This window comes from Abrus precatorius, unplaced genomic scaffold, assembly GCF_003935025.1.
Source record: "Abrus precatorius isolate BTA unplaced genomic scaffold, Abrus_2018 Scaffold8, whole genome shotgun sequence".
NCBI classification, from domain to species: domain Eukaryota; kingdom Viridiplantae; phylum Streptophyta; class Magnoliopsida; order Fabales; family Fabaceae; genus Abrus; species Abrus precatorius.
In genome coordinates, this window is record NW_020874428.1 from 2036233 (window position 1) to 2107154 (window position 70922).

At 31.2% G+C, this 70922-nt stretch overlaps 8 protein-coding genes across 14 annotated transcripts in view; 2 read left to right on the forward strand and 6 right to left on the reverse strand.

Moving 5' to 3' along the window:
• Positions 1-3332: 3332 nt before the first annotated feature.
• LOC113848102 (ABC transporter G family member 39-like) lies at positions 3333-11969 on the reverse strand. 4 transcript variants are annotated; one of them, XM_027477487.1, is made up of 24 exons: positions 11520-11969; positions 11220-11340; positions 11044-11132; positions 10840-10924; positions 10540-10699; positions 10368-10444; positions 10199-10252; positions 10018-10108; positions 9615-9916; positions 9242-9523; positions 8533-8849; positions 8058-8218; positions 7869-7972; positions 7609-7765; positions 7410-7514; positions 7184-7329; positions 6487-6819; positions 5955-6245; positions 5784-5867; positions 5561-5694; positions 5003-5230; positions 4721-4892; positions 4167-4421; positions 3333-3688 (listed from the first exon to the last, which is right to left on the reverse strand). In XM_027477487.1, exons 1-24 carry the CDS (start codon positions 11837-11839, stop codon positions 3431-3433), a joined length of 4326 nt encoding a protein of 1441 aa, XP_027333288.1. In that variant the 5' UTR covers positions 11840-11969; the 3' UTR covers positions 3333-3430. The 4 variants fall into 4 exon arrangements, with proteins under 4 accessions (XP_027333288.1, XP_027333290.1, XP_027333291.1 ...); XM_027477489.1 differs by having other exon boundaries at positions 11267-11340; positions 11520-11659; XM_027477488.1 differs by lacking the exon at positions 3333-3688 and having other exon boundaries at positions 4240-4421; positions 4617-4892.
• A 12532-nt stretch (positions 11970-24501) lies between these two features.
• LOC113847963 (protein ECERIFERUM 26) lies at positions 24502-26111 on the reverse strand. The gene is made up of 2 exons (XM_027477298.1): positions 25692-26111; positions 24502-25416 (listed from the first exon to the last, which is right to left on the reverse strand). Exons 1-2 carry the CDS (start codon positions 26109-26111, stop codon positions 24502-24504), a joined length of 1335 nt encoding a protein of 444 aa, XP_027333099.1.
• Positions 26112-27962: 1851 nt separating this feature from the next.
• LOC113848211 (50S ribosomal protein L33-like) lies at positions 27963-29403 on the reverse strand. Its single transcript, XM_027477622.1, has 2 exons — positions 29322-29403; positions 27963-28306 (listed from the first exon to the last, which is right to left on the reverse strand). The coding sequence occupies exon 2, from the start codon at positions 28294-28296 to the stop codon at positions 28123-28125; it is 174 nt and encodes a 57-aa protein (XP_027333423.1). The 5' UTR covers positions 28297-28306; positions 29322-29403; the 3' UTR covers positions 27963-28122.
• A 5389-nt stretch (positions 29404-34792) lies between these two features.
• Positions 34793-38740, forward strand: LOC113847367 (V-type proton ATPase subunit c''2). Of its 2 annotated transcripts, none has more exons than XM_027476429.1 (4): positions 34793-35084; positions 35168-35245; positions 38013-38212; positions 38257-38723. In XM_027476429.1, exons 1-4 carry the CDS (start codon positions 34960-34962, stop codon positions 38445-38447), a joined length of 594 nt encoding a protein of 197 aa, XP_027332230.1. In that variant the 5' UTR covers positions 34793-34959; the 3' UTR covers positions 38448-38723. The 2 variants fall into 2 exon arrangements, with proteins under 2 accessions (XP_027332230.1, XP_027332231.1); XM_027476430.1 differs by having other exon boundaries at positions 34796-35084; positions 38013-38183; positions 38279-38740.
• Positions 38741-40648: 1908 nt separating this feature from the next.
• On the reverse strand, positions 40649-43794 carry LOC113847329 (6-hydroxynicotinate 3-monooxygenase-like). The gene is made up of 4 exons (XM_027476352.1): positions 42695-43794; positions 41887-42191; positions 41588-41798; positions 40649-41318 (listed from the first exon to the last, which is right to left on the reverse strand). The coding sequence occupies exons 1-4, from the start codon at positions 42941-42943 to the stop codon at positions 40782-40784; spliced, it is 1302 nt and encodes a 433-aa protein (XP_027332153.1). The 5' UTR covers positions 42944-43794; the 3' UTR covers positions 40649-40781.
• A 2935-nt stretch (positions 43795-46729) lies between these two features.
• LOC113847330 (6-hydroxynicotinate 3-monooxygenase-like) lies at positions 46730-49632 on the reverse strand. Its single transcript, XM_027476353.1, has 4 exons — positions 49384-49632; positions 48013-48317; positions 47503-47713; positions 46730-47248 (listed from the first exon to the last, which is right to left on the reverse strand). The coding sequence occupies exons 1-4, from the start codon at positions 49630-49632 to the stop codon at positions 46730-46732; spliced, it is 1284 nt and encodes a 427-aa protein (XP_027332154.1).
• Positions 49633-51687: 2055 nt separating this feature from the next.
• LOC113847640 (50S ribosomal protein L24) lies at positions 51688-57755 on the reverse strand. Of its 2 annotated transcripts, XM_027476867.1 has the most exons (7): positions 57688-57755; positions 56951-57046; positions 56746-56841; positions 56435-56538; positions 56205-56341; positions 55049-55140; positions 52913-53176 (listed from the first exon to the last, which is right to left on the reverse strand). In XM_027476867.1, exons 2-6 carry the CDS (start codon positions 57008-57010, stop codon positions 55058-55060), a joined length of 480 nt encoding a protein of 159 aa, XP_027332668.1. In that variant the 5' UTR covers positions 57011-57046; positions 57688-57755; the 3' UTR covers positions 52913-53176; positions 55049-55057. The 2 variants fall into 2 exon arrangements, with proteins under 2 accessions (XP_027332669.1, XP_027332668.1); XM_027476868.1 differs by having other exon boundaries at positions 51688-55140; positions 56951-57029; positions 57688-57734.
• An 11939-nt stretch (positions 57756-69694) lies between these two features.
• LOC113845943 (carbon catabolite repressor protein 4 homolog 6-like) overlaps positions 69695-70922 on the forward strand; it is an 8409-nt gene continuing 7181 nt past the window's right edge. The window contains exons 1-3 of one of the 2 annotated variants that reach the window (XM_027473680.1): positions 69695-69871; positions 69971-70328; positions 70912-70922. The exon at positions 70912-70922 is cut by the window's right edge and continues 156 nt beyond it. In XM_027473680.1, coding sequence (XP_027329481.1) covers positions 69779-69871; positions 69971-70328; positions 70912-70922 — 462 coding nt within the window. In that variant the 5' untranslated portion in view covers positions 69695-69778. The remainder of the gene's footprint in view (positions 69872-69970; positions 70329-70911) is intronic. The other variant, XM_027473681.1, reaches the window with a different exon arrangement.

The window sequence follows — 70922 nt, forward strand, 5'->3', positions numbered from 1 at the left end:
CTATCAGTACTGAAAGTATCTGTGTTTGGCAAGAAGCCATCACGTGAAGTGTTGGGAGATTTCCATGCCCTATGAGTGCATGTAAGGATATCTCTAGTATCGCATTGAGCTTGGTTTCTGTGTACAAGGGTATCCCTCCTCATTTGCTATTTGATTGCCCGCCTCAGGTCCAATGTTTAGACAGCATTGTGCCTTACATCTATGGCCATAGTATAAGCTTCATTACAATAGTAACATAGGCCTTTCTCTCTTCGAGTGCGCATTTCTGTTTAGGGGATTGTGTTACGGAGGCTTAGGAGAATGTGTGTTGTGTGGTTGTCACTCTTTGAAAAGTTTGTAATGGTTGGGTTTGTGGCACTGTTGGTGAAGTCTGGGTTGGGAATAGCGAGGTGGACCAAGAAGATTGTCAGTGAGTAGTTGTAGGTACACTTTTTGTGGCCTCAGTGGTGTGGATAGAGTGGGTTTGGTTGTGTTTCTGCTCATGGAGTTTGGCAAGATTCAAAGTTTGAAAGTAGGATGCGGGTTGAGCTATTAATAATTTGAATTTCAAATGTTCATGTAGACCAGCTATGAAGAAACTAGTGAGCCAAGATTCTGATAAGCCTGTTACCTTGAGAAAAATGGATTCAAAAGCTGCTTGGTAGGCACACACTGTTGTCGTCTGACACACCTCCTTCAGAGCTACACGATGATCTTCGTATAAACTCGTGCCAAAACGCAGCTTAACCGCTGTCAAGAATGCTTCTCATGTGCTAAGAAGATTATTTTGAGCCATCCATTTGTACCAAGTATATGCTGCTCTGCTCATGGCTATGGAAGCCAGTTTTACTCTGTGAGAAACTGGTGTATGTACATGAAAAGAGCTCTTGGACTTTGAAAATCTAGTCATCTGCATCACTGCCATCGAACTGTGGAATTTCTAACCTTCCAGTTAGAATTGGCGATTGTAGTGATTGTGGTGGTGTCATTTCCTCATTCTCATTGTGACTGTTTTTTATGCACTGGTTGAGCAATGCATGAATCTGCTGAAGAGACTCATCAATCTACAAGAATCATCGTTCATGAGTCGTTGTTAGCGATTCAAGTTTGGTATCCATAAGACGAACTTGCTCCTTTAAGCGTGCATAACGTGTACCTTTCGCCATAGTAAATGCAAGTGAGAGGAAGGCAATGAAAGCACCAATTGATATATGTTGAAAGGAAAGATGGAGGACTCTCACTCCAAAGAAGACAATTGTATTATTTTCTGAATCAAAAAATGCCCAATACACTGTCAACGATCCTTCTTTTATACAAAATCATGCAAAGCTCCCTACATTTCTCGCTTATTAGATTCAACTAACTAACTAACTGTTTGTTCTAACATTCTAACTGATTCTGATCATCTGCATGTGAGCTTATACTAGTTGGTTTCCGACGTCGTTAGTTGTATAATATGTTCACTGTATATAATAAGTAGTAATAATAATAATATACAATATCATATACATAATATTAAGTTTTAGTAATTTAAATGAAAAATTATTTACAAAAAATTTAATACATGAAAACTTTAATCCGAAGGAGTTGATTGTATAGAGAAATATAAAGTCTCGCAGACAAATCGTAAATTGTTTATAGATGACTTTTCCTCAGTTTTTAAAAAGAAAAATAAAAAACTATTTGTGTTTATATTTAATAAAATTGTCCCTAATAAAAAATTATTTTAGTCTATATTAAAAAATTGTCTATGTTTGCTTCGAGCCACCTAACTATTGGCCCTCAACAATAATATATTGAATCAGTTTCAAAATTCATCAATTTAATCATTAAAATTATAAAATATTTTAATTTTATATTTTAAAATTTCATTTAATTTACATTTTTAAAATTTAATATCTAAATTAGAAAATAAAATAAATATCATTCCATAATTTTAAAATAAAATATTTTTACAAATTTAAAAACTAAATCATTAATTATTTTAAAACCAACAATGGCTTATATTTTATTACATTAAAATATGAAATGTATATTATGTCACTTGATAATCTTTAAACTATTATATTTTGAATTAAAATATGTCTTTAAAAAATTTTAATAAGAATTTGAATAAAGCAATTATTACCTAGCTCTAAATTTTAAATTTTAATTTCTAAAATTAACTCCTATCAATCACTTTAGTTTTTATTGAAAGACGTTAAAATTAAATAATAAAATAATAATTTAATCCTCATTAAATGCCACGCATAAATTTAATATAAAAATAAAATCATGTTGTTTTAGTGTATTCTAATTCACAATTCATGCATGTTGCTGTGAACCTGAAATTTTAATTACTCTGTAACATTACTTGAAAGGATTTTTATGTAATTAATTTGTTTAAATAATCGTATATTCTTTAATTACAAATATTCTGATGATTCTCACCTCTTCTTTTTTTTTTATTTTGGTATTGTTATTATATTTATATTAATTATTTAGACAGAGATGGCAGACTTGGGTGAAAGTTATACTAGAGGAAGGGGTATGGACCTTACTGTACTAAAGCTACTTAATTTGCCTTCTAAACTCTATTTTATGCTGAATTATTATTATTTTTACTTGCTTTTTCTCTTCTTTTTTTTAGTTTTTTTTTATACTATCACATCGCCTTTTCTTTTTTTTTTATCTTCTTTCTCTTTTCTTTTCATTTTATTTTCTTTCTTTCTCCCATCCTCTCATTTTACACTTAAAAGGTGGGTGTCAACAAATAATTTTCCTGTTATGCTGCTCATGAACAAGTAATGACCTAACCACCAAATTGGGCTATGTAATTATGACATTTTTATAAACCACATACACCCAACATCCAATTACAAAGGATTTAGTTTTTAGTTAAGGAAAAAATTATAGTTATTCGTTTTTTAAAGAGGAAAAATATCAAATATGACGAATGATATGATAAATATATATATATATATATATATATAATAAAATTATAATAACTCTCAATTACATGGCATTTTTCAGCACAAACAAATGAAATTCTAACAGAAAATAACGGATTATATTCCATCCGCTTTTGTATTGCTACTCTCACTTATTTCCTCATGGGAGGAAGAAATTATTGCTTTGATTTCACGGAAAGGATAACCTAAGATTTAGTGTATGTGTGACTTTAGCTTACTTTAAAGAAATAATTGCTTATTTTTATTCATATTTTTCAGAAAACTTGTATAAAAAATAAGCAAATATTTCTTCGAGTTTAAGCTTTTCTAAACATGCACTTAGATCTGTGTATATATAATGTCAGAATGTTAACAAAAGAATTGCTAACTTCAGTTCAGCCTTCGCCTGGAACGTGCGTTTCCATGTAAATTGATTGGAGTGAGAATTGAGAGCATAGGCACAATGCTTCATATAGATGTATAAAAACTGTAGGGTCTAGAGAAGAAGCATAGCAATGATTTCACCGTTTTTGGAAGTTGAACGCTTTGATTCCAAAGGCAAAGATGAGTGCAAACAACACTGAGAAACCGGCCACCACAATTGCAACCACTCCAAGAAAGTCATGTTCAAACCCAAAGTAACTCCTCACAAATTCTTCAACCTTTTGACCATTCTCTAGTGTGTCTCTGTTGTCACCATATTGAGAAGCCACTAATCCATTCAAGGTCCATGCAACAGGACAAATCCAGTAGTACCACTTCCACCATATGGGTATTCTCTGTAATTGTTTTATTTTTTAAGTTAGATCATGTCATGCACACTACAAAATAATATGTAACATACAAAGGAAATGGAAAAATGTTATAGTAAGTTTTCATAAAAACTTATAGCATACTATCAATGCATTAAATTACATTAAATTTTATAATTTTATAATCTGCAATGTTGTACATGATAGAAAAATCACTCTTTTATTATTATATTCTTTGTCTAACAAAAATTAAATTATCACACTAGCAACAACTTGACGTGTTATACCAAGTGAATAATATATTGATAATATAATATATTAATTTGCTATATCAATGAAAGTGTATGTTAATGTGCATCATGCTAATGGTGTAGACTCAATTTTTATATTACCAGTTTAATTTCCATTAAATGATATATCAGCAGCAGCTAGCTCAAACTCTTAAAGGTTAGTACATAAATCTTTTTATGTAGCACAAAAAGATGCCAGCAAGGTTGTAACTCACAGATATGGGAATGATGAAGCCCGAGAAAAGGCTCCATATTGCATAGAATGCACTGGACAATATGCTAGCAACTTGTGGGTTGGGAGTGATGGCCATTGTCATCATACCATAGAAGGTGTAGTACAAGAAAGTGAAGTACATGAAGAAAAGATACCACAAGAACTTTGATGTGGTCCAATCGAATCCCATCATGGCATATACTATAAGCCCATACATCAGGGTCTGAACCAAGATGTGGGGAAGTTCAATAATAGCCTGCAAATATAATACAGTTGTTACTTGTTAGAGTTCAACTTTTGCATCTCATAACATTTTTTCCTTTGGACTGTGATTGGTAGAACAAAAATGTGTCATATCATGTTCTTTTTAAAGGGTTGCATGCATTGAAGTTATCAAGATCCTACGTTAACTACAAATATGACTAAAGTAGAAGACTAAGACAATCCTCACCTAGATTGTAGGAAAAACAAACCTTGTCCCATGGATTTTCCCAAGTTAGCTTTTGCGTTTGAGTTAGGTTTAAGCTCAAAATATAAGTGAAGTGAGTATTTTACCTGTGCAAGAGCATATGGCAAAGCTGAATACATTCCAGCAGCTCTCTCTCTATAGAAGACTGTTCTCTCCACTGCTATTACAGGCTGCACTGAGGCACCATTTTGGACTCCAATGAAGGTAACTGCAGCATACATTGAACCCATAGCATTGAAAAGATCTTGCTCTTTTCTCCTGTGATTTTCATTTATTTAAATGTATTAGCCTATTATGCGGTAAGGTTTGTTTTGAATTCCATTTTCACATCACTATTTATTTTATGCAATGTATTTTGTTTCACGTACCTTTTCAAGCCAATGTCCCAAAATATGATCCCAAATAATAAAGCTATTAGTGTTGTAAATAGGAGTCTAACTGCAGTATATGACGTATTCCGCCAGTATGATAAATGTTGTTTCCATAGACAAGCTTTACATTGTGTCACCAAAGTCTGTGAATACTGACTATCAAAGTGTAGATCCTTTGAACCTTGGGGAGGTATACTAAGTTCTTGGATCAATTGTTTGTTTCTCCTAAACAATTGGAAGTATCAGCAACTTATTGATAAGTTGATAATTTCACTTTATCACCATGTAGTTTCATGCTTTTTCAATTTAACCCTTGTACTTTTTTTCTGTCAATAAATTCTCCTATGGAGGATAAAGTGAATTAAAAAAGATGTATAGGGTGGTTTGGGAGTAAATTGAGAAAGCATGAAACTTAAGGGGGGTAAAGTGTAATTTACCCTTGATTTTATTTTAAACATCAAATGAAAAATTGAAAAGAAATAAAATAACTTCTCATTACTAATATTTGTGATTATGTTATCAAACAAAATATAAGGTTTAAGATAGGATACTAACCGGTGTAGTTCTGAGTTTTTGTACACATTAGTGAAATTGACCTTAAGACATGCTTCTGTTCCTGCTGATGTAACTTCCAACATCCAGGTTGCAGGATTGTAACCATCTCTAATCTTAGGAATTCCTTCGATAGCCTATAGTAACAATGAACTATAATGAATCTCCTAAAGCTACAGCATCAGTTTATGATACATGCTCAATCTCATATACAGTAGAGATTCACCTCAAAGTACTGAATCAGATGAAAACAGTGGCGGCCTAATGGACCAGCATATATTTGCTCCCCTCCCAATTTCAGAAGTAAAAGCTGAAAAGATTGAGATTGCTGCAATTAACTCTTTGAAATGCAGTGTTACACAAAAGGCCAAAACAAAATTTCCCCCTAAGTTCTTACCTCATCAAAGGCATCAAATATATCAATACTTGGCTGGTGGATGGTGCAAACAACGGTACGTCCTGTGTCCACAGTGTTCCTCACAGTCCTCATTACAATTGCAGCTGCTCTAGCATCAAGGCCAGAGGTTGGCTCATCCATGAATATTATTGATGGGTTGGCTACAAGTTCAACTGCAATTGTAAGCCTCTTGCGCTGCTCTGTTGAAAGTCCTGTCTCTCCTGGCAATCCAACAAGTGCTTCTCTTAATGAGTTAAGCTCTACAAGCTCCATAACTTCCTCAATGAACATCTGCATCTCATAAAATTGAGTTCAAGTTAATAAGCTGTTATGTCCACACCAAAGGTTAGAAGGAATATCAATTATTTGTTCTGCACTTGGAGCAATCTTGTAAGGGAATACTACAGATATGACTAAATAAAGATTATATAGGTTGAAACAATCCTTACCTTATGAGCTACCTTTTGGGGTTCAGTTACGCATAAGCTCAAATTTAAGACATGCTTATAATTCAGAAAGGAGAAAATTGTACCTTTCTTGTTGCCTTATCAACTTCACGGGGCAACCGAAGCCATGCTGAATATAGCAAAGATTCATAAACTGTGACATTGGGTGAGTGTATATCAAATTGTTCACAGTATCCTGAGATGCGAGCAAATGTTTCTTGCTTCTTTGGGTACCCAGATATTGTGATGCTTCCCTCTATATATCCACCAGTTTTCCTTCCAGCTAATACATCCATTAGAGTAGTCTTGCCAGCACCACTTACACCCATCAGAGCTGTTAATACTCCAGGCCTAAAGACACCACTAACACCCTTCAAGAGTTCTAGACGATCCTCAGAAACTCCTTGTTTTTTCATTTCCTAAAATCAAGATAATAGTCAGAATGTGGAGGAATTCTAATATATTTTTCCCTTGTGGAAGCAGGATATTGAAGACAGATGAGAATGATTTTTGGATACATAAAAATCATAAATAGTGTTGAAATACCCTGTTTCCGTAGTTACATAAAGAGAGTGATTAAAAATACCAGGTGCAATGCTGATTATTTAGAAAGAAGAAGGCTAGCAACACACTCTCTAACAAAACTAAAAAAATTGTCATGTCCATTTCATGAAAAAGAGAGAGAGAGAGAGAGGAATTAAAGAAAATACTCTATATATTTTAAATAGCCAACACCGTACCAATAGAAAGATTATATCTTTAAAAAGGAAGTATGTAAGGTACCTGTGGCATGTCTACAGAATATCTGATCTCATCAAAAGTGAGGGACAGCGGTTGAAAAGGAAGAACCATACCCCTCTTTCCACATCTGTTAGCTTTATCATCACTAACTCTGGGTGATATGCTTGCTTCTTCCACCATCTTTGTTTCTGTCTCGTCATCATAGTCATACTGTTATGGCTTGAATACTAAAGCTACGGAAAGTATGTTATGGCTCTCACGGACTCACCAGAAGAGTTCTTTAGATTTTGTAATTGAATGAACGCTTCAGCTGTTGAAGCATTTCTCTCAAGCAATTTCTCTTGGGATAGCCCTGCTTGATCCTTTCTGAATGCTGCAGAATCAACATATCCAATGATCAGAAATTAAGTCAGAAAAGAGGTCCAAACAAAGTTTGCAACTTAGACAAAAATGAAGATGGTACATACGACTGAGATATTGCAAAGCCATGGTGAACAGAGAATTGAGTAGAAAAACATAACCAATCAATGCTCCTACTCCAATCCAATACCAATAAGCTTCAGGAAAAAATCCACGAGTTTTAAGTATTAGAACTCCCAGTGTTTCATTGGAATTAGGAGTAACCTGCAGCAATCAGATCAATAAATCATTTCATAAAACATATCATGTCAAAACTCATTATTTCTCTTAGTAGAGTTTATTCAGCATTTGAAACAAAGGAGGATACCTTTGTCCAACTATGTCCAAGAAACTCATTCACAGCAATAGCATTCTGTCCATACATAAGTGGTGAGGACCAGTAACCCCACAGAAACCATTTGTGCACATCCTCTGGCCCAAAAGAACAGACATGTTAAAAAAAATATAGGTTCATTACATCAACAAACTTTGAAGTTATATGAACATTTTTTTTTACCTCTTGAAATCACAAATCCTCCCAAGGCCAAAACTACTAGTAATGCAAATCCTCCAACTGTGTTTGCAACTATAACATCCCTTCCCAATGCTGCCATCAACCGAAATAGTGAAGATGCCATTTGGTTAATGCACAGTATTATCAAATACTGTTTTAAAAGCCTGCCAATAAAGCTTCTCATTAGATGCCAAAATGAGTAACTAGTAGCTTAAGACACTGTTTGGATAAACTTTGCAGAAGTACTTGTAAAAGAAGAAAATAAAGAGATAAAACCCTTCTCATTAATTAAATTCAACTTATGCATCTTATGTTTTAGAGAAGTTAATTGAAAAAAAAAAAAGTAGAAGTTTAAGTTATAAGAAGAATTTTGTGTTTTATCTTCTTATTTTACTTCTCTTATAAATAGTAAATATTTTTGCATAAGCTTATCCAAACTGGATCTTGATCATGGTATGTGATGTTTGTGGCTTCTTGCCTTACAAAACTTGGATCAAAGCCAACGGCATAGTAAGTGATGCCTTCCCAAATAGCAACTTCTATTAGGGTTATTGGTATTTTGAGAATCCACGGTGGAAGAGAATAAGCCCATGCAGGATAGAAAAGAAGGTCCCTTTGCTTGTAGAAGATAGGAAGTTTCATGATGGCCATATTTAGCTCTGATATTCCATTAAACATTGCCACAGTGACTGCGAAGAAAAGAGCCCCCATGTAAGTTCCTCCATCCTCCACGGTATCCCGATGCATCTTAGCTCGTAGAAATAATGTTGTTGTCATGATAGCTAAATAGATGAGCTGAAAAGGATGAACAAGACATGCATAAGAACTCACAAAAGAAGAAAATGATAATTGGTGCGTTTCGATACATAGCTTGTTTAAGTGCTTATTCAAAAAATTCTTTTAAAATAATAACTTGTCATAAATTTAACAATAAAATTTATTGGAATAAGTTGATAACAGCTTATTTTGATAAGCTAAACCAAGAAACTTGTCAAAATAAGCAGAAAACAACTTATGAAAGTCATAAGTTTTTTTTTTTTTTTCGTAAACTGTATATAAGCTCTTCTAAGCAGGCCCAATTATTACTCCACTTAGCATTTTGATGCATTCATAACAAATTTTTTGTCCAAGGAATCTAGTTTCAAATAAGATAATATCACTAACAAAAGTGCTTGAATGTTTCTCACTTGGGTGACTTTGAATACGTAGACAAATGAATTTCGCTTCATAAGTAAAAATTCTCTGCTAGAACAAGCCCTCAGCAGCTCCATCCTATCAACACCATACTTCTTAGTGGTCAAGGCATTTGGATGGCATTTAGACTTATCAAAAGGATTGACTAGCTCGTCTCCAAGTTTTTGACCAATGTGAAATAACTGGAATGCTTCTGCAAAATCCTTGACAGTGACAAAGCTGTAAGGTTCATCCTTACGTGCCCAATATTGCCATTGATCTTTTCTTGATGTCACCTATTGCACATCATGACAACAAAATTTACTCTATACCAAAAAAAGAAACAGAAAAGTTTTGAAAGCAAGAATAAGTGAATCACAATCATACTTCTTGTAAGAAGTCAGCGACTCCTTTTCTCTCAGGACACCTGAAACCCATTGATTCAAAGAACTCAAGTACATTTTCTCTTGGTCCTTGGTACACAATTTGTCCATCTGTCAGAAGTATTATATCATCAAATAGTTGATAAGTTTCTGGTGCTGGCTGTAGCAGAGACACAAGTGCAGTTCCATTCAGAATATGAATGGATTGCCGGATTGAGTTGATTATCTGAAAAGTTGTGGAACTGTCCAAACCAGTTGATATCTCATCCATGAAGAGCACTTTTATAGGTCCAACCAGCATCTCCCCTTCATTATTTTGCAGAAACTTTTATCAATCAAACTCTTTATAAGTTCCAAATTCTGGTCTAAGTTATTTTGTCATGCTGTTCTTGATGAACAGAAACTACCTGTTGTGACTCTCTTTTTCTGCCCTCCTGAGATACCTCTTATCATTCCATCTCCAACCATAATGTCAGCACAGACTTCAAGTCCCAAAATCTGAAACATTTTAGAATGGAAAACATAAAATATCCTATATTCTTTTGCAAGAAATTTATATTCCCTTATTTGATGAATCTGGACTTCTACCTTAAGAATATAGTCAGTGACCACACTTGTTTGTTGTCCTTCTAGTGCTGCTGCCTGCACAGTTTTCGATGAATCACATGTACATAAACAATGCAGCTTTCTCAGAATTTTCTGTGTTCAGCAATTCAAACAAAAATAGAGACTTCTTTTATCAACCTTTTTTTCTCACCTTCATATAGGCATCAATATCAGGATCTGGTATAATCTTTGCTTGCTTCTCTCTTCTTAGTAGTTCAGTCAACATCTCTATAAGCAGTGAAATTCAAAAGATTAAGAGAACTTAAGAAGGATGAAATTTAGCCAAAGGGTATTCTTTCAATACTCAAAATGGAGCAACCAACCATAATTCTGTCCAACCCCTTGACATCTTGCTGAGAAAGCTAGTGTTTCTCTCACAGTCATTTCTCCAATGTGGTTATCATGTTGACTTACATATGCGGATGTCCTTTGTGGCACAAACTCTTCAAGCCCATGCCCATTGTATGTTACTCTCCCAGAATGCTAAGGATTCATCACCAATGAAATTAGTTATTATAATTAAGAATAAAATCAGCGGCATAATATTCATATCTGGTCAACCCCCCCCCCCCCCCCCCCAAAATTTTCCATTTGATAATGATACCGAATTTTGGTTTCCTTACTTTCAAATCTTTACCAAGTTTTCCAGCCAATGCCAACAACAAAGTGGTCTTTCCAGAGCCTGGGGGCCCCAAAAGCAATGTCATTCTGCAAAAAGTCTATCATCAGAACAAGAAAAGATCAAACTGGAAGGCGAACAATGTTAGTTTTTAGTAAAATCTAAAAAAAATACAATATGAAAAATAAACAAAATGTCTTGAATTCACCTTCTAGGCCTTATGATTCCACTAATATTCTGAAGAATATTTAAAGTTTTCTTTGGACTTGGAATTATGTGCAGATAATTCAAGAACCCCTTGGCAAAAGAAAGAGATCATTTTACAGACAGTTGAAGATAGAGACCAATAACACAATGGAAACAGCATGTGCCATATTGAATTACCTCTATTACATTAACATAGAAGTTTAGTAATGAAGGCAACGCTCTACCTCCAACATAAACTTGTGCTTCCACATTTATATGCTCAAATCGAACTTCAATGGTTGGAATATCAAGCCCAACTCTGCAAATTCAGTTCAACAGAACAATTATAATTACAAGTATCTCAAATCTCAACCACCATAACAGTTTCAAATTATCATTTTTCTATGTCATAAATCACAAGATAAAGCAATTCAGCCATAAAAAAGTGGTCCTTTTAATTCATGAACTTCTTTCTCTATGACAAATAATTACTCTTACCTGTCCATTCTTTCCCTGAGTTTCAACAAGAACTTTTCATTATCTTCTTCTGCTATTTTCACAAGTCTCTCTAGAAGAATCTTTTTCTCTGTTAAGCCCAGTTGCTTGATATCAACCTCTCTTCCTTTCCCATCTTCACTGCGGAGTATGCTTCTTCTAATGCGTAGATATGTTGGGAGCCTCTCTATTGCTGCCCATTTGAGATTTTCTTCATCATCTTCACGTTCAGATGTTGAGAAAACATCCATGCTATGGTTCCTCCATATGCTAGAACTACTAGCTCTTAGACTTTCAACTCTTGATATGTCACTACCCTCCATTGATCTCTTACAAACTAGAACTGAGCTACTAGTGAAACCATACTTTGATCATGTTCTTGCTTTTTGTTGTTCTCATCTGACAAGTGATTATTGTTCTCTCTTTTTAAGAGCAAAAAATCCTGTTGGTATTTTATTATGAAAAATGTTAACTTTTATCTTTAGAATTGAGTGTAACTACTTAAAAATAATATAATTTTATTCAAAAATATGCATTTATTACATTTTTATAATTTTAATATAAGTAAATATGCTTTTTTTAAATAATATATTGCTATTTTTTGTATTTAAACTCAATCCCAAAGTTAACGAAATTCTTTTATTAATTGTAAAGGAAGAATTAGCATGCATTTAAATGAGTTTGCGAAAAATTACGAAATTGAAATAATTTATAATTTTTATAAGTTTTTTATAATTTATCTCAATATTTTTTTGTGTGATCATTAAAATAAATTAATTTTAAATTTTTTTAATAAATTTTATAATCAAATTTATATCATAAATTTCAAGTGACAAGAGTTTAAGAAGGAATAAGTGTCACTTAAACTGCTTAATTTTTACAATATTGCTAACTTTACCAAGAATTCGCAACAGTAAATTAGTAATCTAGCTAACCTGAATTTCATAAGGCTCTCAGTTTTTTACTAAATAAACGTGTTTATTCTGAGGAGCATCGAACTTATATCATAATGACAATTGCTTAGTTTACATATGACAAAAAAAAAAAGATATAGAAAAATAATAAAAAAGTATAGAGAGTAAAAACAAACTAGTTATAATAAATAATAATAATTAGAAAGCTCAAAAACTATAAAGAAACCACAAATTAAATGCTATAGAAGTTGATAATGTGATCAAAGAAATTAAGAAGTCAAGAAACAAAAAAAACATTTTATAATAGTGAAAATGATTACTGTGACATAAAAGTTTAACGCAACAACTTCACAACTCACACTTCAATTGAATGTAATATTTAAAAAAAAAAAAATTGAATATTAGTGTTAGAAATGGTTACAAAATGATGAGGAGAGGAAAGACAGATAGAACAGGCATGTCAAAGGTTGAAGAAAGAAGCACGAGGTGCAAAAAAACAATAGTTGTTAGGTGGTGAACCAATACAAAATACAAAGGAGAGAGAACCCTAAATCATTACGGACCAGAAAATTGTTTCATGGAGGTTGGTATACCTGAAAAAGAAACTAAACAAAAATGAGGGTTTTACCAATATTCAAAAATTAAAAATTGTTAATCGTATAAGAAAAGTTGAAAAAAGCATGCAGAAAATGACCAAGCACATAAAATGTGCGTGGTTGTGGATTCCCATTGGATATTAGATGATGAAAGTGAAAGAAGGTACGATAAAAAGTGTATCTCATCCTTTGATGCCAAAACCATTGCTCTCATATGAAAAAGGCATTTATTCAACCACAAGAGTGACACCTCAACAGACTGCAAAAGCTAACAAAAAGGAAAAGCTTCTAACAGAAACCCATAATTCACGATCTTATGCAAGCAATGCGTAATGCGTGTGTCTGCTTACTTCTCACACGTGTGCTTCACACAGTGCCACATTTTCCATCAGGATAATCTTATTCATTCATGCATCTTACTATTCATTTTTTTAATAGAAAAAAGAAAATCAATATAGTCAACTATATAAGAAGACTTTTTTTTCTAAATACATGTTTTGTTTATAGAATATTTATTGATTCTAATAAAATATAACTTAATAAATATTATTGTTAAATAAAAATAACCATTATATACAAATTAAATTAAAACCCTTCATAAGAATAAAATACATGAAGCTACTTTTACATACCAATTAAAATCCTAATACACAGACAAAAAAAATCACAATACCGATACTATTATTTTGTGTATCTTTGTTTTTTCGATCTCGATCGCAAATGGACAAAAATGGATAAATATAATATATATAATAAAATATAAGTGGTTAAAATTACGTAGTCTCGAATTGCTCAATTATTTTTTTTATTTTTTTTATTTTTTTCTTAGGGAAGATGGGTAAGGTTATCTTAGTCATGTATAACAATATTTTATGTTCATAAAAAATAAAAATAAAAAAACACACATGGAGTCATTTCCAAAGAAGAAAAAAAAGCATCACAATAATGTGATACAATTATTTTGTGTTTGCATATTTATTTATTCGATACAAAGATTTTAGATGATTTGACCAACTCCTACGAATATGTGTGTTGAGGGGATCCACGATTTTGGCAGTTAATTTTATATGCAGCGATTATAAAATATTTATAATATTTTATAGTTATATCTAACATAGATTATCATAGATTATTTTTTTAGGGAGGGAATCCAATTCCTAAGTTGACTTATTTTTTAATATTTTAATTTCAAAATATGTTTATTATTTAAATTTATATAATTTAATTTAAATTAAATTAAGATATGAAAGCCAGTTTTAAATTGATCAAAAAAGTAGTCTAATTAAAAAATACATTACTTTTGTTTAATTAAAAAAACCCTTTACATGTTATTCGATAAAAGTACAAAATCATTTCAACAAATATTAACTTTATAAATGTTCAAAAATTATAACAAGAATATCATCTTGCATTTAAAAAATTATTTAATTTCTGAAAAGTTAATTCAATAACAAAAAAGAACAACATAACTTATATCTATTAAAAAAAATAAGAGAATAACAGCTATTTAAAAAATTGATAGTAAAACTCCTCTAACATTACAAGCATAAAAAAAATATTTGTTTAATCAATGTGAACACTCTTTAACTATTGTATAATTTTATATCAAAAAAAATTTTGCTCAATTAACAAAAACATCCCTTAACAAGAGAATAAGAATAACAACAATATCAACTAAAAAAATTTATAATTATGAATAAGAGTGCAATAAAGACGTGTATTATTAAAAATAATTATAAATAAATAAAATACTTATTTATTATATTAGATAGTGTATTTATAGTAAATATGTATAAGAAATTTTAAATATTACCTTATTATAATAAATAAAGTTATTTACTATGTATCAAATATACATGAATTTTATTTCATATATTTTAATCTCTTTTTCTTTCGACATGGTGTTTAAAACCTAATAAAAAATAATCTTACTTTGTATTTTATTTAATTGACCTGCTACTCACTAGTTTTTTTAATTTCTAAACTATGCTTTCTACTTCTCAGTTTAGGGTGTTTGCACTATTTGACATTATTCTTGTGCGTTTTGCATTTTTATTTTATTTTTTGTTTTCCATAGTATTTTTCAAGTCATCAAAGGTTAAATCTACTAATTTATGTGACTGTTCCACTTTCTACATAGTTGTTGGATGCTAAGAATTATAGCTCTTAAGTTTCTAACATTCGTCTTTAGCTTGTAATACAAGATTATGAAGAATATTTTGCTAAAATGACGAGATATATCAAAGACTAATTGCTAAATTTTGTGGGAAAAATCTAGTCTTATTGAATACCAAAGGTAGAAATATATACATGCTTTAGTTACCTATCAAAAAGAGAAACAAATCTGCTGCAATCTCGTAACAAAGGCAGCAATTATCTAAAGATAGAAACTACTCATATACATGTATTTGACAGCAACAAATTACTACAAAAAGAATCAATTGGAATATTTCTAACAAAAACAAAGCCTTGATATGTTCGTGATCGATCCACTTGGATTTGTGTTAAGAATAGGGTGAATTCGCTCATTACCTTCCCCCTTCCCCCCCCCCAAGTTGGAGCGTGCAAATTATGAATGTCCAACTTGGCTAGTAAAGAACTGAACTGTGTAGAGCCAAGGGTTTTAGTAAATATATCTATCAAATGAGTATGTGTGGGAACATAGGAAGGAAGGATGAGATTTTGAGTAATGGAATTGCAAACGAAGTGACAGTCAACCTCAATGTATTTAGTCCGTTCATGGAAGACAGGATTCTTGGCAATGTGTAATGCAGACTGGCTATCACAGGAGAGACACGTGGGTTGTGTATGAGAGATGCCAAGATTGAAAGGAGTTCCTTCAACCATTTGAGCTCACAAGTAGTATTAGCCATAGAGCGATACTCTGCCTCGGCAGAGGATCTAGACACTGTATGTTGCTTCTTTGTTTTCCAAGATACTGGGATTTGCCAAGAAGAATGAACCATCCTGTAATAGATCTTCGAGTAAAAGGAAAACTTACCCAATCAGAGTCACACCAACCATGAAGAGTAAGGTCACTGTCCCTGCCTAAGAGAATGTCTTGGCAGGGCTGCCCCTTGAGATAGCGAACAAAACACAATGCGGTTGTCCAATGTTCTTCGCGTGGCTGCTGCATAAATTGGGACAAGAAATGAACATTGTAAGAGAGTTCGGGGCGAGTAAAGCACAAGTAAATGAGGCGCTCAACAAGGCGCCGATATCGACCAGGATCAGAGAGCAGAGGTCCTTCTGCTAGAGCTAACTTATGATTTTCTTCTAAGGGAGTAGAGGATGGTCGCAATCCAAGCAACTCGGTCTCCATAATGATATTCAAAGCATATTTGTGTTGACTGAGGAAGAGTCCCGCAGGGGATCAAGCAACCTCCACCCCTAAAAAATACTTGAGTTTTCCCAAATTTTTCATGTGAAAACAGGCATGGAGATAGTCCTTGAACTTGCTAGTAGCAACGGAGTCATTACCAGCATTGATGAGGTCATCCACATATACAAGGATTACAAGCTGAACATGGTGTTGACGAAGAATGAACAAAGAATGATCTGAGGAGGATTGTTGAAACCCGTATCAGAGGAAAGCAACAGAGAGTTTGGCAAACTAGCAACATAGAGCCTGACGTAATCCGTAGAGAGACTTGCGGAGCTTACATACCATGTCGTGATTTTGCACAAGAAATCCCGATGGCAATTTCATATAGACTTCCTCTGCAAGGTCACCATGCAAAAATGTATTGTGAACATCCATTTAGTGAAGTTCCCAATCCTTAGCAGCAGCCACAGTTAGAATAGTGTGAACAGTGACTATTTTGGCTATTGGTGCGAACATCTTGTTGAAGTCCATCCCTTCGACTTGATGATTTCCCAAAACAACCAACCGAGCCTTGAAGCACTCAATGCTCCCATCAGAGTGATATTTGATCTGATAAACCCACTTGCACCCAAGAGCTTTCTTCCCAAGGGGCAATGTGGTTATATCCCAAGTGCCATTGTTTTGGAGTGCTTCGATCTCATCGATCATGGCTGCTCGCCAGCAAGCATCTCGAACAGCCGTAGTGAAGCGCACAGCTTCTTGTTCCTTCCCTAGTGCTGCAAGAAATGATCGATCTTTGACAAAAAATTTGTCATATGACACATAGTTATTGAGGATATAAGGGTTACCTGAGTGATGTGATGAAGCAGGGGAGTGATGCGATGGGCTCTTTGTTTGAGTGACATTGGTAACATACTCACGAAGACGCACAGAGGGTTGTTTGATTCGATGTCCTCTGTCAAGCGGAGCAGTAGATTGGGTGGAGGAAGATGTATCGTCGTCAGAAATTAGAGGCGAGCTGCGGTCTTCATCACATTTGGGAGAAGAATTTTTCCAATCTTCATTGTTAGTGGACATTACGATCTCAACCACCGCTTGATCATCGTAGGCCATGGAGAGGCTCCTTCTTGTGCCCAAAGCAGAGTCGTCATATGCGTTGGGCCCTGGTGCAATGTTATTGTTGGCCCCAGGTGCAAGATCGTCACAGGTATTGGAGAGGAACACCTTGGTTTGGATCAGGAGGTGTATTGGAATTGAACAGCGAGACAAAAAGGAATTCATTCTCTACAAATTTGACATCACGAGAGACAAAGAAAATATTTTTTCCAAGTCATATAATTTCCATCCCTTTTTCTCAAACAGATACCCAACAAATACATATTTATGACTCCTACTATCAAATTTGTCTCCCCTGGTGAGTTGATTATGTGCATAGAACAGGAAGCCAAATACTCTTAGTTTGTCATAATCAGGCAGTTTTCCATGCACCATTTCATATGAGGTTTTCCCTTGAAGGACAGACGATGGTGCCAGGTTGATTAAATATCTGGCAGTCAGGATGCATTCCCCCCAAAAACGAATAGGCAATCCTTCTTGAAATCGCAGTGCTCTAGCTACGTTAAGAATGTGCCTGTGTTTTCTTTCAATCCTTCCATTCTGTTACGGTGTCCCTGTGCATGATGTTTGGTGAACTATTTCGTGTTGCAGGAAGTACTGGGTTAAGCACATGAATTTTGTTCCATTATCACTTCGCACCCTTTTGATACGTTTGTTGTACTGTCCTGAGCGAAAAAATTAGTAATGACTTTAGAGACTTTTTTCTTTTCACACAACAAGTATATCCACACAGATAGAGAATAATCATTCACTATTGTTAGAAAATATGAGGCTCCACAAGATAAGGGAGTTTTATAAGGTCCTCATAAATCACAATGTATTAGATCAAAAATTGATGTGGCATGATAATTGCTTAAAGGAAAACTTTCTCTCGTCTGTTTTGACCTTTCACAAACTTCACAAATCTTGTGTATGCTTTCAAGTTTACACTCACTACTTATATTAGGCAACATTTGAACCACTTTATAGGAGGGGTGTCTCATTCACTTGTGTCAAAGATCAACTTGATTCTCCACACTAATCTGACATGCTGCTATTTTACTGATCTCATGAAATAAACAAAGCCTATCTTTTCGCTCACCCGCTCTAATCAGCATCATCGAAGTGAGGTCCTGCATTACACAAAATTTATTAGTGAACAACACCAAGCAATTTACATCATCAGTTAATTGTGATACTAAGATTAAATTGCATCTCAATTTTGGCACATATAACACATTCTTCAATTGGAGCCCCCCTTAAGAGTCACAGTTCATTCTTTATCTGCAAGAACTTCTTCCCCATTTGGTAACCTAACTACACAAGCAGCCACATTGCGTTGTTCCCTTAAATTTCTTAAGCTCCCTGTCATATGGTTAGAAGCTCCACTATCAATAATCCACAAAACACAACCTCTCTTACCAGACATTTTTTCTGCTCCATTTTCTTTGTTAGTATTAAGCATCTCAAGCAATGTTTGCCATTGCTCATTACTTAGCCCAGTCACCACGCCACGAAGTTCTCCTCCTTGCACATTGCATGTTTCAGTTGCGACATGTGCAACATTTGCTCAGACAGTTCCATTTTTACCACGTCTCCCTTGTTTCTACGCATTTCAGTTGCTAGTCCCTTCATTTCCTGGGCGATCAACCCACCACTCGGGTATCCAACTAGCTGAAAGCATCCCTTGACATCATGACCTGTTTTGCCACAATGCGAGCACAAGAGGGGCCTTGTTTCAATTTGCCCTTTGTTCCTATTTGTCATTTGCACTAAAAGTCTCATTAGGGTTCCTCTTTCTTCTTTCGTTCTGGTGATCATCTTCATTCTTTCTTCTTGCACCAAGGTTGCATATACTCTATTGAGGGAAGGCAGCGGGATTGGATCGCACTGTCCCATAACCCATATCATCTAGTCCCATAAGAAATTGATGAACTCTTTCTTCTTCCCTTCTCTTTTCTAGATGTGATCCAATGCCGCACTTGCATCCTCCACATATTTACTTTGGAATTTGTTCATAATTTGCCAATTCACCCCATAGAGTTTTCAATTTTTCATAGTATGCAACCATGGTTGTTCCTTGCTGCTTGCATTCTGCCAATTCAGCCTTGAGCTGCTGAATTCGCAGTCCATTCACCATAGAAAAATGCTCCTTAATGTCTTCCCAAAGGTCCTTCGCATTTTTGACATATGTTATGGTGGAGCGCAGGCTTGGCTCAATGATGTTCAATATCCAGGACACAAGCATGGATTGAACCATCCACCAATCCTCCACCTCTGCTGCATCTTCATCTGCCTGCTTGTGGGTTCCATTAAGAAATTCCCACTTTCGTCAAGCACGTAGCGAGACCTTCACAGCTCGTGCCCATTTGTCATAGTTCTCACCACGCAATTGCACTTGTGTGATTACATTTCTAGAATTATCACTTGCACTCAACTCATAGGGTGATGGACCTTTCTTGCTACCATCCCCTTGATTTTTTGCAGTCTCCTCTGTTTGGGGTATCTCACCAGCGCTTGCCATTGAACAGCAGAGATTTGTCTATACGCGATGTCTATCAGAGCCTGGATAGCTCTAATACCATGCTAAACTTTGTGGGCAAAAATATGATCTTATTGAATACCAAAGGTAGAAATATATACATGTTTTGGTTACCTATCAAAAAGAGAAACAAATCTGCTGCAATCTCGTAACAAAGGCAATAGTTATCTAAAGATAGAAACTACTCATATATATATATATATATATATATATATATATATATATATATATATATATATGTTTGACAACAACAAATTACTACAAAAAGAATCAATTAGAATATTTCCAAAAATAGAGCCTTGATATGTTGATGATCGATCCACTTGGATTTGTGTCAAGAATAGGGTGGATTCGCTCCTTACCAATCATCTCAAATAGAAAAAAGTAGATGCTTAACTGTGTTGCATCAATAAATTCACATTGTATTCATTGTTGTGTTCCACTTTTCATGCTTATGAGACTTATGAAGGTGTTTGGACACAAGCGAAAACCCTATGCAACAATACTACTCATCGTCTAGATTGAGAAAAATCGATCATTCACAACCACTGATGAAGGATTCCTCGAAAAGTTAAGGATTAATAATCCTTTTGAAAACTCAAAATCGAAAGGATTTATGACCTCTTGATTATTATTAGGCTTATTGCATTGATGACTCTATGGCTAATTACTTAAGTAAATTTTTTTATCTCCTTTGTGACTTTAATAAGTTACTTCCTCTAGCTTCTACACCAACTTTAAAGCTTGAGGCCTAGCAATTCTCTATGATTCTTGCTCTATATGATTTGCTTATTGAGTATTCTCACATTCATGATCATATTTTGGGCTCCACTATAATTCTTTTATGGATAGTATTTGGTTCACTCTTTTTTGTGTTCCATCCAAAACACTTCTTAAGACTTTACACCTTATATCTATATCAACTTGTTTGTTTGATCTTGTAAGGGGGTGGTTTTCCTAGTTTCGTAAATATAAAAAACTTCGTCCAAAATGTGATTATTGTCACAAGCTTGGTCACACCATTGATAAATGTTCTTGTATTGCGTATGTTGGTTAACATATTTTACTAGTTTCTTCTAATGCTACTTGTCCACACCTTCATAGGCACTATCTTCTAACTTTAATGATTTTCTAATGAGATATCAAAAATGTTAAGTTTTAGATTCCTTTGTTTCTAGTGTATACAATGGTAATTCTTTTGCTGACATCTTTCATTCCTCTTCAATTAGTCCTTGGGAACTTGATTTGGGGGCCATTGATTATATAATTGGTAAGCAATCTCTTTCTTTACCTTTTTTCCTTTTGTATATTTACTTTCTATCATCGTGATTAATATTTCTCAAATCCAATTTAAAGACATTAGTACTATTCATCCTTCTTCTTTCTTTCTTGTTGACAATGTCTTTTGTATTTTTCGATCTTCTTTTAATTTGCTTTCTATAAATTGTCTCACTTGATCTCTTGATTTCACTTATTACTTTTACTAAAGATTTTATTTTTTGCAAGATTAAAGCTGAGGATGATGATTAGAAATAAATGTGAGTCTTATGATCTTTGCCAACTATGTAGATCATCTCATGTTATTTGGGTGGACTCCCCTCTCTTAATCCATGCTCAATTAGAATAAGTCTATCAAAAATTTTGTCATTATCTTATGAGTTGTGTCAATTAGATAAATATGTATATAATTCAAGTCATACTAATAATAGAGTTTATTCTCTATTTTTATAAATAAGAATAAAAATAAATTAAATTTTTATAGATAAATAAACTTATATTTGTTTAATAATTTTTTTAAAATACAAAATGTATAAACTTATTTTAACTCATAAAAAATTATTTTATCTTCTTATTATTTTTTCCTACAAATACTTTTGCAAAAATTAATATAAACTCGATCTAATTTTAAAATTTTTTTAAGTTAAGATGTATTTTGAATCTTAAAATTTATAACAAAAGAATTATGAAACCATGTTTTATAAGTTTCCTTCACTTGAAATTTTATTTTTTTAAAAGTTGTTAATTTCAATTTTATTTAATCTAACTTATTTTAAAAAAAAAACAAGAAAAATTAAAAATAAGTTACGTGAAACACTGGCCACCATTTCTTGCACATCATTTTCAGCTCACGCGCGGTTGTGTCGTTTGTGTTCTCATAAATAAAATAAACTTAAGGGCCCATTTTCTAACTTTAACGGGGAACAAAATAAACTAACACAAAGGACATTTCACAGAGCAGAAGCATTTAGAAAGGGGTTTTTGACAGCTCTTATCGAGAACAGAGGACAGAATGAGATTTTGAGGTACCATATGAGGATTTTCTTTGAAGCACTTGTGAGGCTCAGAAATTATCAAAAATCGAATATATCTCTTACTTGTTTACAAAAAGTAGTTAATTAATTTGATTCCTTTTCATTGTATTCCTTTTAAATTTGATGGATACCGTGAATGCTTTTTTCTTATGTCATGAATGTTTATTTTAGTTTGTGATTTAATTTTCGTATTTCATTCTCAATTCCATAAATATGGGGAGTCTTAATTGGATTTTTTAATTCTTGTCTTTTATATAATTTAATAACTTTTTTTGTTCTACTTATTATCGATGCCTTGATTGATTTTGGAATGACCAATTAAAGCAAAAGATCATTAACATTCCCACTGATTGTTAATAGCTTGTACATCTCATATTTTTTAAAAAGTATAAATTAATTTTAATTTATGAAAATAATTTCATTTATTTATTTTCATTATTTTTTTCTTACATAGGAAAATTATTTCATTAAAAAATAATTTTAATGACATAACACATGATTATGAACACATACATAACAGTTTGGTTTTATTTTAATTTAATATTCTCCATTGATAATTACATGATGAAGAATAACTATTCTCATTTCTAAGATTCCTACCTAACGTGTCCTTTGTCTTTCACAGGTATTTATGAGATAGATAGAAAAGTGACAAGTTGTGTCGATTAAAAAACACACATCCCAATCGTTTGTAAGTGTTCATAGTCAACAACTTAAACTTCGACATAAATGGATGGTCAATTTTGAAAATATGTGTAATAATATAAACAATTTATTAACTATATGTTTAAGAGTATACAATAAAATTATGTAATGGCACGTGTTTTTAAAAATTATTAACATAAAATTATGATACTCAACTTGCATTAAAAATACCATATAAATATAATAAATTACAAAGTAGTGCCAATGCATCTAGATGACAATGGCTAAATAGTAATCAGTAGAAGTGTGTACGAATTAAATTTTTAAAAAATTAATTTAGATTTATTTAAAATATAATTATATAAATTGAATTTTTAACTAATCTATTTTAATTTTTTAAAATTAATTTAAATTTATTTTTAAAATTTAAATTTGATTTAAAATTGATTTTAAATTTGATAAAAATATACATAAATATTTTTTTATTATCAAATTATTATATTAAATTTTCTTATTTTTATATTATATTAAACTAATAAATATTTACATATATTCTACTTTTTATCATCTATTCATCACATAAATTAATTATACACATTGAATTTTAAACTATTTTATTTTATTTTTAATCAATTTAAAAGTAATTTTAAATTTTAAATTTAGTTTAAAATCAATTTTAAATTTAAATTTTGTTAAGATTAGTTTTAAATTTAATTTTAAATTTAATGTTTAAGCTAAAATTAGTTTTTAATATATTTGTGAATTTAATTTTTAAGATAAAATTAATCTATTTTACGTACCGTTATATTAAATTAGTACATTTAAGAAGATTTTAGTAATATTTATTAATTATATTATATTTTATAGAATTTTATAAAATATTTATTATCATTTTTAATTTATTTTTAATAAATAGAGTTATGATAAAAGTTTAAATTAAAATTTTTAAAAATAAAAATTAATAATACAAATAATAATAAAATTATTATGTTATAATATTTTAAAAATTAAAAATTAAAAATAAATATAATTAGTAGAAATTAATTTAAAAATATTTATTATATTTTAACATCTTTAATATAATAATCATATTTTTAAAATATTATTTTAAATATTTAATTTTAATTATAAGAATTAAAATTAATAAAAAAACTAATCATCAAAATAAAATTTTGTGAATTAATATAGCATGAAAATTTAACAAGTAAAAACATTATACAGTATCTTTATACATATAAATTTAAATAAATAAAAAAGAATTTAATTTTAAAAAGTAAATTTACAACATTAAATTATACAAATACAATCAATCAAAAAATTAATTTAACATCAATCTAAAATTTTTAAATCAGTTTAATATTAATTATAGATTATACTTATAAAACTGAAATTTTTTGCGTAACACTAATCACGGAGGCTATGTATCAATAATTAGAGACTAGTGGACAACAATGTTCAGTCATTAAAACTTATATCGATGGTGACAGCAATATTATTTTAAACAAACCTAGTTCAGTAGATGCAAGCTATTACATATAATTAAGCACAAATAATATTCATTGACATTTCATCAAGATAATGGGAGAGAATTGTGAAATAAGATAATCTTCACAAAGCTTAATCGCTTCCTCCTCCTTAAGTGTCACCATAGCAACCCTGCTTAAGGGACCCTCCCCTTTTGGAGAAGAGAGAATCAAAACCTGTCCTTGTCCCAAAACTGGTTCTATGTAATAAGAAACATGAATGGGTTTCAACCTATCTTGAAATACAGCTAAATAAGGGTCCACATTCTCTAAGTTAACACATACCAGATCATGACCGTTTATCATTGTAGGTGAATTTATGTCATTATTTTCTAACCACTCAATTAGATCCATAATCCCCTCAGAGTCCATTTTAGCCACTACATCTTTTATGGTCCTAACAGCTTGTGGGAAATGGTTATATTCTAAATTCCCTTCTGAATGCACCTTATTATAGACCATGCAATTCCCAAAGAATCCATTATCTAAGCCCAAAACTTTCCTTACATCCAAACATATGGACATGTCAAGAAGACCATTTCTCAATCCCTTGACTTTGCTCAAAGAGACCCAAAACAACCCTGCTAAAGCCTCGAAGGGTGTTATTGGGCCTGATGTACAATTGGGTTGGGCCATGGACATGCAAGCCTGAACCATGTGGTCTGAGAAACTCAGGGAAATTGTAGTGTACTTTGCTTCCTTTGCACAAATGGGTTTCTCAATTAAGGATTTATAGTAATGTATTAACTCCATATGGGGGTAGTGATTGGGCTTTATGTTTCCTAGTCTTCTAGGAGGTAAAGGGATGAATAGTGGAGGAGTATTCATTTTGTTGCCAAATGAAATGTCAGCCCAGGCCTTCATGAATGTGGTTGCACAAGTGGAATCTGCCAAGAGATGAACGCAGCTTAGGCCAATTGCTAATCCTCCTTCTTCAAATTCAGTTAGCTGAAATTAAGACCAAAGTTCAAATGATCCACATTTTAAAACATAAAAAATGAATTTAGCTATTCCATATATTATTAGAAACTCTTGGATCATTTAACCAGTTTTTACCATATCCAAATCATTTAGTTTTTCCAAGAACTTATTGAAATGCAAGAGTGTCATTAATATGAATTTTTACCATAATTAATTTAAAAGCTAAATTAACAAACACTTTCTAATTGATTAATAATATATTAAAATAAAAGTTTTTGTTTTCAGTAGTATAAAATTCTAACCTGGACATAAAAAGTAGACCAATAATAAGGTTTGTGAAACATGGTCTCCCAATACACAAGCTGAAGTTCCTTTTCCCTATCAACACATCTAAGCCACCCCTCAACACTCCCTTTGGCTTTTGCCTCCACCATTCTGACCCCAGCATCATTGCATTTGATCTTCCATTGCCCTTTCTCATCCCTTATCAACCGTCCACTCACTTTGGGAAAATGGGTAAGCATCTCTGACAAAGTCTCTCTCAACTTCTTGGTCACTTCTCCAAGTCTTACTTCTCCTGAAGTTTGGTAATAGTAAACCATCCTAATGTGGTTATTCTCCATGTAACGATCCAAAACTGATAAGGGGAAGTACTTTCCTGGTTCTACTGGCTTCGTGCTCACCACAGTTCTTTTGCAAATGAAACTTACTTCGTTTTCCATTTTAAATATATGGAATATATAACACAGAGTACCTAGCTCTTCTTTTAGTAGTACTAGCTAGAGTAAGGAACTGGTTATGAATCTTTGATAATGATGTTATAAATGATATATGTTTAGTTTTAGGCACGTATTGCCGCAGCATTATGTTAGTGAGAAATGAAATTAGAAGGCGCAGATAAAGGGAAACAAAGTTTTCATGTTTACCCGAAAAACAATTAACCCGCCTAGACATGAGGCAATGGTATGTTCATGATTCGTGAATGTTGGCTTACTTTGGGATTATCGTATGTGTGTGCAATTTGGAATATCGTGCATGCAAGACTTTCAGAAAATATCGCTTACAAAACACTTAGATAAAGGCTAGTTTTATTTATTTATTTATTTTTGTTATTCATATTGTTTCCTTGACATTTTTTGTGACAAAAATATACTTGAGACGATCGGTGACATTGTATTATCTTTTTAAGACTTTTTTTTGGTAAGTTTGGTTATATCCTTCGTATTTTTAATGTTATTATCAGTTAAATTATTACAATATAGAAAATCTATTATATGGTTATGTTATAACTTAAGTTTTAGAACAAATTCTTTCACTCCAACATTCTCTCTATGTAGCTGTCCATATTATACAATATTAAACATTCATGCAAGGTTAAGAGTGAAGGTGGTATCCTGTCCACTGATTCAGAGTAAACTTTCGATTTTCTATAATACATATTTTCTAACAGTTACTTTTTCTTTAATTAATAATTTTTTTATTTTTCATTTTTTAAAAATAAATTAAGAAAATAATCATACATGCAAGATGTCTTTCTTTAAAGGAATATTAGATGAGTACTGAAAATGATCCCTTAATTTATATACCAGGAACCCAATTTATACGTCATGGGCTCAAATTTCTAGGTCAGACATCATAAGTAAGCCCACTCATCAATAACCATAAGCCCAATAATTATGGTTACTGTTCACAAAATTATCTGAGCTTTAGAAAATTTCTGACCAAAAAAAAAAAAACCTGAGCTTTTGAAAATAATTTGTGATCCATAAAAACGGTGAGAAAATTATACCTGATATTGTGTTATTAGTAACTTAGCATATATATTAAGAACATCTTTGTATATATACATTAAAAACATGATTTTTTTCCCCAATATTATACAATTAACGGTTTATTTAAGAGCTGATATCATCGGGACAAATGTAAAAAAGGATAGTTAATGCAGTAATTATAATGCTCCAACAGAAAAAAGAAATAAAAGCTTTAAAAAAATGTGATCGACAGGTACTAGAGTTTGTTTTCAGAGAAAATGGGAGAAGGTGATATACAGAGAGAGATAATTCTAAGAGGGGAAACGATGGATGAGAGAAACAGAGAGGAGTAATGTCAAAAATCTGTTCTTGTTATTCATCCAAACACCTATGTAGACAGGTTATGGTATACATAGAAGTTGTTAGCACCAGTTAGAGATGAAAAATAAATTATGCATTTAGAAACGCAACTTAATTAACAACTTATTTAATAAATTCTTTTTACATGAGGGAATCCTATAAATTTGACAACAAAACTTCTTACAGTAAGTTGACAAGAGCTTATCCTAATAAGATACTAAGATGCTTGTTGAAAGAAGCTCAAAAGATTCTATCAAGCCTATAAGTTTTTTCATACGATCTTTCAAACGTTTCCAATGTCTCTAACTACTTAGCTGACTAACTGCCAAACTTCTCATACTCTTATTTAGTGTACTGGTGGATGGTTAAATTGCTTTCAGGCATAGCATTCATTGTTGAGGTGATGTTATTTATAATATAGATATATTAATTTTCTGAAATACTATTTTTGAAGATAAAGGAAAATAATTAATCAAGCAATTGCATAAAATTCACAGCAGAAACAAATACAAACCTGAATAGAAAAGAACATAGGCTGAGAAAGCAAATGTGATAATAGTTTCAAAAAGAAGCACAAGATTGGTCCAATTACAATGGAAAGAAGCCATGAAAATGAACCATATCACTTCATTTTAGCCTCTGTAAACAGAACATGGCGATTAACTCTAGGATCATATTTTCGAAACTCAAGCTTCTCTGTAAACTGCCTTGGTTTCCTCTTAACATAGAAGAATCCAGTCCCAGCAGCAGACACTAGTTTGACAAACATCTGAGCCTTTTTCTTCTTGTCACCCATTCTTTACTCTAGCAAAAGGTAAATGAATTACTAGTAAAAAAATACAAACCCAGTAAGGGTGCATTTGGAAATACAGCTAAGTTAAGCACTTTCAATAAGTTTTTTTACACGAGTGCTTATCCTATAAATTTTACCATAGAACTTCTTGGAATAAGCTGAAAAGAGCTTATTCTGATAATCTATATTGAAATAAGCTGAAAAATACTTATGGGAACTATAAGATATTTTCATAAACTCTCAATAAGCTCTTCTCAATGCCTCCTAAATTGTTCAACACTTAACATAATCAAATGTAGTTCTTTTTTTGTTCAAATGGAAACTAGACATACTACACTAGAAATCCAGTTCAGAGAACAGGGTTGCATCAGCTAACAGTGTCTTTAAATAGGTAGAGTAACACATTTAGTTATTAGTTGCATGGAAATAAGAATGCAAAACATAACACTATTTTTAATTTCCAAATATTTGACAATTTCCACATTTCTTAACATAGTAGTACAACTAAACAGATTGAGATAATCAGGCATAAATTTCAATTTGAATTTCATGAGTCCATTAAAAACAATTAATCCAAATAATTGTATTAAACAAGAAAAGTGCAATAATAAAACGCAGAAAAGAATGCATTTTACTTAGAGTCATATATATCATAATAAATCCAATAGCAAATTACCAAGACCAAAGTGCATAAAGCTCTATAGTTTCTCTAAATATACATCCACAGAAAAGAAGGGAAAAAAGGATCCATTTTTATAAACAAATTAATGAACTCCAAAAGTTTTGCACAAATAGTAATTAAAATAAAAATTCCTTTACTTCTGCTGAACAAAACAAATGTTACAGAATCGAATACTACACTGTTAAATCAGGGAAAGGTTTACAGAACAAGAGTGAACAACAAAATGGGGAAAAAATAGAATTTGAGTCAATGATTAAAAGTGAAAAGCTGAAAATGGTTTGTTCTCTATGTTTGTTCCAATAGGGAAAAGGCGAGGTTGTGGAGAGAGAAGCGTACCTTCGATGCTGCAGAGAACAAACCAAATTAGGGTTTCGACTTTCTAAAGAATGGGGTTGAAGCTTTGATGCTTTCAGGCTGTGGGGGTCACATATGAATTTTTTTAATTACAAAAACATGAATGTAAATAGGAATGACAAAAAAAAAAAAGAAATTCATTAACAATTAAATTAATTATGTTAAAAATTATTCAAATTTCTTCCCATTATAAGTGATTAATTTTTAACTTATTTAATTAAGATAGTATTTAGAAAACATTATTTCATATTATATAAAAATTGCTAAAAACATTATTCGATCTTATTTTGCATTTGTTAAAAATATATAGCTTATAATTTTTAATTACTTTTTTATAAAATAAATAAAATTTTAGTGTTTACAATTAAAAATTATTAACTTATTTTTAGTTATTTTATTTTTATTCTTACTAATTATTTATTATGTATATTTTGTACATTTTCTATAATCTCATTATGGAAAAAAAAAATATACAATTTAAGTAAATACATTATTATAAAAATGCTTCTCACTTATGACAAAATATCACAAGTTTATTGTGCTTTAAAGATATTAAATTTATTTTTATTTAATATTTTCTTATAAAATATGAGTTATCTTAATAATTACTTTTAGGATATTAGTTAAAATAATAATAAATAGATTATTATTATTATTATTAAAAAATAAGATTAAAAATATATTAAAAGTTACACGATAGTATATTATATTATTTTTTAACTAATACCTTAAATACATACTAACATTTGTCATAAAAAAAATAATGATAAATGATAACATTGTAGGAGAATAAAAAATATTACTCTTACTTAGAAAGTAAGTATTTTTATACTTTTTTTTTTATAGGTAAAACATATATTATTAAAGAGTTTAAAGGAAATTCAAAACTCATATATACAAAGAAACAACATAATACTTATTCAAAAAAATAAAAAGCAAAAATATATTTATATAAAGTTAAAACAGATGCAATTTCGTGAGTTCAAATATCAATCAACTAACAAAATATTTTCTCCTTTACTAATAAGTGATAGTCATTTTCAAGACCTCATAATAATAGAGTCTAGGACTTCCCTTTCATCTAAAACACCATTGAAAAATACAATTCTATTTTTATGTAACTACAAAGACTACTTAACCAAACAATTAATAAATATATCTATTCTTTTTTACTACAATCAACATCAATCCAAGAAAGCAAGTGAGTCGATAAATCTAAAGGCAAAATCAATGATAATCTAAGCCAACACGCAGTAAAGTACCAGATTTGAGATGAAACTGAACATGTTAAAAACAAATGAGTTGAAAGTTTCTCCAAATCATGACAGAAACAACAAGTTATATCATCAAATTGAACACCATGAACAATCAGCAAACCTTTACAAGGAAAGTGCATTCAACAACAATTGTCAAATAAATACCAGACACTTAAAAAGCACATTCCTTCTTCATAACCTTTGCACGGCATCCGCCGTACATTAATCTACAATATTAGGACCACTAAAAAGTTCAAATAGTCATGAATACGCAGATTGCACTGAATAACAACCTAAAAAATTTGTCCTCCATACTCATTTACCTTCTTGTAGTACCTTAATAGAAACACCATCCACAATCTCCAACAAAATATTAAAGCTTGAGATCTCATGTTGAAAGAGTCTTCTTCGCTAACTAATATCCCAAACTCACCTAGTGTCATCATGAAAATCATTCTCCAATACACACGATTCAACATTCCTCGCCACTGCAAATAATCACAGAAATATCTCACACAATTGCACCTCGCCTACCCACTTATCTCTCCAAAAAAGAGTGTGCAAACCTGCACCCACACTCCTATCCAACATCTTATTCAGTCATGAATTCCCTTGATGAATAACCTCCAACAAATCACGCCACCATAAAGAACACCTGTTGTGGACTGATGGATACTAAATAGAAGAAGCTAATCTGCAATACTTAGCTTCCAACACTCGCACTCACAAAGAACTAGAACAATTAACACATCACCACAATCATTTACCAAGAAGCACTCAGTTAAACTATTGCACATTCCTAATGCCCAAGTCACTATTCTTCTACGGTCTACAAATCGTTTCTCATTTCACCCAGAGGGTTTTAGATTCATCCTTAATACTCTTCCATAAAAAATTTCTGTTGAATAGTGACAATCCTTTTTATCATTGACTTTAGCACCTTAAAAAAAAAGATAACAAGTGCAATGACATAGAATTAAGAACTACATTAATCAAAAGTCACTCTGCCTCCAATAGATAAATACCTATGCTTCCATGACACCAACCTCTTTTTAAGAGTCTCTAACATATCCTTTCATGCACTAGGCTTCCTCGGGTTAACAACTAACTGTAACCTAAGACACTTTAATAGGAAACTACCAATCTTACAATGTAGGAACTTTGCAGCCAAGTTTTCAAAGTCATTGCCAGTGTTAATCCCCAATACACAACTTTTATGAAAGTTAATTTTCATACTTGACATTAACTCAAAGCTATGCAATACTGCTTTGAAGGTTCACAAGTTCTGAACCGAAGTCTTTCCCATAATCAGTGTGTTATCCACAAATTGCAGCAAAGAAATATCCGATCCCTCTACCCCAATCTTCACACCAGAAAATAACCCACAAACCGCTGCCTTCTGCATAAGAACTCCTAACCCTTCCGCTACCACAAGAAAAAGAAAAGGGGCAAGAGGATCTCTCTGTTTTAGGCCATGCTCAATATGAACCTCTAATGTAGGATAACTATTAATCAAAGCTGATAGGCTACCCCCACACACAAAAGCTTCCATCCAATTAACCCATTTTTCTGAAAATCCAAAGCTATGTAACATAAACAAAAGATATCCCCACTCCACCGAATCATAAGTCTTCTCATAATCAAGCTTTAACACAAAACACTTCTTTTATGCCTTCGCACATAATCACATGTCTCATTAGCCACAAGCACACTATCTAACATGATTCTTATCGAGATAAAGGCTGATTGTTGTTCTGAAATTATTGAATCCAAAACTCCTTTCAACCTATTTGCCAAAAGTTTAGAAATAATCTTATAAAGGCAACCTAGTAATAAGATAGGCCAAAAATCAGATATCTGTTATAGATAAGACATTTTTGACACAAGTGCTACAAAGTAAAATAACAAAGACCTAGGTAATTTCCCATTTCTAAAAAATTCAGTAAACATACCCATCACTTCTTCCTTGATCACTCCTTAAAATTTCTTAATGAACACAAAATTAAAAACATCAGGCCCTAGACTTTTATCCCCTCACACTCCAAAATCCTCCTCCTCACTTCCTCCTCTAAAAAAGCATGAGCAAGACAGAAATTCTCGATAACTCATTAACATCAATAATAGGTCGAAGCCAACCTCTACTACTAAAATGATCTTCAAAATAAGACACCACAACTACTTTAATCTCATCAATCTCTTCAACACATCTCTCCCTAATTTGAAGCGCATTTATATTATTTCATCGCCTCTTCCCGTTAACACACAAATGGAAGAACTTTGTATTTAAATCACCCTCCTTCGCCCATCTCACACGAGCTTTTTGGGCTATGAGACTCTCCCTATTTTCTCTAGTCTTCAAAATATCACCCACCAATATTTGTTGACGCTCTTTCTCTACATTGGAAAGTTCTATCACAGAATTTTTATCATCAATCAAGCTTAATTCAGTTATCAAATCAGAAATCACCTTATCAATATTTTCAAACACCTCAATATTCTATTTTTCAATACAATCTTAACATTCCTCAACCTCTAGCTAGTTCTCTGGGCAATCCATGGAAGCGTAATATCTCTTTTCCATGCTTCTTTCACCACCTTTACAACTCCCTTATGAGTCAATCAATAATTGTTAAATCAAAATAACTTCAAACTCCATTTAATCACTTTGTGCTTTAGAATAATGAGATAATGATCAGACACATCTTTGCTCAAAACCTAAATAAAATCATCTCCCTAATAATCAAGCCAGGAACCAGAAACAAAGACTCTATTTAGCCTACTCATCATAGAAGCATCCCCTTTATCCATGTAAATTTCTTACCCACAAGTTCCATTTCCTGAATGAAAGAATTGAAACCATCCATTTCAGAAATACCATAATCTGTCTGACAATCCTTCCTCTTTTTCACCTGTCTCACAACATTAAAGTCATCCAATATACACCACATAAATTTCTTTCAATATAATAAACACTGTTTCATCAAATTATTTTCATTTTTAACTATTTTTTTTAAAATCATAATCATTTATCCAAAAATAAATAAATATAATACAAACACACTTTTAGAGTGTGATTACTTTAAAAAAATATATAATTATTATTTTAAAAAAGGAATGAAATATCTTAAACCAAGCACGAAAATAAGGACATGTAAAAATGGCATGGAACCGTGAGTTGAGGGCTGACCTTAGGGTTGGAATTCACTTATTTTAATATATTAAATTTTATAAATTTAATTATTAAATCAAAATTTCACATGAAATAAATATTTTTTCAATTATATATAATTTAAAATTATTTAATATTTTTGTCGAATAAATTTATTTTAATAATGTTTTATAAATTTAAATAAATATCTACATTAAAACTATACATTTATGAGTATTTAATTTATCTAAAATTCAATATGTATAAATATTAAAAAAATGTTACATAATTTAATAGTTAAGTTGATAAAATTTAGTGTCTAAAAAACTGTTAGATATAATAAATATTTAAAACTTAGTTTTTTATAAAATTATCATATTAGTTGTCTTTTATTTTGTAAAGATAGTATTAAATTAAATAAAAATTAATATTCTTATTTAATGAAAAAGAATATTAAAGGGTTGTTCGAGAATCAAAATTTTAGAAGTGAGGAGAAAATAAAATTTATATTTTAAATAAATATATTTAAAATAAAATATATAAATTGATTATTTATTCATAATAAATATTTTAATTTAAAATTAAAAAATATGTTCTTTTCTCTTCTTTTAAAAAAATTCTTCCAAATATATTTTTAATATTTTATTTTAAATTAAAATAATTATGTATTAATTATGATGAAAAATATATTAAGTTTATGTTAATACATATATTTATAATTTTTATTTTTTTAAAAATATTAATTTTAAATATGTTTATTTAAAATATAAATTTTCTCCTCTTTTTTTAAAAAATAAAAAATCCTCTCCAAACAACCTAAGAAAATATTAAGCTGGACACTTCAATTATTTAACTTCCAAAATCATTTAATGGAAAAACAGACTTAGCATATTCATTTTATTTTATTTTTTTGTCAATAACTTAGCAATATATTTTTACTCCCCAAAAAACGACAAACAGATTTCTTTCGCTCACCTTGGCAAAATTCGTTTAATGTTAATTGGGCCTCTATGGGCCTTTGGCGTGACTACACTAAACGACCCGCCGTTTTAATCGCATGATTTGTTCCCTTCCCCAAGAGGTGAGTGAGAGCCTCGTTCATGTTTTTCTGATTCAATATTTGGATAGCAGTTAAACGGCACGACGTTCCGTTCTCTCTCTCAGTACAGAAGAACCCTGAGATCCGATCCCAATCATTCATTTCGTTCACAACACGAAGACAAACAATGGCTTCAACGACGATGGCGCATTCAAGTTCTTGGGGTAGGGCACTCGTCGCGATCTCTCCTTACACCTTCTCCGCCATCGGAATCGCCATCTCAATCGGCGTCTCCGTACTCGGCGCTGCCTGGTATGCATTCCGTTTCCGTTTACCGTCTTACATTTCCATTTTCGTTATTCTCATGCTCCAATTCGCTTCGGTGACGCGTGTAGGGGAATTTACATCACCGGTAGTAGCTTGATCGGTGCTGCAATCAAGGCACCTCGAATCACTTCTAAAAATCTTATTAGGTAAAATTGCTATTACGCTTTTCCTCGCTTTATGTTGGATTTTTCGGTTTAAATTTAGCTGTAGATATTTATTTTTGGTGTTTCTCAGTGTTTTCGTAAAAAATAAAATATTTTAGTGTTCTTTGTGATAGTTGATGAAGTTGCTGAGAAGTTTAACGATGGTGAAAGTATCTTGTCTATGTTGATTTAACGTTGTTTTTGTTAGTTCTTTGTTAGATGTATTCGGATTTAGATAGGAAAGAACTTGTGTTGCATAGTTTTGCTTTGGTTGAGGATTGGAATTTGGAGATGAATAATTAGGATCACAGATTTTTTTTTGAGATTGCAATTGCGTTATGATGGTTCACATATTTCAGCTTATCCTCGGTGTTGTGTTCTTTTAATTCTTCTGATGGGTTGTGTTACTGTTTTCTTTTCGGCTGAAAGGAAATGGGAAAGGTTATGATAAGATCTTTAATGTTGAGTAATCAATCTAAAAATGCCTTTGTCCACGACTTACTTTGTTGTTGGCTTAGTGTTCACTTTTGTGGTTTTTTTATTTATTAATATAAAAAATATGATACCTGTGGAAGTGATTTTATTATGTATTGGGCATTAGTTTATTGCTAATGATCAATGATGATATCTTTTTTCTCCTGTCGATAATAAATGATCATATCGTCTGATGAATATAGTTGTCAACTTTTAAGCATGAAGTCTGCTGGTTTATTGATATGTGTGTACTGTGCAATATCTGAAAAAAGAAATAGAAAGAAAAAGGGAAGAAGGTAGAAAGTTTCTTTCACCTAGTTTCCTCATCCATTTGAAACCCTCTCGTCTCTTTTTGTGTCAAATAATGCTGGTGATTTACAAATTACGATTAACATAAGGGACATGATTTGAAATCTATTTGTAGTTTTTTTTCTTTGCTCAAAGTTAGAATTCACATGTGCATATTATACTGGGTGTGGGTAATTATTTCAGATGGATGTTGTACACTTTTTTACATCCATGTTGAATGAAGTCTGACTGCTCAATTTTAGTAAAAGCTTCTGTATTTTCATTGTTGATTTAAAATAAAAGGCTTACCATTGAGAGGCATTATAGTTGGAATTGTATTTCTGTTGTAGTCTGTGTCAACCTCTGTTCACACTACCACACTGGCTCTTGGATTTAGTGTGGTTCAACCCTGCATGTGGGTGTACAGTGTACCAATGACATTGACAGACTACATCCTAAGGGAAGGCCCAGGCTACTGCTGCTGTATCTAACTAGGCCTGCTTATATCATTGAAATGTTTGAGAAGGTTTACATTACCTGTAGAATATCAAACTTGGTTTGCTCTCTTAAGAGTTAACTTTGGTCCATTTGTTTTTAAGGAAAATTATCTTTGGCTCTGTTTTATAAATGAAAGAGTTTGCACTGATTTTCAATACAGGTTTTCCACAGCAAATTTTTTTATTGCAGGTCAAATTCCATTTCAAATGAAATAATACCAACAAACCCTTCTTATTAGACAAAATGTTTTCTCTAGAAAATGGCTTCCTGAAAAACATTTTCAGATCAGATATTTGAGTAAATATTTTCACCTGTAACATTTTTAAAGAAAATGATTCATTTTCGCAAGATTTTCTTTTCTTGTTTAAATTGTTCAAAGGTTTTTGATAATTCCAATTACATCACTTTAACTAATTTGGTTATTGACTGAACCCAATAATGTTGTATGATCCATGTAGTTGACCTCACTTAGTGGAATAAAGCTTTATTGTTGTTGTATCTAGCTCTACCTAATTGTTGTATCAATTAACTAAAAGAATATTTCCCTTTGCCTGTTATATTAACTTAGGAAAGTGTTCTCTAAGGTCTAAACTATGCCTTTCTGCACTCAATGATAAATGGAATTCAGGGGGAAATATTTTTCCCACCAAACACCAGAAGGTACAGAACTATTTTATTCAACACAAGCATACAGTCTATGTGATAGCTTTGTGAAGAAATATCTTTGATGTTTGAAACAAGTAAAAGCTAAGTGATACTTATGGCATGTAAAATATTAAAGTTTATCAACTCCTATGTATGTTACAGGGAGAAAGATAGTGACTGTGTGAATTGCTCTATTTTTTACCCCTAATTTGTCTGCTAATACAATGATCAATTGATCTTACAATAAAAGTTCAACTTCATTCAATTACTATTGTTTAGTGGTAAATTAAGGCTGTTGAACCTGTTATACAGAATTGACGTTTAGAATGGTTGAATTTAAGATAACACTATTTTTAGTGCTGTGAGATTTTTGTGGTTAAGATCTTTGGTTGCTTGCTTGGGCTACGTTGATTTATTGTTGGGAATCATGGGATTATTTTGTCAGCTCAAGCAACATGACCCTCTAAGCTTAGTCAGCATGAGAATGCAATTATGGTTGAGCTCAAAATGTTTTCTTTTGGCTTTTAGTGCATGTTTTTTTTTTTTTTTTTTTTTTTTTTGTTCAGAAAAAATGCTCTTTTTCAAGCTCAGTGCAATATTAGCTAATTCAAGCACACGCTTAAATAATAATAGTTATTCAAATCATTAAAGTTGAATGGTAAATTAAAGTTGTTAAACTCTGTTAATGTGAATTTCAGAATTGTCAATCTAAATGCCTGAACTTAAATATTGTTCTATTCGAGTGCTGTGAATCTTAATGTTCCTTTTATGTATGTTATCTACATAAAGTATCCTGGCACATCTAAGTTTCAAATATAAACAATTGTGACACTTGACGTTATGGTTCATGTTTGTGGTATTTCAGTGTAATCTTCTGTGAGGCTGTTGCTATATATGGTGTTATTGTGGCAATTATTCTACAAACAAAATTAGAAAGTGTTCCATCCTCAAGTATCTATGAACCTGAATCTCTTAGAGCTGGATATGCAATCTTTGCTTCTGGAATTATCGTGGGCTTTGCAAATCTTGTTTGTGGGTGTGTATTCTTTTTTACCTACATCTCATATCTTTACGTAAAATGCTCCTGATGAATTCCATCCTGCTGTTACACGTTTATTTTTCCTTTGATAGGTTGTGTGTAGGAATAATTGGAAGCAGTTGTGCGTTGTCTGATGCTCAGAATTCTTCTCTCTTCGTGAAAATTCTTGTGATTGAGATCTTTGGAAGCGCGCTTGGGCTATTTGGAGTTATTGTTGGAATCATCATGTCTGCTCAAGCAACGTGGCCATCAAAAGTTTAGTTTCCCTTCTACCAGGATGCTGTGTGGGAATGAAGTTATGGTAGCACGCAATATATTTTCTGTACTGCCAGAGATTGAAGTCTTCTCTGTTTTCGGTTGGTAAAAATGTAAAATCCAGCGTAATAGCTTGCCTCCATTACAACTTTAGGCTGTATTATTTATCAATGAGTCGTTAGAAGGTCTTGTGTATCATTAGATATATCCGTCTATCGGTTGAATTTCAATATTTTTGGAGGACTAAAACTTTCATTAATCAATAAGAAAATTGAATTTATTCGGGCTTGTGAATAAAGTCATCGAGCAGTTTTGTTGCAGTGCGGGGTTTCTATTTGGGTTTAGACATGTGCTAGTGAAGTTCATTTTGTTTGTTTAGCACAAAATTCATTTCTTTTGAGTATAGTTACAGAGAACAATATTCATGTCTGATATTACAATGCATTTGTGATTAGCAGGGATGAGTCTGAGATTCTCAATGTTGTGTAGCGGAAAAAAATATAAAACTTGATAAAAATTGCGTCCATAGGGAGTTCAAGTTGCCAGAATTAATTTGATAGGATAGCGATCAGAAAAATTGGCATTAATTATTTTCTCATTAAACGAGATTTATTTTTTCTTTTTAATTATTTTCTCCCTTTGCCAGCATAGCATTATGTACCAAACAATATTGGTTTTTTTCCTTAAGTCTCTCAAAGTGGCTTATATGCGATTGCGAGGCAACTTAAGAGGAGGAATTATTTTCAAAAAGATGGTGATTAAGAGTGTTCATTTGAAAATATTGTTTACGAGAATTATTGGCTGAATAGTATTGTCACACTTTAGCACACTCTTAATCATTAGTTTACTCTCTAACAAGTATTTTGTTTATTACTTAACTAAATTATCTTTTAAAACAATGTGTGAAGAGTGCACTAGCAAATTTTTATTTAAAATGATTTGTTGATGCCTTTTAAAAGAAAAAAAAATTATTGACTATTATTTGAATTTAAATACGTAAAAGTTTAAAGGTATTGTGAGTAAAGTTATACTAGACAGTATGATTCGAAGAAAGATTAATATATATATTTTCAAGAAACAAAATTAACAAGAGAATAAATTAAGACATTTAATAAAAAAGAATAAAGAAAACACCATTATTAATAACACTTAAAAGAAAAATATAATAGAAATTAAAAGGATAAGAGAAATGATCATAATTTTAAGATATTGATTGCAAAAGATACTACTGATATCATTAATACTTATGTTTTATAAATTGGCTCAAACCTTTGTTAAAAGAAAAGTTTTGAAAAGATCTAGAGAATTAGATTCAAGATATTCCATCTTAAAGAGTCATATTAGTTGAGGCAATACAATTTACAAGGACTTACGATAATTTTAGTTTTTTAAAATTAAATGAGGATAGACAATTTATTTTTTAATTCTCAATACCATATGATTTCAAGATTAAGAACACTTGTTTTAAGAAGGGAAGAAGGGGTAAAAACATATTATCACTTGTAAAAGTGGAATCTCAAAGCTGCAAATCAATTTCTTTTTTATAAGGAGTCTAAATAAAAAAAAATTGCAACAATTATAAAATAATTTTAGAAGAGAATCTTGCTATACAACATAAAATCTTGTTTTTTGATGTTTGTTTTAAAGTTTTAAGATCCAAGAATCAAGCAGTGATGACTAGTTTAAAGTGATAAACAAATAAATTTTAAGAAATAGTTAACAAAACAAGATATTTAAAAAGCATAAGATAACGCAAATATTGTTTGAGATGAGATGTCCAAAAAAGTGAGGAGAGTTGCTAAAGTCATGTTGGTTGTTTAAGAAAATGAGTTATTATATATTAAAATGTTTACTTGATATAAATTTGAGTGATCAGATTATATGATCAACTTCTTATTTTGAAGAAATATATGCATATTTAGTAGGTTTATGTATGCGCGCAAGTGTGCACAGTGTGCGTGTGTTTGGATCCCTTAGTATTCTTTACACCGACGTATAAGGGAAGATCCCTCTTAGTAGCTTTTTCCTTTTGTACCTGAATCCCAAGATTGAACATACGGCCGTATGTTAAAGGAACTAAAAAACTAACACACGTCGTTATGTGTGTTCGTATATATTGCTCCACAATTGGTCATTTTTCCACTTTCATTTCGAAAATCAAAAAACATTTTGTTCATATAGAAATTTTGTGATGAGATCCTAAATAAAATGAATTTGGAGATAAAAGCATTAATAGCCAAAATGAAGTTTTAGGCCAGAGGCATTATATCACTTATAGGAACCGCCTTATTAGTTATTAGTTCTATGCATTTTCAATGCAGTGATAAATAAAACTTACTGCTATAGGCATTCAGATGGTGAAATGGAGGATGGTATTGAAGCAAGTGACAAAGGCACATCATTGAAAAAAGGAGTATTCCTCTGTAGAAGCTTCTCACAATCCTCAGGCTTGGCTGATTTGGGGTTAAAAGGTTCTTGATCAGGGAGAACCAGACCTTGTTTTATGCGGCCAACAAATCTTGCATGAAGAACTTGCTTAGAAGTTACTGGTTGCCTTATGAGCTGATAATCTTCCAAAGCTGATTCTAGTTTTTCTGCTCCCCACTTCTCCAAGCATTTTCCCAATACTGCTGCATCTAATATTGACATGTTTGTGCTTCTAAGGCAGTGAGGAGTTGTGGGGTGAGCTGCATCTCCTACCAACACCACATTGTCCCAAAAGATCTTCCCTATGGGTTCACTATCATATATGAAGTTTAAGAAAGGGTCCTTTGTTTCTTTTATGACCTTTACCAACTCTGGAATCCAAACTTTTTCTGCCTCTTGCTGCATCTTCTGAATCATGTCACTATTTACTTTCGTTGTCACTGATGTTCCCTGAAAAGTGAGAAGTTTATCCCCCAAATATCAAAATACAATCTGCACTAGCTAATGTGGTAACAAAGGAAGCATGAATGCACTCTAGATTTGAGGTCAAAATAGAGAATAAGCTAGAAAGCTTTCCCATTATCCTGACAAAGAATATAATTTATAGACCTTATTTGGAATATGTTGTGACGAAAAAAATGACAGAAAAAATCATTTCAGGATTATTTTCGATCAAGGTATCGCATAATATAAGCGTAGGATGAGAGGAACAAAGTTACCTTGACTTCAGGCTCTGGCTGATTCACATACCAAATCCAATTGAGCTTTTTGTTTAGCAGCTCATAGAACACTGTGTGTGCGCCAGATGCCAAGTCAAAGTACAAGCATTTTCCTAGATCATGGTATGCCTTTCTGATACCCATGATTGTTTCTGAATTCTCAATTTTTGAAAAATCAAGAACTCCTCTCCAAGCACAATAGCCTGAATATCTGCAAAAGATAATGCTAGAGCCTTAGAAGACCTTCTTCAGATAGATGGATAGAGAAAAGCTAATTCAGATCATTTTGAAACATAAACCTCAGTTTAAAGTCAGGGAGATATTTCTGCCGGATCGAAGAGAGACAGCCATCTGCTGCAACAAGCAAATCCCCTACTATCTCTATAACCTTGCCAGTTCCTAGTACTTTAGCCTTAACTTTGACAGAACGCTTGTCATCTGCAACTTGGAAAGAGAGAAAAAGGTGACCCCATAAAAATATGTTTGGTGGCAGTGCATTGTACAGAAGGCCATGAAGATCAGCCCAATGTGCTGCTCTGAAGTTGAAACTCTCATCTCTTGTCAATGTCCTGCTAACCTTCTTCTCACTATCAGTTGCATGATTCTGCTCAGGAAATAATAACAACAACAAAATAAGATTTTTTTTGTGTGTGAGAAAGACTACAGCTTCTCATAGGATTCCTACTTCAACTATACATCAAGATTGAAATTATTAACTGCAATCAGCACTCATTCAGAGAAACACATAATTGAAATTAATTTATGATCAATTTTTAGTCATTTTGTTTCTTACATGATGTCATAAGTGTAGTGCAGAATTGAATTCAGTGCATTCATGACAATTGGCACTGTGAGACCATAGTTAAATAGATGCTACATATATTGAAGAAATTCAAGATAAAACACTCACAAGTAAAACAAAACATCAGGGGCACCAAACAAAAGTGACATTTTGGCATAAGAAATGAATAAAAGAGAATTCACCATTTCACCCTTACTAGAACATCTTGTTAGAAGGGGGGGGGGGGTAGTAAAAGGACAGAAATTAAGAATAACTGGATAAGAAAGAAATAAAGGCGAGGTGATAGAAAGTAAAAAGTGTGGCACCTGATCAATAGTTAGTGGTAAAGTGTTGTTGTGTAGGAGTTGTGGCTGTGGAAGCCAAGATTGAATGATTTGTTGAGACAAAGAGTTGAGTCCAAGCCCTGCACCAGTGGGACTTCCAGTTGGAGGTGAATAGGTTTTCTCAAGCACAAGAACATCCCAAGTAGCTAAGGTAAGAGCATGTGCACATGATATTCCAGCTATGCTACCTCCAACAATCACTGCCTTTGGTTTTCCTCCTTCACCCACCATCTTTTCTGCTTTCTCTTTAGACAACAAATAATCACACACATATGGACATGTATATTATATATGGTTCATGTTTCTCAATCTCAAACACTCCCCAAGACAGAATCACTGCCGTGAAGTTGTGACTAGGAATTAACAACTCTTTCAAGGATCCTGTTGGAGACTAGGACAGCTACCTATTGGGTTGAACCTGATTAAGGCAAGCCCATTACCATGCTCCATTGTTTTAGTCCAATCTAATAAAGAATTCTTCTTAAGACCAAAAATAATTAAACAATAAAAAATTCGTCTATAATAAAAGTGAAATTATCTTTTCGGTAGTTTATCTCTGTACATGAAAAAGTGAGTTAATCCTAATTGACATTTTCTGACGTATATTAAAGGTATCCTTTAGCTTGTAATCAAAGATTACTTTTATTAATAAATTTTAGTTTTTTTTTGTTTAATTATATTTTTAGCCTCCATATTTCAACTTAAGTATAATTTTGGCTCCTCTAATTTCAAATATTCGCATTTATTATTTTTAATTAATCAAATTAAGTCTCTTACATCAAAATCTCATACAATAATTTATAAAAACATAATAAAAGTGTAACATATTATTCATTTATATATAAATTAGTAAAAACAAAGTCAAAAGATGTTATTTGGGTGGGTCGGGTTGGATATAGGTTAATTTTGGTTTAAGTATCAATGGCTGGTTAAAGTCGGGTCCGAGTTTGGGATTTGATGATTCTCAGTAATTGAATTGAAACCCTACTAATACACATTCCAATTATTTCCATCCATTTTCTTTCTCCATATTTCAGTTTAAGCTTTGTACTTGTAATGTTGTTGTTATTGCTGCACGTTCTTTTGTTTTCATGATTACATGAAAATCAAGAATGAAGTCTCATTTAATATTCATTTTTTATTAGAAATTACATCGAAATGTATTAAAAATAAGAATATTTTACATTTTTAATAAAAATTTATTTTCTATTTTTTAACCTGGTTAGAATTTTCCTTTAATATGTAAGTATGGATTAATTACAATATAAATATGGAACTGATATTGTATATAAATGAGTAGAAATTATAGTCCATTTAGAAAAAGATTAAATTAAATATCTTTTTCTTAAACATATACTTAACATTAAAATTTATATATTAATTATTTATGACATATCAAATAATATTTTAAAAAATTAAAATGAGGTTAAATATAACTTTTAATAGACTAAATTAACATTTTAGTGTTGAAAAAATTTTAAAATGTTAAATCTTAGGTTATATATTATTTTTGTGCCTACATATTTATCTTTTTTAACTATGATGGAGGTTAATAACAATGGCTAACTTTTTATTCACTTAATTTGTTAAAAAAATTTAACAAAACTTTTTAAAGGACCAATTTCAAATGTAGAATTTTTATAGAAATAAAAAATTTATTTGTTTTTTTTATTTGCCGATGACACCTAAAATGAAGGTGAGAATTGAAGCATCTACCTTTAAGAGTAAAGGAATTTTCACCAAGAAAGAGGTTTCTAATTGAAAAATGGTGCATACTGAGAGATCAAGGATGAGATAGCATGTAGAGGTTGGCAAGAGTTAGTTTGTTGGATTGGGACTGGTAGTGAGAACTTCTGCTATTGAGGTGGATTTTAATTCTATTTGTTAGTCCTTTAAGAATCATGTTATTAGCCTTCCTCATATCATCTCATTAATTTGAAGATGTTAATCAAGGAATTTATTATTATATCTATTTCCTATTATAGGTTGTATTAATTAGAAACAGAATCAGCCTATTAATTGTACATTTAGAATTCCTAGTTTAGGTTGAATAAATTAATAATTAGATTTAATTTGCAATAAATTATTGTAAATGAAGTTGTACTGAATAACCAAAGAAATCAGAAAAGTGAAATATTCTTTACACATGAGACTATTGCTTCTTGTGCGATGGTTTTAGGTGTAATAGGTGTCATTGGCTGAACAATCTCCATAATTAGCTACTCAACTACTGTCATTTTGATGAGAAAGGCAATAACTGTGAATATTCTAGCATGGTGTTTGGACAATAAGCAAGCAATATGACAATTAAGCGCTAGGCTTGGTGTGTTCTGATCGGTTAGAAACTAGAAGTTTATCTTGTAAAAAAGTACATCAAAACTTTGGAATCAGTTTAAGGTTGCTTTTGAAATCATCACAGGCTTAGTGAAACCTTTCTTTGGTTCTCATTTAGCTCCTGGTATACAAAGTTGAAGAACTTCATCCATATTCCCACCTAATGGCTAAAAGATCATAGAGTTGTTGTCACCATTGTGGCCTTCATTTACCAAACCATAAACTTCATTGATTCTCTCGAGGTATAGAAAATCTCCTACCCTCTCATTAAAGTCTTACAGTGAATGATAGGTGGATTATTATCTAGAATAAAAGCATTGACATAGAAATCTCGGGTTAAGATTTTAAATCCATCAAGGGGAGTATCAACCAACTTTCCCTAACCCATATGTGCTATCTCATCCTCAATCTCCTGATATTTTAATCATTTTCTAATTAGAAACTTCTTTCTCGACAACAAACCTTTTTCATCAAATCATTATCGAAGTGTGAGAAGAACCACTCACAGTCAAAATTCCTAACAGTGACACATTGCTGAGCTCTAGAACCCCTAAAAATGGAACCTTGAGTCCTTTTACCCTTGGAAATGAATGTTCTAGTTCTCGGTTTCTTTTTAGGCATCATCTGCAAAATAAAAGAATTTTCAATTAGCATTGCAATTAATCATATCTAAGCAAGTTAAAACATTTGTAAATCAAAACAAACAAACACAACCTGCTTAACTTGACTGCAATGTCCCATTGATACATCATACAATTGATTCTCAACGAAGTTCACAAACAAACAGTTATGTTCAGCATTTTCAGAAGAACCCACAGATCTGTAGTGTTTAGACAATCAGTATTCAAGAATCACAATAAACTCAGTTAAAACAATTAATGGCAATTCACCCAATTCAGTTTAGTCTATTCAAATGTATACCTCTCATCATTAAGTAGAATAAAATATTCAATGTATATTATGTATGCACACCTAAGAGCTATGAGTCTCAACAATTGATCATATATGTTTTAACACATTGTTTCAAAAACTAATTGCATAACTCGTACTGCAGCATTTACCCCACATGAAGAAGTTAAACCCTAAAATTGTAATCCAGCAACACCATTCAGCAAGGTCAGTTTAAAACTCAAACAAGCAATTATGACATACACTGACCAAGCAAGATGCCCAAACTAACTTCCATTAAAAAATAAGTCATTCACACCAATCAAAGAATGGCCCAGAAAAGGTTGATCAAATCCAGCAAACTATAGTAGCAGAAATGTGTTACTAGCGAAGCTGTTTAATCGATGGTGCCAGAATAAAATTGTGTGCGACAAGATTACCTCGTACATAACCTCAATTCCATAATTTTGATGATACTGATCATTATACCTTTGATGTATATTTAAGAAAATATTATATTTTTCATGTGAGTACTTTGCTATTCATTCTACTTTAAACAAGAAAGTTTCCACTTTTTTCTGAAAATTAAATACACTTTGTTCTTTGTAAATAAGTTTTGGGATGGGATGTCAACAAAAAAGAATTTGGTGATAAAATAATTTGTAGGAGCCGAAAAAGTTTGAAGCATAAAGCCAGCACATCAGTCATGGGACTTTATCACTGTAAAACAGTTGCATAGATAGAGAGTATAAAATCAATTTTCGATGCGGTACTAAAATTTACCACTACAAGCAATCAAATGGAGGGTGGACTTGAAGCAAGTAGCAAAGGCACATCATTATAAAAAGGAGTGTTCCTCTGTAGAAGCTTCTCACAATCCTCAGGCTTGGCTGATTTTGGGTTAAAAGGTTCTTGATCAGAGAGAACCAGACCTTGTTTTATGCGGCCCACAAGCCTTGCATGAAGAACTTGCTTAGAAGTTACTGGTTGCCTTATGAGCTGATATTCTTGCAAAGCTGATTCTAGTTTTTCTGCTCCCCACTTCTCCAAGCATTTTCCCAATACTGCTGCATCTAATATTGACATGTTTGTGCTTCTAATGCAGTGAGGAGTTGTGGGGTGAGCTGCATCTCCCACCAACACCACGTTATCCCAAAAGATCTTCCCTATGGGATCACTATCATATATGACATTTAAGAATGGGTCCTTTGTTTCTTTTATGACCTTTACCAGCTCTGGAATCCAAACTTTTTCTGCTTCTTGGTGCATCTTTTGGATCATGTCACTACTTACTTTCATGGTCACCGAGGTTCCCTGAAAAGTTTTGCCCCCGAATTTCAAGGTACAATCAGAACTTAGCTGGTGTGGCAACAGAAGGAAGCATTAATAACTTGTAGATTTGAGGTTAAAATAGACACCAAGCTTTCCTATTATCCTGACACCAAATTTAACAATGTTGGGAATATGTTTTGGCATGATAAAGGGAAGAAAAAAGTTCAGGCAAATGCAGAGGGAGATTATCAATGAGGGTATCTCATAATAGTAAAGTGTGAGAAGAACACGTTTACCTCAACTTCAGGCTCTGGCTGATTCACATACCAAATCCAATTGAGCTTTTTGTTTAGAAGCTCATAGAACCCACTATGTGTACATGAGCCCAAGACAGAGTACAGGCATTTTCCTAAATCAGGGTATGCCTTTTGTATGGCCATGATGGTTTCTAAAGTCCCAGTTTCTGAAAAATCAAAGACCCCTCTCCAGGCACAATAGCCTGAATATCTACAAAAGACATTAGAGCCTTAGTGGACCTTCTTCATAAAAAACTTTTTAGTCCTCCTGTATTATGTACTACTTGCATTCAAATGAAGACACTTAGCATCCATGGCTACTTTTCCTTAACTTTAATTTTTCAAATTTAAAAATGAGAAAAATTACTAAATTAGGAAAGATAACCGCCAATGAAGTAGATACTACAGGAGTACCAAGCTACAGGCAATTTAAAAAGTACCAATAATTTGTTCCATTTTCAAGCAGAAGGAAAGAGGAAGATTAGGTCAGCACCATTCTAACCTACAAACCTCAGTTTAAAATCAGGGAGATACTTCTGGCGGATGGAAGAGAGACATCCATCTGCTGCAACAAGCAAGTCCCCTACTATCTCTATAACCTTCCCAGTTTCTAGTACTTTAGCCTTAACTTTGACAGAATCCTTATCATCTGCAACTTGGAAAGAGAGAAAAAGGTGACCCCATAAAAATATCCTTGGTGGAAGTGCATTGTACAGAAGGCCATGAAGATCAGCCCAGTGCGCGGCTCTGAAGTTGAAACTCTCATTTCTTACCAATGTCCAACTAACCTTCTTCTCACTATCAGTTGCCTGGTTCTACTCGGGAAACAAAAAATTGAATAAGCTATTGTTTTAATTTTCTTTCATTTTATTATATGTTTATTTCTTTGAGAAAGACAACAGCTGATCAAAGGGTTGTAACATAAAGATCAAAAGGGTTAATTTATAATCAACCATCTATTCAACAGAGAGAGAGAACAGTTACATAATTACAGTTAATTTAGATTAATCACTTTCTCTTTTACATGTCATATGCTCATTGCAGTATAGCAGTGCATTGCATCCGTCAATTATCATTAGAATTCAGAGCTACTATTTGAGTTCATAATATTTAGCTCTGAAAGACAGTAGTTACATAGATACTGCATGATCCACTGTCAGATCCAAGCCCAAGAAAGCCACATATAAAATGTTGAAAAATTCCACGTAGCAATTATCCAGGACATTTATGTATTCCTAATACATGATGCCAGCAGTGTCTAGAAGGTAGTTATTACGTGTGTATTTGGTAGTTTTGGACATTCTCTTTAGAGTTTCATTATCTGGGATTGCATTATTGCTGTAGTTTCTATATAACCGGTGTTTAATCATAACATAAACGAATCTCAGTTGGTATTCTATCACTGCATAATTCACATATATAAAGAGGGGCTAAGAATTAAATAAATTTCATAGACACTAAACAGGGTGACATTTTAGGCTTAACAAATAAATTAGATAATTCATCCTCACTAGCAGGAGCATACAAGTTTTAGTAAACTTGTAGAAAAATCTTTATAAAAAAATATCAATATAAAAAATAAATAAAACTTATTTCTTAAGTTAAAAACAACTTATATTCTTAAATTTTAGAGAAGTTAAATAAGAAACCTTTTCAAAAATAGAGAATCATAAGTTAATTTTAACTTATAGAAGGAATTTAATTTCTTTTAGTACATTAATTTTTCACTCGTATAAGTACTTATTGAAAACTTTATCCAAATTGGGTCAATTCTATTTCCACGGGTGGTTTCAGTTACACAAATCAAACAACACCATAATGTTCTTCACTAGAGACAGCACAATAAGGAAGAAAAAGGAAACAGAAACAAAGAAAAGGAACCTGATCTATAGCTAAAGGTACAGTAATGTTGTGGAGGAATTGTGGCTGTGGAAGCCATGACTCAATGATTAGTTGGGACAAAGGGTCAAGTCCGAGGCCTGCACCAGTGGAACTTCCAGTTGGAGGTGTATCCGTTTTCTCAAGCACAAGCACATCCCAACCAGCTAAGGTAAGAGCATGAGCCCCTGATATCCCAGCTATGCTACCACCAACAATCACTGCCCTTGGCTTTCCACTTTCACCAACCATCTTTTCTACTTTTCTCTTCAAATCTTTAAAATCCAAACATTACCATACTGTCTCACCCAAGGCTCTTAACATCATATATTGTGCCTGGTACTCTGATTCATAAGGCAAATGCACAAGCACAATGTGATATAGCTTAGCAACATCAACTATGTAGACCCTTTAGTGAATTTCATTGATAGGAAATCATAAAATTCAAGACTCCACTTCTATCCTGTCCTTTATTTTAGTGCAATTGCAGCATGCATAGAATAGAAAGCTAACACTTTTTAACTTTGATTCCGTTCTTACAAAGACTAAAATATATTTTATGTTCCTTTACCAAAAATATTCTTCAATTTAACCTCTATATGTACAGTTACCATTAAAACAAAATGAAATTATCATTGAACCTTCCTTGAGTTCCATGCATTTTATTGTTTTCAATCATTTGAAGTTTCAACTTTCAATAGCAGAAACAAACCTACTCCAGTTCTAAGTTGTGCCACATTCAAAGCAGAATAGCCTCTTAAGCCTTAAAAATAATGAAAAACACTCTTAGTTGACACGTGAAACAGGAATTAGAGTGAGTTTTGATGATAAATAATAGTAGTGCTAACTGATAATTGAATTAGCAACAAAAATGTCGTATCCAGTGAACATTTGAAAAACAAACACCATAAAGCTTTTATCTGAGAGACAAATAAATGAGAATAAAATATATGAATGGACCCACCAACCAGACATTAGAAGCGGCAAGGCGTGCAACAGATAAGGCGCCAGTGCGAAACCATATCGAGACAGGTGAGCACTTTATAGTATAAACTAGTTATATATTATATAATATGCGTGTGTTGCATGAGTTTATTTTAATTTTAAATAAGATGTTAAATAAAATTATCATATATTATAAAAATATATAAACAAAGTGATAAATTTAAATTAAATAGTTAAGATAAAAATATAATTTTTTTATTTTATTTGAAACATAAAATTAGTTTTAATAAAATCAACACTTAATAGTTATAATAAAATTTATTTTTATCATAATTTTATATTATATATGATATTTTAATATAGTATATGTGTATTTTTTATTATGATTAATAATAATATGTTTTTAGTAAGTTATGATTTATTTTACTTAAAAATTTTAAAATAATAATTAGAAATTAAAAAATTATGAATATATTTAAGATTATAATAAAAATTAATAACTTAAATAAATCAATAAATCAAATTAAAAACTAAATTAATATTTTATTTATCAATTTTTATATAATATATAATTATGTGTATCAATTTATAGTACATGTTTGTTTATATATTTTATTAAATTATTTTTTAATAATTAGAAACGATTTTATTTTACATATGAAAATGTATTTTTAAAAAACTCATAAATTTATTATTTATTAAATGATGATAAAAACATCATATACACAATATTTGTTATGATCTTCATAAAATATTATAAAATTGAAATAATCATGCAAACAATACTATATATTTTTTATTACTTAACCTTTTAAAAAATATTTTTAGTAAAAAATTTAAAATTTATGGCTAGAGCATGATACTGTGCATCGTGTGACATGTTTTCAGAATAGTATTGTTTCTGTACGAGACTATACTCTTTTAAAAAATAAAAATTAAATTACCATTCTTGAGTGACACAATACTCGTGTCACACGTCAAAAAATAGAAAATATATTTTAAAATAATCTTAAATCAATAATTAGTTTTGAAGAAAAACTTATTTAAACAAAAAAGTTGAAGAGAGATGATGAAAGTAAATTTTGAAGTTGGAGAGAAAATGGTATTATAATTTTTACTGTTATTTAATTTTAATGACATAACAATCTCATGTTAAGAGTAACATGAGATAATTTTGATTTTTCTTGATCTTGTATTAACGAGAACTTGGCCATTAAAATTAAATGCTTTATTGATCTTTCTTAATTCTATTATTTAAGCTTAAATTCATATGAACTAACAAATTCAAAATCTATTCGCAACTCATTATTTTATTATCATTTTTAAGTAAATATAATTATAAGTTAATGTTGATAACTTATATATATGTTGTTTGTCGATCTAATAGAAATTTTCTTTACTTTTTAATATGTTATCTTATTTTAGTGCATTTTTTGTTGCAAAATTCTAATTTTAGAACTTTTTCAAGACATCAATGTGAATTGTTAACGTGTGTGTGAATACTTTTCTTGCACCACATGCATATTGTCGTTGATTTGGTAATTTTAAAAATTATTAGTATAATTATTATTATTGTGCATGTTATGCTCTATATAATTATTGTTTTTATAGCATTGTAGATCATTAATTATGAATGATGTAACTTAATTTTTTTATAATTTTGAATAATTTATAAAAGGAATTCAAGAGTGAAAAATAAAAAATAATTTTACAATCTTTTAATCTTTAATAAATATTAAAATAGATATTTAAAAAAAATACTGGGAAGTGAGCTAGGTCCCTGGCCGCAAAGTGTTGAGATTGGACTAAACCCAAATTATTGTGGTCTGCATTAGTCTGGCAACCTTATGTGGCTTAGTGAGAGTCCCAAGTCTCCAACACAAGTTGATGGTTTGCCACTGCCACTACCTGCTTCATCTCTCAGCCTCACCGTCAGTCAAGTGTGCCATCCATGTGGTCTTTGTTGCTTCATTATTTTATGAACCATGTTATCTTCATTACCTTTTCAATTTTTTGTTGGGGTTTACCAATTTGTTATCACCCTTTTCTTTGTTGAGGTTTAGGTTACTAAGTGACTGATTTTGGATTGACGCTTGATGCAGAGGAGAGCAAAGGTGAGACTCTTGTGTGCAATGACTTGTGTGAAAAATCCATACCCTATAAACATAATTTTTTAGACAATCCAAACACAAAGAAATCACCTTTGAGTAAACTTTTACTTAATTTATTCAAACGTGGAAATTGATTCTACAATTAATTATAACAATAATTAATTATAAACACATTGCCGCAAATGAATTTCATTCCTCTCCCGCATTCAACAATGGTAAAATGTAGCCAACTCAATATTCCAGTGGTTGGCTGATAAAAAATAAAATAAAAAATACCGGTGTTGTGATATTGACCTTTGCCATGCTTGTAACTAGGTTTCACTCATCCCAATTCAATAAAAAAAAAATTAATAATTTGATTTCGATAGCAGTAATTTAGTGCTTGTTTGCCTTTCGCATGAAACGGAATTAATGAGACAAATTCCCATTTATGAAGCAAGGTTAAAAGAGTTTTTACAAAGCAAGAAAATTTCGATTTAGACAAAACGGAGGTTCTAATGTGAAACCAATCAGGCCTTTAAATTCGATGCACAAAGGAGTTTGATTATTTTCGAAAGCATGGGTACATTTCGTCGCCAACCAAGATTTTCTTTCTCCAAATCAAGTGTAACTGCCACTGTTGGCCTAAGAGATTTGCATACATACATTTGTTTAACCACACTCGGTATTCTAATAGCCAATGCTACATCGAAAGCCTATATCTGGTGGTGCATGGATTTCAATAGCACTGACCTGTATTGCTGCATGGGTAAGGAAGAAAAGGGTAAAATTACAAAGGTGGTAAGGGAAAAAGAATACATTTTTTATTTAAAAAAGTTGTTCTAGTTATAACTGAATTGACTGGGATGATTAATTTTACCGAGATTGGGAAAGAGTATAGTGGTGGTAATGTACAAATCTGATAATCCAAGACAGTCAGAGAGGTATTGTTAGTATTAGTAACAAAATGTAGAAGGAAATTTCGAAACGGATGAATAGTGGCCAATAATTTGTAACAATGAGAATTATAGTGAAACCATTATAAATTAAAGGTATATTTTGCCGCTGAATTATTTTAAAATAACAAAAATATCATGATACCCAATTTAAGGAAATCTTATCTCACGAAAATGATGCTAAGACATGTCCAATCATTTTGGGTATCATGATAATAGTTCCTCCAATCACTTGACGTTTTACTGTCCATTAGAAAGCTACTGAATATAGCGATTAGTGTTCTTCAAAGTTTTAAATAACATGGATGACAAGAAAAAAAAATTAGAGATTGTTTATAACTGGGCAAAGGGATCATATTTTATTAGGTACTCGAGTATTAAGCTTGCCATTCTTGAAGTTAGCAATTCTGGCCACCTCGTTATAAGCTAGGTATTCCCAATCCTACACTGCTAACTGGGGAAAAGTTACCTAAATGTTCCTAATCCTCAAAGATTTGAATCATTTCTTGAAGGGAGCTCAAAGGGCTAGAATCTGATTCAAAAGAGAGAATAACAGACATTTACAGGCCTACTCTTTCATATTCATCCATGCAGAAACAAGGTTAGTTAATTGATGTCCCTAACTTAAGAGGACCCCTTCAACAAAATGTACTAATCCAAAGAAACAAATCCTTTGATTTGAATTCTGACTTTGCTTGACAACGCTACATATTAAAATAGACTGCTGTCAATCCTGCCCATGAAAAATCCTTCAGCATTTCAATAGATTAGGAAAACCATCACTTGTAGCCACTGCTAACCTCAACCCAGTGCTCACTCATAAACAGTCTCAACTACCACCACTCCAACTCTTCAGTACTCTTCTTTTGAACTTTTTGGTATAGGGAGTTCAATGCTGTTGTCTTTCCATAATGAAGTTTTTCCTACGTTAAGGTAATAAAGAGTATTTTGGAGAAAATAATAGTAAATATAGTAAAACTGTTAAAAAAGCAAGAGTACTTGCAGCAGCAGGCCAAAAATTCCATGCACCTTGACTGATCAGGGAGCATGCTCCAATTACCTATTCTAAGTCCATCAAATACCAAACTGAACAAGTTACCCACAAGTTAGTCTTTTGAGTTAGCTATCCTTGCAGGCTTGCCATAACATCAAGATAAAGAAAATTTGAGTATTTGACCACTTTCATGCAACGTGACTTTATATATTTAAGGTTTGATGAAACTGGCTGAAAGAATTCCACCATAAGAATGTGACATTACAATATTGGCCTTTTGGGGGGAATGGGGGAGCAGGACGGAATCTAGCTCAAATCAAACACAAATGCACAAACCCAATTAACTAAATCACCAGAACCGTAACAATCAAACAGTTTTTTCAACAATTTATATGTTTACAGAGTGAAATGAATCACATGACCATCATTAACGGGAGCTAACATCAACAGAACAACTAAAATGCTATTTATTTTTTAATAGCTATTGTTTAGGTCTAAATTAGGCAAAAAAAAAAAAAAAAAAGTTACCAGTGATTCATAACTCCCAGATATGATCACATTAAACAAGAAAACCTACAGGCAATTTAATAGAATCATGATAAACAATGCAAATGACAAACTCATACCATCATATCTTGTTCATCATGACCATTAATAGCAATTACAAATTTGAAATAAGATACCTAATCTCCTTAAAGCTCAGGCACGCCCCTTCCTGCTTTAGCATCATAAGTCTTCTCTAACACTTGATCCATTGGAGTATCTTTGGGACCAACTGCCAAAAGTGAATAACAATATAAGAAATTCAGTGAGTTTTTTAGAATTAACAAACCATAGGTTTCCCACTGAATTCAATATATCCGTGCAAGTTTTGTGCATTTACAACAACAGGAGTAATTAGCTTCTTCCAACACTAGGTTGAAAAAATAGTCATAGAGGTTGCGTTTGGAACAAGAGAAAGAGTTCACACCAATTGCAACTGCTTTGAACCTAGCTACTGACTAAAGAGTAAATATTACAAAAAAAAAACTAAAATTTACCAATCCAAATTACTCTGATCGATAAATTAGTGTTATAACATACAAATGTTCCTTTTTATTTGTGTTGGAATGCATGTCCATCATGCTTAAATCAATATGAAGGGGGGAAAAACATCTAACCAAAATACACATCCATACATCTTAAATATTTGATGAATAACATTCTTCAACATTTAATCCCCCTCCTCCCAATTAACACCCTTTTCCAAAGGCTACCTTATGTTGTTGTGCAGCCAATTATAATAAGCTTATAATATGGACAACCATGTATGCAAACTGACATGTAGGAAAGAATTGCAGAGGTACATCATTGGAATTAAATGATAAAAATCAAATATCACCGTGGTTTGCTTAGTTTGATGAGTCATCTTGTTAATTAGATATGCACATGAAATTAGGTAGCAACCACTAAATCTAGCCCTAGTTTGGTAAACTTCTAGAAAAGTCCTTATAGGAGAAAAAAATCAATATAAAAAATGAATAAAACTTCTCTCATAAATTAAAATAATTTATCTCCTTACATTTTAGAAAGGTTAATTGAGAGAGCTTCTCAAAAAATAAAAAAGCATAAGTTATTTTTTACATTGATTTTTTTCTCCTATAAGGAATTCTTTAGAAGTTTACCCAAAATGGTCCTAGTCTACATAAGCCACATTATTAGCTTGTTGTACACACCTTTCTCATTTCAAACCAAGTTCTTTTTCAGTTCCTCACTTTCTACTGATTCTTTCTTGGCTGTTGCCATGTTTATCAATAGCAACTCAGACAAGAAAAAAGCATAAGTATTTTAGATACTTACGGACTGTAGGTCTGGGTGTAGTTCTTATCTTTAAGATTTCAGGACGAGGGATTATGGACTCTGATGCTCCTATTCCTCTCGATACTCTGACTTTAGTACCATCTTCGAGATATTTAATACCAACCTTACAAGGCTTCCTGTACAAGCAAGAGTTGGTTACTTTGACATATATTATTCCCAGTCTCTGTAGATACAGTCACCAGTTCAACTTTCTGAACACATTTGCATACCCTGTTACTGGGTCAAGAACTTGCACATTGGAGACATGAATTGGGGCTTCAACAGTAAATATGCCCCCTTCGTGGCCTTGCCCTTGCTTGATATGCTTCTTCACCTATCAAGAGGAAGTCAAAGTGCATTATAGTGAGAAATCTACCAGGCAGATTTACACAGTCACATGCTCAGCATGACAATTAAGTTTCTAATGTAACACATGTTGTTGATGGTACGAAAAACGCAGATGCTAGCTCAAAGCTATAGAATATTGGAATTCAAACAGAAGAACCAAATTTTGGTGATAAATGCTATGTTCATTGCTCACCAGATTTTTACCCTCAACAAGGACACGATTCTGTGTGCGAATGACACGCTTAATAGTTCCACTCTCGCCCTTATCTTTGCCCCTTATTATCATAACCTGTTATTAATGAACAAATATATATGTCCATAATAATTATTATTATTAAAAAAAAGGGAAAGTATGAAAGGAAAAACAAAATATATGTGATGGATTTGGCTCAGCTTACATTATCCCCTCTGAGAATTTTCCAACGCCTAATGAGTTTCTCAGCTGCTTTCCAACCCATTTCAGGATAGCACTTCACTCTAAAATCACAAAAGCTGAGTCAAAAACTCCAACAGAAAGAAATTTAAAAACAAATCCTTAAAAGTAAAAAATTTGACACGCAAAATTTCACCAGTTCTAACAAATAATAATACTAACGACAAGGAATAGATTATAAGAGACTATAAAGATCAAATTAAAAGTGTGTTCTGTATACGAACTAATTACATATCTTAACTTTATCAGTTTTCACAAATTATTAAAACATAAATGCTTAAAAAATATGATTTTGATAAATGAAACTGACAAAATCAATTAGCATGAAACTTCGCAGGCAAAATTTCAAATAAGCATCAACAAACACAGGCAATGCATATAGCATTACGTCCGAGAAAAAATATAAAGAGCACAAACAAAATGGAGGAAAGCAAATCGAACCAATTAAAAACCATGAGCAAACACAATGAAGAAAAGAAAAATGTATGAAAACTCAAAACTGGACACACAACAGAATACAGAACGAAACACAGAGCTCAAACGTCGAAGCAAAAGTAATGGAACAAAGCAACGTTTATGACGACGACTAAAACAAACGAAACAGAGAAGGACAAATAACGATTCAACTTGAAACAACAGAGCTAACAACAAAAATGACAATGACACCCGATGATAGAAAAGAACTCGAGTTTAGGTCCAAACCTGTGTTGCAGCCACCAGCACTAGGGTTCTGATTCTTAGCTTTGTTTGTATCAACCCAAATGTAATTGCCTGTAATTAAACTCGCTTAGTTTTTTATTTAACTGAAATTGGTTATACAAATTCAATAATTTCAGTGAGACCCCCAATTTCCATTTTCACCTGTCTTTACCCTGAAAAGCAGCAATAATAAGGATTAAAATTCAGATGCCATTTTATCCTCGTAAAAAAAATTTTACAATAAGAAAAAAAAAGATAATCACTTTATTACAAATGTTACCGAGAGGAATATCTTTAAGGAAATTTCAATTTTAATAATTCTTTGCCACATAAGAAGTTACAGTAAAAAAATTTTTCTAATCTTCATGAATAATTTTGAACAGTATCAAACTAGAAATAAAATTATCTATCTAAAATTTTATTTTATTTTCGTTATCAATTATTCAAGTAATACTATTTTTTACAAGCATCCAAGTAAAAATAAAAACATGTTATATTTTATATAAATAATCTATTTAATAATTTTGAATTTTTAATTTAACTTATTATCTATCTGATTTGGTAAATTAGTTTTTTAATTATCTATTTTATATTAAGATCTTTAATAAATTATTAAATTTTTTTATTAATAAAATATTAAATTATATAAATAAGTGTGTCTTTATAAAAATTATAAAACTTATATTTAAATAAATTATTAAAAAATTAAATATCTTAAATATTTGTAATAAAATTGTACATTTTTTATTAATTTTAAAACAAATTTTATTTAAATAAGTAAATCATTAAACATACAACAAATACAAATGCATATAAGCCTTGTGTGTAGAAGACAAATCAAGAAATAATAATACAAATGCTCTCTCTTAGAGGATATATAATAGAAAAACTCTACATCCCAATAAAAATAATTAAAATTTCTAATTTAAAATTTTATTCATTTTAAAATTTAATTTATTTAATATAATATTATATTATAATTTTATATAAAATTATTTAATATATTATTATAAATTTTATAGATCTTAAACATATTATTTTATTAGGTCTAATAAAAAAAAATTTAAGTTCAAGTTTAATATATATAATTAATCAATCCTTTTAAAAAATCTAAATTAATCTATTACTTAAACAAATCAAGTTAGATTAAATGTATCTCTAGTCAAACAATAACGTGACTTATTTTCATTTCTATCTCCAAGTCTCTAAAATACTTTTCTAGCTATTCAAATTTCTTTTAGAGGAGAGACAATCGTTAACTAAAAAAAATTAACTTTATCCAAATTTGTCCATTTTTCATTAGATAACCGTGCAGTCACGTATCAATCTATTTGAGTTTCCATGTAACCAAAAGCTTTCAACCTATAATTATTAAATTTGAAAAATAAATTTTTATAATATTTACCGATTAAATTGATAAAGCAAACAATTGATAAATTTAAAGCAGTCAATGGAGTAAGATAAAAAAAATCTCTATTTTGAAATGAATGTTTTTTTTAATATATATATATATATATATATATAGATAGATAAAAAAAAATTCAAAAGTAAGTTAATCTTCAATTGGATTTGTTGGACGTCATCTAAATTCTCTAAAAATGGAAAATAAAAATTGTTAGAAATAAAACAAGACATAAAAATAGATTACACAGAAAGACAAAGTTGAGTAGGAGAATAATTTTAATTGGTATGGTAGTGGCAACGAAACTTGCCAATGGTTGGTTTCAGGATATTTAACTTTACTAGAAAGTACAATGATGTGATAACATTTGGCTATGCAAAAGAGAAAATATGGTGGATGAAAGAGTACAACTTAATATCATAACACATTTAGATTTCTTTTATAATTTGCTTGATGTGTGTTGGAAACATGGTTCAAAAACATGCCTTCATGAATATTATATACAAAGGAGAGTGTTTATAGAATCCATGCTGATCTCTAATTAGGTATGAAACATTGCAATAACCTTTCCTTCCATTTTATGCGTAAATGACTCATTTATCATGCATTTTCATGAGTTTCCTGCTCATATATATTCTAACTGTGTGATAGATCATATTTATGTATCCCCGCTCATATGTATAATTTATAATTTATACATATAATGTCTTAATCTTGCAATTGAAGCAATGTTTTTATATTTATGTAAGTAGTGCTTTTATATTTTATGTCCCTTCGTCTTATTCTTGTCATCATTTATGCATGGTATTAATATCTATTGGATTCAGGCAACAACTTAATACATAACTCATAATATTTTAAGATATCTACAATATATTGCATCATCTTGCTCTATTTAATCCTCTCTTTTTAGACATGAACTATGCCCTTCGTTTTTCTTTCCCATTAGTATATATGTTTTGTTCTGAACATATAACCGATACTCTATTCAGCAAATTATATCTTATATAATGTCAAAATGATGATTAAGATATGTAAATCTAATATTTTTTCAATTTTATCATTTCAGCCCATTCCAGCTTAATATGCTCGTGAGGAATAAATTCTGCAAAGCATTGAATCTAAAAGAAGAAGATAAGATTCGATTTTGGCATGTTGGAATCCAAAATGAACTTGAAGTCTACATTATACTTGCATGACCTATTTGAACGATTTTTTTTTAGATGAATCTCGAACAATTAATCTTATGTGTTTTTATATTTAATTTATTATCGTCGCAATACTTTTTTTTAGAACTATTATTGAATGAATGATCATATACATCGTGTTGTTTACATGTTATGACCAAAGTATTGTTTGATGGAATTAGTTTTTGTATTGTAAAATGTAAACTGGTTGAGATTCTTAGATTGATTGCCTTTTTTTTTTCTTTCCAATATAGTAAATATTTATGAATAATTTATATCAAGAATTAAAATTTTAATTTCAAGCATTTTCTCTTTATTAAAAGAATAAAATTTACCCTTTTTAAATATAAAAATAATAAAACTCAAGTATATTTTTCTCTGTTTTATTATTAGTATTATTATTTGCTAACATTAGCCAAAAACAAAGACAAACCTGTTTATAATGTTAGGAATTTAAAAAACATAGCATGCAAACCATCAATTTTAAGGAATTAAAATTTTTTAATACTAAATAAAAGTAGTCTTAATTTCTTCAATTGTTATTGGACTATACATTCTATCTTTATCAATATCTATGAGGGAGAAAGAATTTATTAATAAAATTAAGTTGAGATTCTATGCAATTTTTTTTTAAAAAAAATAATAACTATTTGTTTAAAATGTTATAGTTACATTTGCAGTTGACATTATTTTTTTAAGAGCTTCAAACATTATGTTGTCTCCTAAATATAGCAACCTTACGAATGTAACTAGTATTTCTATCCTAGAGTCTAACTCAATTAGATTTATATTCATGAAACAAATAATTTTTTTTATTAAGAAGTTGTTCGTATTTTAATTAAAGAGTATTCGTAAGCTTAGGAAAGAAATTATTCTTTCCACCGGACACTTTACGAAAAATTTCATTAATTCTAATAAAAATACGCTGCTTTTGAGTAAAAAATATTACTAAATATAGGTTAATTATAATTAATTATGTTAACCCTAAATCTATCAATTTATTAATCCAAGAACAAATTTTAAATCAAGAAATTTTAATTTGATTAAGAAAATCAGAATGAGATAGCTAAGGAGTCAGAAATTTGAAAAAAAACAATAATTACTAGACTAAATTAGAAGTCTAATTTTTAACCAAATAAAAGAATAGTCAAACTTGGGAATCACAATATTAACAAGAGAACTAAAAACAAAATTGTCCCTTCACAGCAAATTAGTAACCACATTTATCTTTTCTTTTAAAGTACCTTATTGCCAAGTACAATGGACACCCTTATAATCTAAATCTATTAAGCTAGAAGTATCAAGACTTGATACAAATCTAGCAATATTACTATAATTCACATATCCTCTCCCCATAATTTTTTTCATTTTCAAACAAAATAGAATTACAATCTCCAATTACGCAATCAAGAATGTTCAATGTATCAATAATACCTATCAACTCATCTCATAAAACAGACCTAGGATAATTTGTAGGACTAGCATATATGGTTGAAAGAAGTTTATATCCAACTTTTAAATGAATTGCAAATTTACAAGTGAAATGAATTGAAATGCTTATTATTATTATTAATACTCTAAAAAAAATCACAAGTATTTACTTTAATAACTCTATCTAAATTAATCCTCTTCAAGATTAGATTGGTCCTTTTTTTTTTACTAACTCTAGATTCTAAAAGAGAAAGAAAATAAAGATTATATATTTTTAGCAAATTATTAATTAATCTACAAAAATAATTTTTTCCTAACATCCCTACAATTCCAAAACATGGCATTCATTATCAACATTCTAGAAAAAAGGAATGTAAATGAACTTTATAATAAGAAAATTGAGTTTTATTCAAAGTTATCATATCATCAATAGTGTCAGAGTCATCTATAACAAGAACTACCTCATTTAAGTTAAGAGTTTTATCAAGAAGAGAGTATATTCCTTTTTAGATAACTGAATTTTGTCTTTCACTAACATGTAGAATATCAAGCATAGACTCCATCTTTATATTTATTGTATACCTTCTTTTAGAATTTAGACATAATCATCATAACTTCTTTGTCTCTATTAAGTTTATCCTCTAAGACAGAATTAGACTCAAGAGTTTTATCAACAAAGTTACTTTTTGGGACTTGAACATCAACATTATATTGATATTGACTTTTCTTAAAAAGAGATTTATTCTTCCTTAGAACTTCTGGCATTCTTACTTTATGAACTATGTTTAGAGCCGAACCTAGTGTACAAGGACACATGTTTCATAGTAGCAAGTAATGTTATCAATGACAGATGATGAGTCATGTGAAAATCCAAAAATTTGTTATAAAGCTATGACAAATGCCATGGTGGGTCATGACTGATATAATAAAATATATAAAAAATATTATAGATCATAGAAAATAATAAAAAAGAATTAACTTAAAGCATAAGTAGCATAAGTCACAATTCAAAGTATAATTTAATATAAAATAAATAGTTATCAAATGTCAAGTTAATAACAAAAATATAAAGATTAGTTATCTAGTCCTTCTCCTCAACTCTAATGTAGTCATCTTTTTTTTATATATATCTACCAAGGTGTATCTAACCTCCTCCTTTTCCTCAAATTTTTAAAATTATTTTCCAATTCATCTTCTATTTCTTTTTACATGTCTTTATCTTCTAATTATTCTTCATTAATATCTTTAATCATCATTTTCTCTTTCTCTTTTTGTTGTTAAATATGCCTTGACCTTGGAAATTTTTACAATTATAATAGTAATACCATTTAATAGATTCTTTCATTTCTTAGAATGATGCTTAGTATATGTTTTAGGTTCTTCAATTCCAGAAGCTTCATAAACAATTGCTCAATTTGAAGTGTTATCATCATGAACAAAAAAAATAACCATCTATTTCTAACATCCAAAACATCATGAGCATCATCGTTCATCTTTCCAGCCAACCACTTATTACACTTAGCAATATCATTGAGTATAATTGGATCAATTATATCTTTAAGATTGTAACACGGTTTAAGTTCTTAGTTATGTTTCACATAAATCAAATCATGCAATTTTTTGTAATCAAGTTTATTCCTCTACTTTGAATGAATTTACAACATAAGTGTAATTTAAAAAGTATTGGTTAGTTTCTTTCTAATTTTTAGAAGAAAGTATTAACGTTAAAAAATGAGAAATTACTAGCTAAAAAGCATGTCAGTTGCATTTACATCCAGAGACACTATATGTCAAATTCAAAAATTTGATAGCTAGTTGTTGCAAATATAAAGTTGAATGTCCATACATTCTCCACCATTGAGCTATAAAATCAAAGATAAATTATAACTTTAAGGGTCTCTTAACTATAAATTAACTTGAAATTGAAATATTAAAGCTTTTTATTAATTACCAAGAACAATGCTTTTTCTTTATGATTTTACAAAATCAGACCCAAAGATATCGCCACTACTTGATAGTTCAATTAATATGCTTTGTTGCATTGCATATCCCAACTTGGCATAAATCTCTTGATGATATAATCAAATAAATATTCATAACTTCTAAATCAAACCCTATTTAATGAAGTTGGCAAATCCATTTATTATCAACAATTGTAAATATATTTTTGTATTTATTTTTATTATTTTTGAATAATTTCATAATAACTTCTTTAGGTTTCTCCAAACAATTATTTGTCCAATAACCCCTGTTGGACAAACTCATTCTTTACAATCTTATTGGTCAAAAAAAATTTCAAGAAAGAAATTGATTCTCCAACAATACTTAATTGCTTTTTAAATGATTTATAACAGGTAATGAGATTATTGCACTTTTATCACTTATCAATAATGCCACTTAGGACAAAAATCATGGGAATTTTATGACATGCTGGCTTTAATTGAATTTCTCAACTTTATCAAATGCAAATAAACGGTTTACTTATAAATGCACTTGTGAAATATTGAAGGCCCAAAACACATATATTTCACTTACTTTATGAAGAATGCACAATTATATTAAAAGATATTTCTATGTTGCTTGAACTTCAGATCAACGATGCACCCATAATTGGTTTTACAAATCCTTTTACTGTAGTAGTACAAGAAATGCATGAAAACTTAATAGGGGTCGACTTGAATCAAACGACCTTAAAGGATCATAAATAAGATTAAAGTTGTTAACACAACACCTTGATTGACTTCCTATTAATTCCAATGTTAGGTTACAAAAATATGCTTGTGGATATATTCTTTGTTTGCTCAAACATGTTTTGATGCTGAATAAAAGTAATTCAGTAGTACAGCAAGTTGTTGACAAATGTGAATCAAATTGGCAATTATAGTTAATGATCAACTTGCTTATCCTTTCTTTATAGAGGGTTAGATCGTGTTTCCAAACATGATGCTAAAGAAATTTGTGTCTGCTTGATACTTCTGCAGGTGTGGGTATGACATTGGCTGCCACAATTAGCTCCAATCCCAGGTGAACCAATAATATTTCTACTTGCTCTTAGATAAAGACACTTGCAATATCCAGCAAATATTCCGTTTAAGAATCTTGGAAATATCATATTAGCATTGAATCAAATGAGTATTCATGAGGTAAACATTATTATTAATTCTTATTCATATGTTAGATAAATCTCTAAAAAAAAAAAACTTTCCTTAATGATTATAACACTAATATCATTTTATTTATTGCAAATTTTATGGACACCATATGTGGATAATGAAAATTAATGTAATAATTCCAGATGAAGTGATGCGTGAATGACTAGTGTGGTCAACATTTAGTCCTTTGATATGTTTTGAAGTTATAAAGCGACATGCAGCTAATCATGTAATGCTTCAATTTGGATAAACTTAACCTATTCCTCTTCAGCCCCAACAACTTGAGGGAGTCCATAAAAGAGACTTACATAGGGTAAATCAAAGAATTGGACACTTATACATGATGATTGAGTGACAATATGAGAGCATTGAAATAAACATATCTTAGAAGGAGTCCCAACTCAAAATTTCTATCCTTGTAATGAATATTTGGCATGGTACATATTGTATGCAATAAATTGATTGTGGTTATCCCCACATATGAAAGCCCAACACCTTAACAAGAAATGTTGCCTATGGAACCAACAATTTCTGAGCATAAAGAGATTCCCATGGATGCACTACCTATCTAGCCACAAGGGATTCCACCAGCTTCTTTACAATCAAATTAAGAGTATTATTAGCCACCGCAAAAGAATGAGTGTCAACCTTTTCAATGGGATGAATAACCACCACAATCACAACAAGGACATATGTCTGTACATAGGAGAAATGTTAGTTGTGGTCCAAGAAGCAGAGAGGAACAAGGTCAAAGGTTAGTTAATTACAGTAGTACCAGTGGAATTTCTTATGGATTTATTTCAACATATGGTTTTGTAGTAGATGATACTTCACCTTCCCAAAGCAATCCACCTCTTAACTTTGACCTAAATGAGGAAATAACTATGAAAGATGTTTCTATATATCAGGAGGATGTGTATCAACCACAACTTGTGATACTAGTGTATGATGCTATTCCACCGCAATGGTTTATGCCAATCAGCTTGTGGGATTTGATGTAATAGGAATACTCATTTACCCAACCATCCATGCATGCATTAGAGCTTGAACTTATAGCATATATGGATGCAACAAATGAGGACATAGAAACTCAACGTTTAGAAGATGATACAAGTCAACCAGAAATATAAAGGGACTTTCCCGCATGTTATGTCCCTTTACACATGCTCTAGATAGATATAACCCTTCACTAATCAAGAAGAAAAAAGGAAAAAAGAGGATAATCTTATTAGTAATATGTAATTTAATTTATGTATTAGTAATTTATATGTTTCTAAATATGTTTGAATACTTAGGATTTAGTAATTCCTATTGTAATGATATTAATGAAGTATTTTATTAAGGGTGAAATTAAAGTATATGCTTATTCTCTTGAATACATTCTTATTTATTTAATTATTATTAATGTACTTTTTTTAGCAAAATAACTTTAAGTAAGTAATTAAAATATAAAAGGTTTAATAGTAAATTAACAACATTCGTTAAGTAAAAAAATTACAATATACCAATAATAACATATTAATATAAAAGATAGTCACGTTAATGTTAAAAAACAACAACATAAGAACAAGTAAAGCATCACTACTTCATACTATGAATTAGGGCCACGAGTATTAGAACAACGCTTATAACTATGATTGTTGCATCAGTAAATAATACAGTGTAGTGGTCACCTCATTTGTTGCATATCTATTTCGTTAAGAAAACAAGTTGATTTCAGATGACCTTTTAAAGTATGCTTTAAGGTAGGATTAGGACAAAGTTTGAGACCTCGATATTTGTGCCACTTGGATTTGCTCCTGACAACCCCAAATTCCTTCTTGTAGACTTTGCAAACTTCATTAATCTATAGACTTCATTTACGTAAGCACGTTAATCAATGTTTTACTGTAACAAACAATAATCATGTGACGACATGAATATCTATCAGTCTACGTATTTCTATAATTACAATAATTTTGTCTCATATGAACTCTGTATTCCTAGCTATTGGATAAATCTTAAACATGAAAAGCCTCATTCCATCTATCAAATTGAGTGACACGAAAGTTTCTTGAGCCATGCTCGTTTAATTGAAGATGACTTGTAATATTTTCATAGAAAAAATGTCCAACATTTTTTCGTACATAAGCCTCCTCCCTTTATGTGCAAATAATTGTGTCAATTAGAAATAAGTGGCTCTAATAAGTGTGGTAATAGGCAAATTGCAAACACCATTTAATACTGAATTAATGCATTCAACGATATTTGTGGTCATATGATTCATCAATGTTTGCCATCAAATGCTAAAACTCACTTTTCTCATGAAATTTCATTAAGTCAATCTATAAAGATCTGTTCATGTTCTTGTATTTGCTTATATTGAATATTAAATTCACACTCGGTCCTTGAGTAACCTATAAATAACAAATTCAAATTCATTAAGTATAGAGAATGTCATCTAGTAATATGTTTTTTTGTTATATTTCAAATATAGAAATGAGGTTTATTATCCAAACAGACCACAAGTTTATGCAAGTAGGAAGCCTTGAATCTTTGTAAGAAATTTGCAGCAATATGCCTTATATAATACATGTGGAATGCTCTTAGATGTTCTCATTGTCCATTGTTTCTTCTTATTGTTACATTAATTGACTTATGACGATAAAAAATAATGTCAACGTCATCTTTAGTAACGACGTATTTTTGTAAATTTTCAAGAAAAAATGCAAAGCATCTCGGTCTCACCCTCAACAATAGCGAAAGTAATCGGTAATTTATTTTGATTTCCATCTTTTGTAACTATCACAAGTAGAACTTTCTTGTATTTACCATATAAATGTGTTCCATCAGTCTGTACAAGTGGCTTGCAATGTTAGAATGGTCTAATGCAATGATCAAAACCTCAAACACTTGACGTAATATTTGAACATTAGGAACCAATTCATTATTGCGATAAGCCTTTGCAACATCTACTTAAATAATAGATCCTTGAACAACATCACATATTGCTACACATCATTGTGGCAAAGCTTCAAATGAGACTTTTCACTGACCAAATGTTTTCTCGACTACCTTCTACTTTGCTAACCATGCTTTCCAATATGTTATCGCGTACCCAAATCGAGGCTGAATCTCCCCAATCACTAGTTTTATTTTTTAAAAGAAAGATCAAATTCTACCATTGGTTTTATATATTCTGCAATTGTGTTTGTATCTAACTTTTTATGACCTTGAGAAATGCTTTCATTGGTACAAGTGTGTGGATGTTATATTTTCTAATTTCCCAAAAATACTCATTTTTCTTGAAACTAGCTCAAAAAAACCACTTGCAATCTATGTCATACCTTACATATTTGCAATAAAATATATTTGATTCTGACTCAAACACTTTGTATTTTGCCCTTTCAACATACAGTAATGCTTTATTGTTTGTATAACAACTTCTTTGTCATTGAATTGCCTTCCAACATATAATTCACCATCTATTTCTGTGTCACATACCAATAGAGAACATAAACTAATTAATAGAACTAAAATTAAATTCACTAACATAATTATAAATTTCACATACCTAAGTTTGCATACTTTAGAAACTCAGAAGCATTCACAACATTAAGATCTAAATCATACAAGAAGGGTGACTACGCAAATGGATGTTACCCAACTAGATGGGGCTCCTCATCATTATCAAAATCCTCATCGCTTTTATATTCTCCTTCAAAGTCGTTATTATCACTTTTAGTATTGTTGTGTTCCCATTCTATCTCTGTGCTTAACATGATACTTGCATATTCTTCTTGAACCTCATTATTTTTAAAACAATATATAACTCAATGGTACTACTTGGAGGATAACATTGCATATATCTGAAATACTTGTTTTCGTTGGTTATTGAAATTGTATGATATTAGATGAAACTGCCAAAAATCAAGACTAGACATCAATACATAATACTTTCCATAATTTTTTGAAAACAAGACTTCTATATATTGACAAAGCCAATATTTTAAATTTTCAGATGATATATTATATGAACTATACAGACATATTAGTTTTTCACATGTAAATGTTACACTTTCACTTGTGTTTAGTACAATCTCACCATTAAAATAAACTACAACTATCGTACTTATTTTTTCTTCTAACAAACACAAGATTCAAAATATAGGAGTAACAAGTGTTTGAAAACCTTTCAAAAGCAACTTGCTATCAATAAAAATTACAGTATTTATAGTCTCATCTTTAAAAATTTTCATTAGCGATTTATTATTAAATAATATTTTTTAATAATTTTTATTGGTTAAAAAAGTGACTTTTAAAAAGTAAAATCTTTTTTGATGGTCAAAAGTTGCTAATAATAATTTTAGTGTATTTTTTTAATTTTTTTTAAATCTCACAAATGACAATTTTTAGTACTAAAAAAAAATTATTTTTGTTATCTTAAATTGTCAATGACAAATTTTATCAATAACTAATCAACCGACATGTAAAATTATTACTAATATTCTTTTAAAAAAAATGTTATATTCAGGTAAATTTATAATAATTTTATAATAAAAAAAAGTAAAATCTATTATATCTTTATAATTGAATGAATTAGATATCGTTTCTTATAAATAGAACAATTATTTCTGTCGTTAATTTTATATCAATAAAGAATATAATTAATTATTTAAAATAAAAATATTAATACTTTTTAATTTTTAAAATAATAAAAGAATCAGACTTATTAATTTTAAAAATATAAACCGTTGAATGATACCATATCATATAAGCATTTTTAAAAGAGTAAGACTACTTTGTTGATATTATTTTTCCTCTTTTAAGCACTGCCACGTGGTAAGTAAAGCCACGCACGCGTCACATCAACGAACGTGCATGAACGCGCCAGCTCATTTACTCGCGTGCACTCGCACTCGCTTGATTCTCTTCCTCCAACAATGCGACGCAGTCCTCCCACCATCCACTTCCTCGCCGCCACAGCCACCGACGCCGGCACAGGCACCGCCATCACAATGTCTTCAAGCTCTCATGTTCTCTCTCTCTCTTTCTTCCTGATGCATACACACGTGCTTATCATAGTAACCAATGCGCTCAGTAATTTCAAAGCTCATTCTTTTATTTTTTCGCAGCAACGAGGACGCGGAAGAGGATTCTCCGGCCGCTTGTACTCCGGTGGGAGAGGCCAGTTCGTTACCGGCGACGCGCACTTCCAGTCAGTTCGTGACGCCAATTTAGGATTCCGGCGAGGCGAGAGAGGAAGCTTCGCGAACCAAACGCAGCACCATCAGAATCCACCTTATAACCCGAGGGCTCCTTCTCCGCCGCAGCATCACAAACCTCAGTTCCGTCACCCTCCGCCGCAGTTTCGGCCGCCTCCGCCGTCTGATAACCGACAAGCGTTTCGTCCGCCACCCCATATTCGGCCTCGGCCTCCGGATTATCGAGACTGGGAGCTTGCTCTGACGCCGCCGCCTCCCCCTCATTGTGGTAACTTCACTCTTATGCTATATGATTATGACTTCGGTTTCAACCTTAGGGTTTAGGAAGAAGTGATTTTTGACATAGCCTGAATATGAATGTTTGAATTCCTGATGTTGCTATATTGTTTTGTTGAATGTGTCAAATTATGAACAAGTAATGGTGAGTGGTTAAATATGAGTTATCATGGGGCAATCGCCTGCTTTTGAGAATTTGGGTGTTAATTTTTGTATATTAAAGAAATCAAGTGTCAGTAAAGAACAAAATTTTCAGATCATGGATTGATGAGTGAGGCTTCGCTTGTGAATTTGGTGGATTTGATTCAAAGATGAGGGTGTGTCACAGGGAGAAGCGCTGTGAGGTTCAAAATTTCAATCTTATAATAAAAGTGTGCGCAAAGTTGGAACTGAATCTGCATAAATGAAAATATTGTAAAACTTTTTGATAATTTGGCAAGTGACAGGAGGATAGGCTTGAGGCTGAGTATTTATCAGTACTCCCCCTTCCACTCTTTGTTGCTCATAATTGGTTGTTTTGGAATCATATATCATCAGACTAATTTAGCTTGGGAATTTTTTCCTGTGCTCAACAGAGAGGTTTAAA

What these genes read in the sequence shown, in the direction of transcription:
- LOC113847640 (XM_027476868.1), bottom strand. Translation starts at nt 57,010, where the DNA reads ATGGGTTGGAAAGCAGCTGAGAAACTCATTAGGCGTTGGAAAATTCTC. An exon ending in TTGTTGAGGGTAAAAATCTG is followed by an intron (nt 56,539 to 56,745) that starts GTGAGCAATGAA and finishes TCCTCTTGATAG; the next exon opens with GTGAAGAAGCATATCAAGCA. An exon ending in GTTCTTGACCCAGTAACAGG is followed by an intron (nt 56,342 to 56,434) that starts GTATGCAAATGT and finishes TTGCTTGTACAG; the next exon opens with GAAGCCTTGTAAGGTTGGTA.
- LOC113848211 (XM_027477622.1), bottom strand. Translation starts at nt 28,296, where the DNA reads ATGGGTGACAAGAAGAAAAAGGCTCAGATGTTTGTCAAACTAGTGTCT.
- LOC113847330 (XM_027476353.1), bottom strand. Translation starts at nt 49,632, where the DNA reads ATGGTTGGTGAAAGTGGAAAGCCAAGGGCAGTGATTGTTGGTGGTAGC. An exon ending in CTCCCTGATTTTAAACTGAG is followed by an intron (nt 47,714 to 48,012) that starts GTTTGTAGGTTA and finishes TGTCTTTTGTAG; the next exon opens with ATATTCAGGCTATTGTGCCT. An exon ending in AGCCAGAGCCTGAAGTTGAG is followed by an intron (nt 47,249 to 47,502) that starts GTAAACGTGTTC and finishes AAAACTTTTCAG; the next exon opens with GGAACCTCGGTGACCATGAA.
- LOC113848102 (XM_027477487.1), bottom strand. Translation starts at nt 11,839, where the DNA reads ATGGAGGGTAGTGACATATCAAGAGTTGAAAGTCTAAGAGCTAGTAGT. An exon ending in TTTGATCCAAGTTTTGTAAG is followed by an intron (nt 8,219 to 8,532) that starts GCAAGAAGCCAC and finishes CTTTATTGGCAG; the next exon opens with GCTTTTAAAACAGTATTTGA. An exon ending in GCTTCATCATTCCCATATCT is followed by an intron (nt 3,689 to 4,166) that starts GTGAGTTACAAC and finishes AAACAATTACAG; the next exon opens with AGAATACCCATATGGTGGAA.
- LOC113847963 (XM_027477298.1), bottom strand. Translation starts at nt 26,111, where the DNA reads ATGGAAAACGAAGTAAGTTTCATTTGCAAAAGAACTGTGGTGAGCACG. An exon ending in GGTCTACTTTTTATGTCCAG is followed by an intron (nt 25,417 to 25,691) that starts GTTAGAATTTTA and finishes TCTTAATTTCAG; the next exon opens with CTAACTGAATTTGAAGAAGG.
- LOC113847329 (XM_027476352.1), bottom strand. Translation starts at nt 42,943, where the DNA reads ATGGTGGGTGAAGGAGGAAAACCAAAGGCAGTGATTGTTGGAGGTAGC. An exon ending in CTCCCTGACTTTAAACTGAG is followed by an intron (nt 41,799 to 41,886) that starts GTTTATGTTTCA and finishes TATCTTTTGCAG; the next exon opens with ATATTCAGGCTATTGTGCTT. An exon ending in AGCCAGAGCCTGAAGTCAAG is followed by an intron (nt 41,319 to 41,587) that starts GTAACTTTGTTC and finishes CTCACTTTTCAG; the next exon opens with GGAACATCAGTGACAACGAA.
- LOC113847367 (XM_027476429.1), top strand. Translation starts at nt 34,960, where the DNA reads ATGGCTTCAACGACGATGGCGCATTCAAGTTCTTGGGGTAGGGCACTC. An exon ending in TCCGTACTCGGCGCTGCCTG is followed by an intron (nt 35,085 to 35,167) that starts GTATGCATTCCG and finishes TGACGCGTGTAG; the next exon opens with GGGAATTTACATCACCGGTA. An exon ending in ACTTCTAAAAATCTTATTAG is followed by an intron (nt 35,246 to 38,012) that starts GTAAAATTGCTA and finishes GTGGTATTTCAG; the next exon opens with TGTAATCTTCTGTGAGGCTG.